General features: G+C 44.7%; 2 protein-coding genes and 1 pseudogene across 5 annotated transcripts; all 3 read left to right on the plus strand.

The window, feature by feature from the left end:
* The first annotated feature begins 15,280 nt into the window (after window positions 1-15,280).
* Window positions 15,281-30,762, plus strand: SEC11C (SEC11 homolog C, signal peptidase complex subunit). Of its 2 annotated transcripts, none has more exons than XM_084888292.1 (6): window positions 15,281-15,493; window positions 20,771-20,880; window positions 24,363-24,512; window positions 28,310-28,429; window positions 30,030-30,087; window positions 30,676-30,762. In XM_084888292.1, exons 1-6 carry the CDS (start codon window positions 15,290-15,292, stop codon window positions 30,727-30,729), a joined length of 696 nt encoding a protein of 231 aa, XP_084744418.1. In that variant the 5' UTR covers window positions 15,281-15,289; the 3' UTR covers window positions 30,730-30,762. The 2 variants fall into 2 exon arrangements, 1 of the variants encoding a protein (XP_084744418.1); XR_014795372.1 differs by having other exon boundaries at window positions 15,289-15,493; window positions 28,310-28,509.
* Window positions 30,763-41,258: 10,496 nt separating this feature from the next.
* LOC311624833 (small ribosomal subunit protein eS6-like) lies at window positions 41,259-42,064 on the plus strand (annotated as a pseudogene). The gene has a single exon. The product of its transcript is annotated as a small ribosomal subunit protein eS6-like (transcript).
* A 15,175-nt stretch (window positions 42,065-57,239) lies between these two features.
* Window positions 57,240-66,218, plus strand: GRP (gastrin releasing peptide). 2 transcript variants are annotated; one of them, XM_084888293.1, is made up of 3 exons: window positions 57,240-57,543; window positions 62,524-62,773; window positions 66,024-66,218. In XM_084888293.1, exons 1-2 carry the CDS (start codon window positions 57,405-57,407, stop codon window positions 62,736-62,738), a joined length of 354 nt encoding a protein of 117 aa, XP_084744419.1. In that variant the 5' UTR covers window positions 57,240-57,404; the 3' UTR covers window positions 62,739-62,773; window positions 66,024-66,218. The 2 variants fall into 2 exon arrangements, with proteins under 2 accessions (XP_084744419.1, XP_084744420.1); XM_084888294.1 differs by having other exon boundaries at window positions 62,524-62,754.
* Window positions 66,219-71,358: the final 5,140 nt, after the last annotated feature.

Raw genomic sequence — 71,358 nt, forward strand, 5'->3', positions numbered from 1 at the left:
ACCACGTGCCTCTGGTTGCCAACTGCTCAATGCACCCCAGAAGACTGGATCTGCCTCGGTTCCTTCTTCCCAAGGCTCTTGTAGGTCCTGCCTCACCTCAGACGTCTATGAAGAAGACCTGGCTCCCTGAAGGGTCTTTGGGGTTACATGGATGCTCTGGGCAGGAAGAAGTTTGAATCACTGTGTGTGTGTGGGGGGGGGGGGGGCAGGTCATGAATCTAACAGCCCTCGAACCCACTGCTGAACAGTAAGTCACAAAGCCTTGTGTTTGGGATCCTGACTTCTCTTAACATCGATCCCTCCTTTCACTCAGTCCCCTGCTCTCACTTTTCCTGATACTTAAGGCCGAATTGAACAGTGGGCCCCAGACCTCGGTGTGGTTTATTGGTGCGGTGCAGACTCTGAAGACTTTTGATCGTTCCTGAAACATTTATATTGATTTCTAGGTAACATGAGGTATAATGAGTACGACAGGCACTTCAGGTCCACCCTAGCCCTGTAAATCAGCACGAAACAATGGAGGCGATGAGTGTTGGGATCAATAACACACAGAGCTGACAAATAGGAGGGAACCGGTGTGAACACACACCGAATCCCTCTCATATTTCTCATGGTAGCATGTGGCCAGACGGCACGCTTCATTCTCTTTCACGGCACACGTCTCATAGAGGGCTTTTGCGTAAATTATGTTGCTCACAGGTGGTTATCCCATTCCTCATCAGAGCGCACTGGGGCTCAGGGCTCCCGGCTGGCTAGCTCCTGCCCACGTGGAGATTGGACCCGGCGCTTCTGATCTCTGTGAGGACTCTTCACCATATCGTGTGCTGCTTGGCTGACATCAGTGGGTTTTGTGTTTTAAAGCAGATCTTTTTCTCTAAACAGAAACGAAACCCAATAGATAGAACCATGAAAGGCCAAACTGGCCTCTTTGCAATCATGTAAGCCATGGGAGTCCTGAGATTCTTCAAGGAAATCTCTGACATCTTTTGGGTGCCAGGTACTGTGCCAATTCCCTCTTCACAGGGCCTGCAAGGTAAGCATATTCTCCTGCTTTTAGAGTTAAAAGCCGAGGATCTAAGAGGTTGAGAATCTTGTCTGGGTTACTCACCCGCTGTTAGGGGCTAAACCGTGTCCCCCAAATTTCATGAGGCCCTAAACCCGGGACTTCAGAATGTGACTGCATTTGGACATAAGAGATATCATTCATTAAGATGAAGTCATACTGAACTTGAGTGGTCCCCAAATCCAATAGGCTTGGTTTCCTTATAAAGGGGGACATTTGGACAGAGACACTCAGGGAGAACACCAGAAGGTGGAGCTCAGGGTGATGCAGCAGAAGCCACGGCAGAACACCCAAGATGGCCAGCAAATCACCAGGATTCAGGCGGGAGGCCCGGCTTCTCGGAACAGCCCTCCAAGGAGTAACTCTGCTAACACTTTGATCTGGGAATTCTAGCCTCCAGACCTTGAGACAATAAATGTCTGTTGGGTGAGCCTCCAGTTCGTGGCACCCAGGTAGGGTTGCCTTAGCAGAGCAGTACACCTCCCAGAGGTGGAGCCAGGCAGCAAACCCAGGCCCACTCCAATGTGCCTGCCTCCAACCCTGAGGACTAGGCAAGCCGTCAGCCTGCCAGGCAGGGAAGACAGTCCTAAACAACACATTAAAAAATGTGACTGAGTGTTTCAGAAGAGCCTCCGGGAATGGGGAGAGGAGTGCCGAGCTCATTGACCCCAAGGCTTTGTTTTCCGCACCTTCTGTTTTCCCGGCAGAGGAGGGAGGAGAGGCAAGGGAAAGATACAGAGTGGCTGCCAAGTTTGGGGGCGGATGCCAAGCAGTGCAGCCAGTGCCTGGGGAGCGTCTTCCACACGAGTGCTCTCCGGAGACACCCACAGGGGTTCTGGGCAAACAGGTAATTGCAAATATGGTTTTGTCCCTGCTTTTCACCAGCTGGACTCGGCTGTTTGCAAACGCTGGTCCCGATTAACCTCCGTGCTCCAATTCAGGAACACGCGTCTGCCAACGGCACCTCGGCAGGCTCACGGAGACAGACAGACCTGGGGCAGGCTTGCTTTATTTGCTAGATAAATAGCTGGCAGACTGTTTCAGCACAAAGGCCTCTAACCAGCAGGGCAAATAAAGTGATGGGAAATACATTCTTTCCCCCTGAAAATGAAGTTCCGCTGATCAGTGGCCCCCAGGAAGACCTGCTCATCACTTGCTGAGGAATGGGTGGATTTATTTTACTCGGTTTTTGTTTTGTTTTGTTTTTTTTAATTGAATTTCTTGGCATGACATTGGTTTGCAGTTAAACATCATCTGCATGCTACCTTGTGCTCCCATCACCTCAAGCAAAGTCTCTTTCTGCCCCCACTCACCACCCCTTGTCCACCTCTACCTAGCCCCCACTCTTTCCCCCCTCAGGATATCACCGCACTGTTGTCTGTATCTATGTGTTGTGAACATATTTTTTTTTTTAAAGCTAATCCCTTCTTTTTTCTGACAGCTATCAGTCTGTTCCATGTATCTATGTGTCTGTTTCTATTTTGTTCATCAGTTTATTTTGTTTATTAGATTCCACATAGAAGTGAGTTCATATGGTACTTGTCTTTCTCCAACTGGCTTATTTCACTTAGCATAATACTCTCCAGGTCCATCCATGCTGTCACAAAAAGTAAGATTTCCTTCCTTTATTATGGCTGTGTAGTATTATTTCATTGTGTAAATGTACCACAGCTTTTTGTAATCTATTCATCTACCAATGGGAACTTGGGCTGTTTCCAGATCTTGGCTATTGTAAATAACACTGCAATGAACATAGGAGTGCATATATTCTTTCAAATTAGTATTTGGGATTCTTAGGATATAGTTCCAGAAGTGGGGTCACTGGGTCAAAAGGCAGTTCTATTTTTAGTTTTATGAGGAAACTCCATACTGTTTTCCATAATGATTGTACTAGTCTGCATTCCCATCGGCAGTATACTACGGTTCCCTTTTCTCCATATCCTTGTCAGCACTTGTTATTTGTTGATTTATTGATGATAGACATTCTGACAGATATGAGGTTATATCTCATTGTGGTTTTAATTTGCATCTCTGCAATGATTAGTGACATTGAGCGTCTTTTTATATGCCTACTAGAGGCCCGGTGCATGAAATTCATGCACTCAGGGGGCAGGGGTCCCTCAGCCCAGGCTGTGCCCTCTTGTAGTCCAGGAGCCCTTGGGGGATGTTTGACTAATGGCTAAGCCAGTAGTTGGACATCCTTAGCTCTTGTCACAGCCTCTGCACTTGCCAGGCATGAGCCTAGCTTCTGGCTGAGTGGTGCTCTCCCTGTGGGAGCACACTGACCACCAGGGGACAGCTCCTGCATTGTGCGTCTGCCCCTGGTGGTCAGTGTGCATCATAGTGACCAGTTGTTCCACCGTTTGGTTGATTTGCATACTAGCCTTTTATTATATAAGATTGGCCATCTGTATGTGAGAATGGCTGGGTCTAGATCCTTAGTTCAAGTACAGGTAATCTTCCGTCATTCAGAGGAAGATGCTCCAAGGCCATCAGTAGATGCAGGGCAGGGTGTAGGGGGAGTTACTACGGTATGTTAGAATAGGAAAGGATTTTCTAGTGACTTCTACCCCATTCCTGGTCAATGGAAGGATACGCAATTTAAGATACATTAGAGAATCAATGTCATTTTGTATGATATGACAAGCCCACCAGTAAAAAGGCCTAACTTCATTGTCACTTTGGGGAACTCTCGAACAAACTTCCGAAAGGCCGTGTGACTTTGTTTCCTATTGGTTAGTGCCTAGAAACCTTACATCATAGAAAGTTAGATAGTAGTTTGTAGAAGCTAATTGCTGGTGAAATGCAAATGAGAAGACAGTTCCAAAAACTATGACTTTTTTCACCCTGTAGAACATTAAGCCCTTTTAAGAATAAAATTCAGAAATCATAATCAAACAACTTTTCAATCTATCTATCTATCTATCTATCTATCTATCTAATAGAATTTCTGGTATCTTCCCTTAAACTGCCTTTGTAATTCCACTGATTCTCTCATTAATGAGTTACATAGCACTCTGACATGTGCTCACTATGTATTTGAATGAGACTTTGTTTCTTAAAGATCTGGAAAAGTATACTTGGGATTAAAAACCATGACCAATATTCTTGCCTGTCCTCTGAGTTCAAGTTTTATTGTCATTTCTGATCTCTGAGGAATACCTTTACTTTCCTTACAGTTCAACTGTAGTTTAAATTAAAAAAAAAAAAAAAGTCCAGCCTGCTGTATTGAAAGATCTCTCTCTTTGAACATTTAGTTTGCCATATGAATTAGAATGGAAGTCCTTCCAACTGACTTGCTAAGTAGTTAGATGCTCATTATATTTTGCCTACCAGGGCCGTGCTGGGCAAGGAAAATGCCTCTGCTTTCCCATCATCTGCACCTCTACTTCACCCCAGGGCCTTGAGGGCGGGGAGGAAAAGTGAGGCAGAGAAAGGGGGGGGGGGGGGGGAGCGTGGTTCTGGGGAGGCAGGGGAATGAGTAGCACATACCCAGGACCTTAGGAGACTTCCTGAGCCTTCGCGGCTGGCACTCATCAATAAAGAGCTATCACAGTGGCAGATCCAGCCCAGTGTGGACAGGGAGAGGCTCGGAGGCCCCCCGCAGCTCCAGCTTTGTGGGCTCATTGTGTTTCCTGCCTACCATGGGGATTGAAGCAGCCATCTGCCAGGTGGCCTGTGACCCTCTCCTGGACTCCCTGAGGTCTTATTCCATTTTAACTAACACAAAACCCTGATGGGCTGGCACTTCTGGCAAAGACATATTTTGGCAAATGCAAAGTTGCTAATGAAGTGAGGTTATATTCGTGCAGCATCTGTTCTGCGAGCAGTATACCAGCTCAGTGGACGGGCACTCGAGCACGTTCTGCTCAGGCAGCAGCTAGGCGTTGCTTGTCCCTGGCTGCAGCCGCCTCTGTGGGGAGGAGGGCCAGGCAGGGAAGAGCAGAAGGTGTACAGCTCGTGAATTTCTTCTGTTTCTGAAGCCAGCATCCCCTGTCATCCCCACTGTTTCCATTCAAGCCTACCTATACACTGTAAGAGTGTTTTGAATCTATGAAGACTATTTTAGTATCCAGTGACAGAAGCCTAATTTTATCAGCTTAAACCAGAAGTGGACTATTATAAGACACCAGGGGTCTGATGGCCTTCAGGACAGAAATGGGGTCACGCCTGGAACCTCTGGAACATGGGACAGTGAGGTCAGGGCTCCTATCGTCCTCCTCTCTGTCTTAGTGTATCCTGACAGGCCCTCCTCTCCCTCTTTCTGCAAACACACTGTCCCTTCTCCTCTGGTACTGGAGGATGCATGACTGCAGCCAGCTGCAGGCACTGGACTGTCAAGGTCATGCGGATGGCACTGGGTTAGCCCAGCGTGTTGGGCATCTCTGCTGGGGTCTGTGACTGTGATCAGGATCCTGTTGGGACATCGGGGACTGCTCCTGACTCTCCCCTGGTGCTCTTACTGCCTCCAAACCCTGTCCTTCATGTCAGCTCCAAAGCTGAGAGCTTGCCTGTTTCATAGCTTTCTCCTCTACCATCAGAGCTCCAGACTCAGTCTATGCTTTCCTGTCCTGTCTCCCAGGACTGACCATAGGGTCTCAGGACCCACAGCTGCCCTGTCCCAGAGAGTAGACATGAATTCAGATTCTAAATCTTCCTGAAATTTAGGTGGCATGGCTGGCTCCTCATCTTTATAAATAACATTAATGATTTCTAAAATTATCCTAATTATTTATTTGTTTATTTGCTTATTGTCTCTCTTCCCATTAGAATAAAATGTCATGCAAACAAAAACTCTGTTTTGTACACTGTTGAATTCTCAGGTGCTAGAACAATGCAAGTAGTAAGAATTCAATGAATATATGCATTTTAATGACTTTAAGAACAGCAGAGCTTTGATTTTAATCTTAGATTCACATTTAGCAGGGTCAAGTAATTCAGCCCTAGAATGGTCTTATGTACGTTAATAGCTTTGTTCTGCCTTTCCATGTCTTACATTTAAATCTCTCCCGTTGTACTCCAAGATTCTGTCCTTGCCCCAGCATAGACACCTAAACATGAGGTACCCACTTTGGAGGACAAGGGCTCACTTCAGAGTGTGAGACTAAGGTGGTGAATTCTTGATCTCTAAGATCAAAGGTACCATTCAGATGTACAACCAAAAAGATATGAAAGGGCCCGGCTGGCGTGGCTCAGTTGGTCCCAGGCACCAAAAGGTTCGATTCTCCGTCAGAGCACATGCCAGGGTTGCGGGCTCAATTCCCAGTAGGGGGTTTGCAGGAGGCAGCCAATGGATGGTTCCCTCTAATCGATGTTTCTATTTCTCCCTCTCCCTCCTCTCTCACTAAAATTAATTAGAAATATTTAAAAATATTTCTCATGGGTGTTGTTGCACATTATTTTTTTTAAAAAGAGGTAAAGAGGGACACTATCTAGCATAAGCAATTTTTCTTTGAGTCCCCCTTCACAGCTAAGCCAGGATATGGAGAGGACAGTTAGAGGGACTCGAAAGAGATTATAAGGGCTCTCTTGCATCCCCCCTGTAGAGGGCTGCCTGGGAAGGCACATGGGCAATTTTCTTTAATTATTGTCAGGGTGTAGACAGAGCCACGCCTTGGGAACATGTTTCCCCAAGATGGGTGACATGTTGTCAGCTTGGCCTTCATATCAGCCCAGGTGTTGGCAGGGATGGGACTAGATATGTAAATCCAGGCATGCTAGGGCCTACTTAAGAATGCAAATAAGTTGGTGTTACTTCCTGGTATTGGGGGTATAAAATAAATGCACTGGGAGGAGCCATTGTCTTCATCTTCCTGCCTCTCCAGCAGACAGGATGGTGGCCCACCCAGCTCCCAGCTTAAAATCTATCTCTGTGTCTTCTCTCTTTATTTCTAATATTTCTCAATCCCTGGCTGCCTCCACTTAGAACTGGTTCATTCATCTCTCTTTTCGTTCAGGACACGGAAAAGGGAGATCCCCGCCATATCTGGCCCCTGCCAAATCAGGCCCCCATACCCCCCACCCTTCCAGCTGAGTCCTGAGGGCAAAGCAAGGTCTAAAGATGCACACTCTTTTTAAGAGTGACCATTCCAGAGCAGAAGTGCATCATCTGGACCTGAGTGCCTTGCCAGGGTCCCCTGAGTGGAGGGTTTTAAGGCCAAACAATACTGAGTGACAGGATCAAAACCCACCCAGGCATCAGATACACTCAGGAAGTTAGCCGAGAAAGGACCAGAAGAGAGAGGACTGGTAGGCCCCCAGAAGTCTGGGACTTCAGGTTAGACTACTAGCGATATGCAGTCTGGAGGCCGTGACAGGACTCAGGCACTATAGTGAGGACAGTGATGGAGCCAATGATGGAGTCATGGGAGAGGACACCTCTGAGGACCAGGTAAGAGTGCAGGAGCCTGAGTGTGTGATACAGATCAAGGGGAGAAGCAGATGCAAACGCGGCCTGTGAGAGTCAAGACAGGCCTCCCTGAACTCAGTGGCCATCTGGAGAGAGGAGGGAGGGGAAGGAGAGTTTTAAAATAATCTCAAGTTGACCCAGTTTTAAAACAAATTGACTATGTTCAGTTGCTGCAAACCAGGCAGAAAGAGGCTTTAATGTAACTTTTCTAAGTCATAGAAAAATACTTTACATGTTTGCCATGATTGTAAAATTTATACTTGTCCCAGAACATTCCAGGCCACAACTTCATTTTTTTTTTCTTTTCTTTAAAAAAAAATAAAAATATTTTATTGATTTTTCATAGAGAGGAAGAGAGAGGGATAGAGAGTTAGAAACAAAGATGAGAGAGAATCATCGATCAACTGCCTCTTGTACATCCCCTATTGGGGTTGTGCCTGCAACCAAGGTACATGCCCTTGACCAGAATTGAACCTGGGACCTTTCAGTCCACAGGTCGATGCTCTATCCACTGAGCCAAACCAGTTTCAGCACAACTTCATTTTTTACAAATGAGGAAACTGAGGCCCAAGGAAAAGATGGGTGGTTCAAGGTGACACAGCTCTATGCAGGCACAGCCAGGAGGACGGCCCAGATCTCCTGAGTCTGGTTCCAGGGAACCCAGCTCCACAGGGGGCTCCTTCCTGTCAGACTTTTTTTTTTTTTTTTTTTTAATATATTTTATTGATTTTTTACAGAGAGGAAGGGAGAGGAATAGATAGCTAGAAACGTCGATGAGAGAGAAACATCGACAAGCTGCCTCTTTCACACCCCCTACCGAGGATGTGCCTGCAGCCAATGTACATGCCCTTGACTGGAATCGAACCTGGGACCTTTCAGTCTGAAGACCAATGCTCTACCACTGAGCCAAACTGGCTTCGGCCTGTCAAACTCTTGAAGAAAGTATTGAGTCACACCATGTAGCAAATGTAAGAAAATGCTTCCCCAGCTTTTTTTTTTTTTTTTTTTTTTTAATTGAACATTCAGTTAAACGTAGAAGCCAAAGTTTAAAAGCTATTGACTGTCTCATGAGTCACATAGCATGGGACTTACATCAACATGAGCAGCTTTGATTAATCAATGTCATCCTTTCTTCTCCTCTTCCATCCCCTCCTCTTCCCTTCCCCTCTTCTTCCCTTCCCTTTTATTCCTCCCCCCCCCTCCACCTCCCTTCCTCCCCCTTCCTATTCTCCACACTTTTCTTAGCATAAAACCCCTTGTGGCTGCCTGTACTTGTAACAACTGCAAGGCGAAGGGAGGTAAGAGTCAGCTGAGGTAAAAGATGGTGGTAGTTGGAGAAATGGCTTATTTTGACAAGAGCACTCAGACAGCCGCCTGGGAGACAGATTCAGAAGAGAGAGGCAGCCCTAATTTCCACACTGGGTAAGAGTGCAATTCTTCTCACACATACTAGCATCTTTCCACAGATGCAAAACACAGCGATGGCAGAGAGTGACTCAGGAAGCTGGTGTTAGGCACCATTAGCCAGGTGTTATTGATTCAGATCTTAGACGACATGACTTATTTCTACCCAGCCAGCCAGATCTCCGTGTTCTTACCGGGACCAACCAAATCCCATGTCATCAATCCTGTTTGTGCTTCGTTTAAGAATGGGTCCTACCTCTCTCCATCAGGCACAAATGCACTAGGATCCCCGGGACTCTGCAGTGTCCATATTTGGGCTGTTGGCTTCCAACATCATCAGTCTGCAGGCAACAACTTGAACTTAGAAACTGGAAGTTGAAAGTCTCACCTGGACCTGTGTTTGCTCACACAGTCCAGGGGGTTTCAAAGGGCAGAAAAGAACCAAGGAGCGACTGTGGTGTAGCGAATGAGAGTGTGATATTGGGTTTTGCAAAGCTGGATGCAAGTCCTGGCTCTGTCAACTCTTCACTCTGTGACGTTGGCCAAGTTACTCATCATCTCTGAGACTTATTTTTTATTGTCTATAAAATACATATTTTGTAAGAATGAAATTGAAAAAAAAAAAGATAAAAGAACACTTAACCAATACAAAAATAAGCATGCAAAATGTTTGCCCTGGCCAGTGTGGAGGCTCAGTTGATTGAGCATCATCCTGTGCACCAAAAGGTCAATGGTTTGATCTTTTGCTGAACCGTTGACCTTTTGGTCAGGGCACATACCCAGGTTGCAGGCCCTCAGTTTTGACTGTTTGACTTGCTCTTGCAGAGGAAATCATTATAGTCAAGTCTTAAAGGACCTGTTGTTAAAACAACCACAAGAGTCTCCAGCCTCATCCTTGACAGGGGCTCAGTCTTTCTGTCTCTGTTCTCAGATCCTCATTTCTCCTTCCCAACTAGTGCTGTGACATCAAACCCAGAGTCTTAGCTCCCATTGGCCTGTTTCCTCCAAAGACCTAGAAATAGAAACAGGGTCTAATTAATATTGGCTCTATTGCCGACATGTGGGGAGATCCAGCTAGTACCAGAAATCAAGCAGTCCTAGGTCTTTATCATTGCACAGCTGTCTTTGATTTACTGTGTTTCTTAAACCAAAACACAGTATTGCTTATTTCCCTTTTTTTCATAGAGAAATGAGCATATTAATTTTCCATACAAAATCTCCTAAACACAGGTTGGCACCATGCATCCTCTCTTCATAATTCCCAGACACCCTCAAGGCCCTTGAGTGAGATAATCAGGAAGAGATCTTTAAGAAATCTCCCATAGGACAACTGACTCTGCTGGCCACGGCTTTTTTTCTTCACAAAATGAGCTCCTTTTCTGGTTGTTAAGGAACTAGTGTTCAACAGTGTGAGCTTGACTTTTGGTAAGTGGTTGTCCCCTGCTCTATTTACTAAGTTGCTCCACTGAGCACCAGGAATTCAGAGGTGCATAAGACGCAGATCTTAGATCCAGTTGAAGCTGTGAACATGAAGACATGATGACCATGCAGTGTGACAGGTGAACTGGGTCTGCTATGATGAAAAGGACGCACTCTGGGCTGAAACCAATTTAGCTCAGTTGATAGAGCATCGGTCTGCGGACTGAAAGGTCCCGGGTTTGATTCCGGACAAGGGCATTTACATTGGTTGCAGGCACATCCCCAGTGGGGAGTGTGCAAGAGGCAGCTGATCGATGTTTCTCTCTCATCAATGTTTCTAGCTCTCTATCCCTCTCCCTTCCTCTCTGTAAAAAAATCAATAAAATATATTTAAATTAAAAAAAGAGGTTGCACTCTGGTCTAGAATCTCCTTATCGCATCTGGGTAGCCTTTATGAGTAGGGTGAGGAATTGCTCAGAGGCAATACCAGCTAACATGTTTTTAAATATGTTTTCTTCCACTGATTTTTAGAAAGTGAAGAATAGAGAGGGAGAAGAGAAAGAGATTGGTTGCATCGCGCACAAACCCCTACAGGGGATGGAGCCTGCAACCTGGGCATGTGCCCTGACCAATGGTTGTTATAACAAACAGGTCCTTTAAGACTTGACTATAATGACTTCCTTTGCAAGAGCATGTCAAAATGTCAAAATTGGGGACCCTGTAGCATCAAGAACTGATCCACAAGGGATCTCCAAGATCACACCTGTCATGGCCAATCACGCGGAGGGAATGTGTGGATGCTCAGGGAGGACCCTGCCCTGGGGCCAGGGGCATGAGGTTGGAAGGATGGCTGGCTGCTGGCCACGGCTTTTTTTCTTCATAAAATGAGCTCCTTTTCTGGTTGTTAAGGGACTAGTGTTAAACAGTGTGAGCATGATTTTTGGTAAGTGGCTGTCCCCTGCTCTATTTTTGCTAGAGAATGTGAGAGCTGTTCAATAATGTTTCAACAGAGGCTTTATGTTCGTACAATCTTTCAGAGGAGATGCCAGCCATGGGCAGAATTTGACCCAGATGGATTCTGGATCCCTTTGAAGTGTTATATCTTATGCTTCTAAATAGAGAAATTGGCCAATAGCTGGGTGATTCAAGCTCTCAAATCACCCACTGAAACACAGATTATTTTGTTTGAAACCTGGGACAAATTCTCCATTTTACTTTGGGTAGACAAGATTTAAATATCTGACCATTATTTTAAATACAATTTTCCTTAAAGTCTAGTCCAACAATTTTTTTTGTGTGTGCCCCTTTAGCTAATTGTGTAACATTGAGAAGTCATTTCTCTGTCATTCCCCCCAGGGATGGGTTATTGCTTCTGGTTTGCTATCTTGGTAGGGAGGGGGCATTGTATGGCTTCTAGTTAGCTCTTCCTACCATCATGGTGCTCACTGATGGAAGAAAGAGAGAATGTGGGGATTCTGAGAGTGACAAGTATATCTATTCCAAGTAGTCACCCAAGACCTGAGGAAAGAACCACAGGTGGGTCCTTGCACCAACTGGCCCCTGAGGGTCAGGCATGAGCTAAGATTTCATCTACTGCCCCACCACTGGCCCCTACTTGGACGTGTGGGCCCAATCTAGCTGTGGTTGTCATAACAAACAGGCCAGATATTACCAATATTGTGTTGTTGTTATTTTAATTTAAAATAATCTTTTTGTGTTTTTTTTTTTTTAGAGCAGTTTTAGGTTCACAGGAAAATTGAATGGGAAGTGATTTTCTTTTTTTAAAAAATTTATTTATTGATTAAGGTGTTACATATGTGTTCTTATTTCCCCATTACACACACCCCTATTCCTCCACTCATGCCCTCACCCCCCAGTTGTCGTGCCCATTGGTTAGACTTATATGCATGCATACAAATCCTTTGGTTGATCTCTCCCCATTACCTCCATCCTCCCCTACTTGCCCTCTGAGATTTGATGGTCTGATTGATATTTCTCTGTCTCTGGATCTGTTTTTGTTCATCAGTTTATGTTGTTCATTGTATTCCATAAATGAGTGAGATCATGTGATATTTACATTTCTCTGAGTTTCTTCACTTAGCATAATGCTCTCGACTTCCATCCATGCTGTTGCAAATTGTAAGAACTCTCCTTTTTTACAACAGCATAGTATCCCATAGATACACCACTGTTTTTTAATCTACTCATCTGCTGGTGGGCACTTAGGCTGTTCCCATAGTTTTGCCTCTTCCAGAATGTCATGTATTTGAAATCATACAGTATGTAGCCATTAAAATTGGCTTCTTTCATGTAATTATATACTTTTAAGGTTCCTTCATATTTTTCATGTCTTGATGGCTCATTTCTTTTTAGCATTGAATAATATTCAATTGTCTAGTTGACAATGGCATATTCCATAATTTATTCATTTGCCTACTGAAGGACATCTTGTTGCTTCAAAGTTTTGACAGTTATGAAGATAACTGATATTAACATTATATGCAGGTTTGTGGACATAAGTTTTCAACCCCTTTGGGTAAATACCAAGGAGCATGACTGTGGGATTGTATGGCAAGAGTATGCTTAATTTTATAAGAAATTGCCAAACTGCCTTCCAAAATGGCTATCACCAACATAGTTTTTAGTTTATAGATGAGGAAAAGGTTTAATGGAAGTTAATGAACTCATCTCAGATTGGACAATACTCGGGGATTTCCACCCTATGTATTTCTGCATCACTCCTTACACAGTGCTCAGCCTAAGCAGGAGCGTGTAGGCAGCCCAAAGGATGTGGCCTGAGGACACTGGACTGGTAAAACCTAGGGCCCTGGGTTTTTGGTCACAGTGACATGAACTCTTATTTCTCCCACAAACCTGCTTCACCTATAACTTTCTATTTCTCAGCTGTGGAGGACTCTATCCTTGTAATTGTCAGGCTAAAATCCCCGGAGTCAGCCCGAACTTTCTTTCTATATCCATCTCTCAAAAATCCTGAAAATTCCATTTTCAAAATATATCCAGAATCTGAACACATCTAAACATCTTCATACCATCTATAATAATTCAAGCAATTATTTGATAAAAAGTTAATTTTATCACTGTTTTATTCTGATGGAGTGAAGAGAACTGAATCTTCCAATTAAAAAATATTTTTCTTGATTTCAGAGAGGAAGGGAGAGGGAGAGATATACAGAAACATCAATGGTGAGAGTGAATAATTGATTGGCTGTCTCCTGCACACCCCTGGCATGTGCTCCGACCAGGAATCAAACAGTGACCTCAACCACTTTGAAGCAACAAGATGTCTTTCAGTAGGCAAATGAATAAATTATGGCTGCCCCACTTTTGATTTTATACATGTGATGTTTGAAAGAATTTTACACAGATTAGCTTCTGGATCATACATTTAAAACCTTGTTTCTCCTTTATTATCCACATACCCTGTTTCCCTGAAAATAAGAGTGTCTTATATTAATTTTTTTCTCCCAAAGTTGCGCTAGGTCTTATTTTCAGGGGATGTCTTATCTTTCCATGCGCTGGGTCTTATTTTTGGAGGATGTCTTATTTTCGGGGAAACACGGTACTTCTAAGGCCAAGTGCTATAGGGTACCCTCATATCAGGAAATCACATCTCTATGCAACTTCCTGCTGGAATATCAAGTGAGTTGGCACAGTGGGCAGCAGGATTCTTAGAAGCCATTCCTACACAAGGGTGTCAGGAAATGATCATGAACCACATATGTATATCCAATAGACACAAACTAAATGTATCTCTAACTCAAAATGCTCTTTGTCCCTCCAACATGAGGGAAACTATAATGGAGGGGAAGTTGGAATACAAAGAAACAAGACTCAATCAATTCAAATATCTTGCTTTGAAAGTTGTACAAAATCATATGCCCACTTTTCTTCAAGTATTTGGAATGAGCCTTTGCAAGTGAAGTGTCTCAAAACTCATGTTTCATTAGCCTTTGCAAGTGAAGTGTCTCAAAACTCATGTTTCATTAGCTTCATGGTAAGTCAGCTTCTGGACTATTTTAAATTGCAACCTGCCTTCTTCCCCCAGAGCTTCTTATTCCTCCTACTTTCTTTTTCCTATATCCTGAAGCTACTGTATAATGTGTTTATGTCTTCCCCTGCTAGAATGTAAGCTTAATGAGGGCAAGGATCTTTGCTTGTTTTGTTCACTGATGCCTTTCAGGTGTCTAAAATAGGGTCATGTGTAAATAGGTGCTCCAAAAATATTTGTGCATACATGCATGCAATAAATAATGCATAAATGAATGAGAGATTGAACTAAACAGAATCTAGGGTCAGGTCTGTAGTAATCCAGGATTTACAAATTTGAAAATTTGAATTTTATTCCAGACTCTGCCACTTAACCTTGGGTTCTGTTTCCTCGTGTATTAAATTAATTGGTTATTTATTAATTCAATTAATATCCTTTGGGACACAGCTATGATTAAGAGGATACATCTTTGTATCCTCCTGCTCCCTTACATTCAAATCCTACCGCCCTTGCAGAGCATGAAACTCAAAGGCTTCAAAAGTCCCGCCTATCCCAAGCCCCGCCCACCCACCAGGCCCATCTTTAGGCTCCTCCCCGAGCCATCACAGCCCGCGGCGAGTGTAGAAGCCCCGCCTTCCCCGTGCAGTCATCCAATGGCCACGATACACGGCTAGGTTAATGGAGGGAGTTTTAGGTGTCCTCTTGGCGCCTGACCAGAGTCTTGGGGAATTCCGTTCCTCTTGAGAAGTCACTTCCCCGAGTTACCCCTACGAAATGCAGGCTCAGCCATTCCCCCAGGTTCCCTCAGAAGGGTGGGACAAGGCTCCTGAGCCTCGCCGCTGCCCTACCTACGAGCCCTGGGTCTTCACTGGATGAGGCTCTCGCCCCGCAGAATTCTGGGAGTGGTAGTTTTCTTCCCCCGGTTCCTTCCCGGTACACTGGAGGCCAAGACTCGCGGGACTACGATTCCCAGACTCCTGAGCGAATGCTGGTCACGTGGCCAGCAAGGACGCGGGCTGGTGGGCGGGGGCCCGGCGGGTGCTCCACAGCTGTCAGGGACTCCACGAGCCCGCGGGGCCCCCCTTGGCCCGGAGACCCCAACATGGTGCGCGCGGGCGTCGTGGGGACGCAGCTCCCCACGTCCGGCTTGGACATCTTCGGGGACTTGAGAAAGATGAACAAGCGCCAGGTAAGAGGCCCGCGTGGGGGGCGCGCCCTGGGAGTCAGGGCATCCTGGGCTTGGCTACAGCAAGGACAGCGCCGCAACTCCCGCGCCGGGTTCTCCTAGGCCCTGGGTTCAAATCCGCACCGACCCACCTGTGGGGACGTGTGTGTATGCTTTCTTGCACTTCAAGAGTCCAGTTAGGGGAGGGTGGTCAGGAAGGGTAAGAAAGTGTAAATCTAGTCCCATAGATGTCAGATGTGGCTGAGAAAGCCGGGAGGGTTGACTTTCGGTGAGTGACAGCCGTGTGCACGTATTTAAAGGGTCACCGGGTGGAAGCGGAACGCACTCTCTGGGGGTCTCCTGAGGCCTGACGCCCAGGGAATGCTGCCCGCCGATGGAAGGGGCAGAAAGGCAGGCGAAAGGAAATAACTTTGTGACCGTGAGAACTGTACAGTAGTGCCTCCCATGCTGGGAAGTGTTCTCCCAGCCATGCACCGGGACTGAATACAGCTCCTGTGCTCAGAGAGCGCCTTGGTGGTGCTCAATCATTGGGGACTGAATCGGTGTTCGGAAGGGATTCGAGAAGTCCCTAACTCCCTTCTAACTTGCAAAATTATACTTATAAATAAGGCTTAACTTATTTCTCAGATTCTCTGGTCTGGCTGCACCTCGAATATAGGAGGCAGTTAGCATGTGGTCTTTGGGCAGCTGGGGTTGATTTCTCACTCTTCGCTGCCCTCAGGGGAAAACTTCCTTCTTACTCTGTCCCTAGTTAGCCCTAGATCACTGTCTTTGGGTCTTTCTCTTCAATATAAACCAAGAGGAGTAGGGACTGGAAATGAGGCTCTTTCCTCCAGGAAAAATGAGATTGCTTAAACTTCTAGAGCTTAGGATCTGTAGGGCACAAATACCACGAATGGATATTAATACCATGATAGTTATTAATTAATTTTATTGATACTAATAATAAAGTGTGCTAAGAAAAATGGAACCTTCCTACTGGGAAGTTGCGATTATCTTTGAAAATGGTGCCAATTCTCATGATTTTGATGGCATCCTGTTTCATTCGTCCTATTATATCGAGGAGTGAGGTGGTGCCCATGGCAGGGCACAACTTATCCTTTGGGCATGTGGTTTAGTTCCCTCCCCACCACACCTGACCCCCAAGTGCAATTTCAGACTGATGCAGTGATGTGGGAGAGTTTGGTGACTTGAACCTCATGAACTGTGTTTAAGAGTGTGGTTGTTTCTAGGTATGCATAGCTGATAAGCTCCTGGGAGTGTCTGTGATTAAGATGAGTTGTGGCAGTGAAGATCTCGAACTTGAGAAACCAACAGCTATTGTCCTGAGCATTGATACTGCCCTCAAGATTTATTTAAAAATCTAGACTTAATTGGCTAGGTTTCTAAAATGTCTTTAAAATGGTATGATTTCAGATGATGATCATGCCAGACTATCAGAGAAGGCCTTGAATGTATCAACCCCTAAGCTGTTCTGAAGGATCAGTATATTCCCAAGCTCAGTGATAAGAACTATTGGTATCTGTTGCATTGCTTATGTTTGCTAATCTTTTAATTAATATTAAGAAGCTCAAATCTGCTGTCTCTTGGTATTATTTTTTAAAGCTTTGTCCTTTTACTTCTTTCTTTTTCCCTCCAAAATAGTAAGCTGTGAAACCTTGTCAGGCATGCATGCTCCACCAGTCCTGGAAGAGGGACCTCCTTTCTCTGCTGCCCCTGCTCATGCTTAATTAAGGCAAGAGCCACATGCAAAAAAAAAGGACTCTTTGTTTCTGCAGTGAGGAAGAGAGGAAGAAATACAGCTACTGGCATTTCTGCTGCTCTGTCAGCCAAAATTTCTAGTTTCAACTGTTTGTTGAGAACCCTCAGACATTGGCTGTTTTATCATTGGTTGACAAAGACCGAGTGTGGACTTGCTTCTAAACTCGGCTGGGCTATTAGGTGCCAAGCATACAAAGTTAGTAGGCAGAGATGAACAACAAGGTTACCTTGTTGTTCAAGTCAGTTTGTCATTGCTCAATCAAAATTATGTTTTTGGATTTCAATCCTGGACTCAGGTTAGTAGGTTCCTTCAAGACAGGGTGTTGCAAGTGGGATCTGTGCTTTTGCAATTAGCTTGATTCAGTTTTTATGTAATTGCCCCTTTCTTTAGCAAATCGATATCCTGCTCAAAGGAAGTTTTTTGAATAATTGATTTCACTTCCCCTTGATGAATATTTCAAGCATAGGAAATCATACTGGAAAGTGTATTCTTAGTACCCAGCCCTTGTTAGGTAAATCACAAGGTTTTGTAGTGTGCTCTCTTCAAGGTGAAGCCTGGTGGTTTGAAAACCTCTCTGAAAATGACAATCTCTGTTTAAAACCCTGACTTGGGGCTTTCCTAATCAGATCTGTAATTCATAACGAAACGAAGTTTGTTTATCAAGTCCTTCCATTCAGACAGAGCACGTGGAGAAGTTTTTGGTGAACTGTAGTGAGGAGCTTCTGCTTTAGACGGATGTGAGGAGACCAGTAGCACTTTGGAAGAAGCACTTTGCCCAATACCTCACCAGTATTGGCTTACCACTCCAGGTTCCTTTTCTGCTCTCCTGGGAATTTAAGGATCGTTTCATAATTTGATGTTGACACAATAGCCAAAGAGTTTTTTTTTTTGTTTTTTTTTAAGGTGTGTAACTTTAATTTTGAGTTACATTTATTTTCCTGTTTTTATTTATTACATCAAAATATATTCAGTTATTTTAATTCACTTTTTATGTCCCCACTTTCAGTCATATGCTTCCTAAATACCTTGAATTACATAAGTTCACAAAGGTGTAATATTAGTAAGAGACAGGTTTGAGCTCTGTATCACATCATGTTTTCATGTTTGTCACACTCTTTAAAATGATTATTTTAATAGCAGTTAACATCCTGTCAATTGCACTTTCTTTAAGCCCCCGCACCCTATTTTGGAATTAATCCATGCCCATCCTAGGAATTTTAAAGCATAGAGAATAGTTGAAATGAGAAAATGGAATCCTTTATCATTCCAACTGTGCTACAGTAACCTCTGTTAGTATCTTGGGGGGATCTCCCTGTGTGCATTTTCTAAACTGAGTTATAGTTTGTGGTGATCTTACTACAGCCTACATTTTTCACTTAACATATCTTTTTAAAAATATACTTTTTTATTTATTTCATAGAGGAAGGGAGAGGGAGAGATAGAAATATCAATGATGAGAATCATTGATCAGTTGCCTCCTGCATGCCCCGGACTGGGGATCCAACCTTCAACATGGGCATGTGTCCTGACCAGGAATCAAACTGTGACCTCCTGGTTCGTGGGTTGACGCTCAATTACTGAGCCATACCAACTGGGCCACTTAATATATATTAAATATTTTCATGTCACTGAATTTTTTTGCATTGTCTTATATTTTTTTTTCTATTTTTTTGCATTGTTTTAAATAGTGTAGTAACTTGCCATTATTTATGCAATCATTTCTCTATTATTGCTCATTTATTTCCTTTTCCCTGTTGTTAGAAATAAGACTACCCTTATCTGCCTTTATCTTAGACTGAATTCTGAGAAGTAGAACTACTGGGCCAAGGGTAATAACCTCTTGATACTAAATTGCTTTCTGGATGGTTATGTCATCTTGCATCCCAAATGCACCTTTGCCAAGAACTGATTATTCGTATTAAATTTGCTAGGCAAAAAAAGGGGGGGCTGGGAGGGTGAAGGCAGGATTTGGTTTAAGCATTTTAAATGTTTATTTATTACTTGCACTTCTTCTCTGGACAATTAATAGTTTTAAGCTTTTACTTCTTTTTTTGTTCTAAGACAGGAAAGGAAACAAGATCAGTTAAAAAGTTGAAACTAGAAAACAGATGAAAGAGTGCTGACAGCTAGAAAAAGGCAAAATCCTAAGCCAGCAATGGGGGAAACTGAGAAAAAACTTCACTGTTTGTGCTGCAGAATCCTCACACTCACGAATTGGCAGTTCCCGTGTCTCTGGAAGTGGGGGTGAAGGGGAAGTGGGGGTGAAAGAGCTGAGAACCAGATCCCCAGCTGTCCCCCCAGAGCCCGCAGAGGGTTTCCTCTCCCTGGTAGGGTCTGGAAGTTTATTCTTGGGAGGGTCCTGGAGTATGGCTTCCAGGCCTGGGGGAGGAGGTGCTTACTGGGCTTGGAGGGACCCCATGCTGGTGATGGAGACAGAGAAGGGTGGAGGTCCGAGAGGAACAGAGCCATGTTGATGAGCACATAGGCCAGCAGGCAGGCACATGCGGTCAGATAGAGTGTTAGAGACATGAGATCAAGCAGGTACAGTCCCAGATGTGTGGCTGAGAGTGGATGGCTCAGGTAGCGGAAGAAGGTTGTTGGAGACGAGGAGGAACTGAGACACTGGAGTGTTGGGTGGGCCAGCCGCAGGGCTCCGCAGATCACCCCAGGCAGCCACAGGGATTGTGAAGGAGACTGAGGCAGGTACCCCAGTAAGGAGCCATCCAGAGGACAGTGGGGCAAGTGCTTACATTTCCAATAGACCAGGGCTTACATTTCCAATAGACTAGGCACAGTGGCTTTTGTCCCCATAGCCTCTTGGAGGATGGTGGGCATCTGGACCAACAGTGCAGCCACAGCTACTCAGGGATATGTGCTGTGGGCAGGTGCTGCATTTCCCCTCAGTCCCCCAGGGGTTGGTGAGTGGCAGGCATTGGCCAGCCAGGAGGAGCCTTGTGCCTCAGCATGCGAGGGACAGGGAGGGATGAAGTCAAGCCTTGTGGGTCTTAACTCAGTGGTCTCAGGTGGGGCAGTCAGCACAGAATGATGTTAACTCGTGTGAAAACCTGAGCATCCAGCTGTTTAAACTTTTTGTTGACTTTTAACATGTCTTTCAGATAACAAAGAGAGTCGTTGCTAAGTACCGTAGGCTTCGGGGCCTCTTCAGCCAGGGGACTGAGGAGTGGCTCTGGGTGATCTGCGCAGCGGGTGCCAGGGGCTCAGGTCAGGCCTGTGTGCTTGCACTGCAGCGAGGCCCTCCCAGCAGTTTGAGTGGCGGGGTCCTCACAGGTGGAAGGCGCCGGGAAACCCCAGAGAAATGCAGTCTTAGTGAGGCTTTAACAAAGCAGGTCCCATGGAACGCTCTGGCTTCCCTCTCCCTTTTCTCTCGTTGAAGTAGAGACGTATATGGGAGGCTCATTCCATGGACGGATGTGGGATTTTACAGAAACACACATGCAGCTCAGGGTTAGCACGTTCCGCCTTTGGTTTTAACGCTGGGTCGGCCTTTCTTGTTCCAGTTGTATTACCAGGTCTTGAACTTCGCCATGATCGTATCTTCTGCACTCATGATCTGGAAGGGTTTGATCGTCCTCACTGGCAGCGAGAGCCCCATCGTGGTGGTGCTGAGGTAGGTCCCACGAGCTGTACATGCTGCCTGGGCCCAGAGGCAGGGTCATCTTTCGGGCAAGCCTGCATGACAGCCCAGAGTCAGTACTGTAATTGGACAGAGTCTTCTTTATTGATACCTGTTTGAGAATATTTTATTTTTTCTGGCTTTTGTTGGAAATCTTGTTTTTTTTCCAACAGACATGTTAGTGTTTTTACATGGTGATGCTGATGCTCCTGGGCAGAACATTCACGTTTGTATTTTAATGTTTTAATCCACTAAAAGGACCGTGTAACAAATGGTATTAATGCATTATTTATGTACAAATTGATTTTTAAGTAGGTGATTTAAAACTGTTACTTGATTGTAGCAAACAGGCATCCCAGTGCCTAGCAGAGTATTGAGTATTTTTTTTTGTTTTGTTTTGTTTTTGTTAATCCTCACCTGAGGATATTTTTCCATTGCTCTTTTAGAGAGAGTGGAAGAGAGAGGGAAAGACAGAGAGAAATACACTGATTGGTTGCCTTCTCTGCACGTGCCCCGACTAGGGCCTGGACTGGGGAGGAATCTGCAACCGAGGTATGTGCCCTTTACCAGAATTGAACTAGGGACCCTTTGGTCCCAGGCTGAGTCTCTATCCTCTGAGCCAGACTGGCTAGGGCTTGAGTATGTTTTTAAGCTTCCCTGCAGTATTGGGTAGGTGGCTACTCTCTTCTCAGACTATCACTCTTATACAGCACAGCCTATTTATTTTAGAAGAGTTGATACTTTAATGTTATGTAGCCACAAAGTCATCCAAAGGGAAAAACTTAGCAATCAGTTTGAAATTGAAAAGCCATGTCTGGGAGCCCTTAGCTGCTTCAAGATGCTCTTTGTACATGTGTCTTAGATCCTGAAGTCTTACTTACATGGGCGGGAATGGAGGCCCTTAGGAGGGAATGGGGCCCAAGCTCATTGATTTCAGACCCCCCAGGCTTGCATCAGTCATGACAGCTTCTCTTTAGGTATCATATGTTAGACTTCCTGGGAAGATTTCATTGGAAGGATGGATTTAATGGCTTTTGAAAAAAAGAAGAAATTAAAAACCTCGAAAATATTTTATTTTTTAATTTCTTTTTTTTTTTAAATTTATTGGGGGTGACATTGGTTAATAAATTTATATAAGTCTCAGGGGTATAATTCTATATGACATCATTGTGTGTTCAACACCCCACATCAAGTCTCCTTCCATCACCATTTATTCTCCCTTTACCCTTCGAAGCCAGACTCTTTACTCTCTCTTACCCCTCCCCACCCCTCTTCCCTCCGGTAATCACCATACTGTTATGTCTATGAGTTGTTTTTTTGTTTTGTTTGTTTAATCCTTTCACCTTTTTCATCCAGCCCCCAGCCCTCTCCCCACTCACTGCTAACAGTATGTTCTCTGTATCTATGAGTCTGTTTCTGTTTTGCTTATTAGTTTTTGTTCATTAGATTTCCCATATAAGTGAAATCATATGGTACTTGTCTTTCTCTGACTAAAAACCTCAAATTCTGATAGGCCCTCTCATGGAACAGATAGGGAACTTGAGGCTCAGCGACACCAGGGCACTGCATCTCATAGTCACTTTGGCAGAGCCACGACTAGAACTGAAATGTTCTGCTTCTTCTTAAATCACACACACACACACACACACACACACACACTTGTATTCAGAAATTGTGAAATTGCAGTGTGTAGAGACTTTTTAATAAATCATTCTTTACAGTTCTAAAGCAATTTGGTTTGTCACCATAAACTATTGACATCATGAGAGGTGTGTGACCTTGGGGAACACTGACCTCGGGGGAATGCCTGACCCCCCGAGGAAAGCAAGTGTAAGTTGATGTTAGTAAGACATTTCAAAGAACTGGTTTCCCCATGGGACACGACAGTAGCTCTGGATGCCAGACTCCAGTGCACTCACCTGCCTCTGAGACTCATCCATGAGCTGTCTTTCTAGCTGCAATTCCTAGTTGTTACTAGAGATCAAAGTGGCTTTCTAAAAACATCTTCCCATTGTGTGTCTTCAGCAGTTTTGCTGAAAGAGGAGAGATGAAGCAGTCGATGAAGAAATTATCTTAAGCATTTTAGTCATTATTCATTCAAAGGAGACAAAGCCTTGAACCAATTATGTTTTATTTTCTTCTTTTTTTAGATATATATTTTCTATTGAGTTTTTACAGAGAGGAAGAGAGAGGGATAGAAAGCTAGAAACATCGTTGAGAAAGAAACTTGGATCAGCTACTGGGGATGTGCCCACAACCTAGGTACATGCCCTTGACCGGAATCGAACCTGGGACCTTTCAGTCCGCAGGCTGATGCTCTATCCACTGAGCCAAAATCAGTTTCGGCTATGTTTTATTTTCAGAAGAAGACAAAATAAACTTCCAAGTTGGTAGATTAAAAAACAACACCACCACCACAAATTTGTTTTAACTCATTTCTAACCCTTTTTACCTTTTTTTGTCAGATCTCCTATTGTTGAGTGCTAGATCTATTACCAAACTGAGTATCACTGGTTTCATTTAAAAATAAACACATCAGCAGGGGCTTAGTGCCAGGCCAGTCTCCACTGCGCTTCTCCTTGCTGTGTTCTGTGGGTGCTGGCAAGTTGAAGGTGTGCTGGGCTGGGAGGGATGGGAGCCAACTTCTCAAGCTGCTTCCATTGTGACTCCACGTTTTCCTTTAAAGCTCCTTATTTCTTCACTAATGTGGTTCATTTTCCTTCCAGCCCTCAGTTAGCATTGCTTGTAGGACACCTGTCTAGCCATATGCCTAAGTCTTATTTATTCTCTCATGCATTAAACAAAGCATGAGCATATGTAAAATTAATTATATTTTGATAATTTCAATTTCCACTAGATGACAATTGACTTGAATCCAGTGGAGATTTTTGGCATGGGTTTAAACTGGTACCATGTGGGATTATTTATTGACCTTCACATCAAAATCATTGGTTAGAATTGGGCTTTCTCTAGAATATGGTCAAAAGGATGGCATTGCAGGAGCCAAAAGCCTCGGGTTTGAATTTTGTTCCCACCCTCAATTTGGCTGGCGGATAGCTCATCCTCCTAAGTGCATTCATTTAATTGTTTCTCTTTCCTTGAACAAGTACGTCGTGTCCTTGGTGCTGGGGATACACCATGAAATGGAAGAACTGTTCTCGAGTGTTAACCAGCTAACAGTCTGCAATTCTGAATGAAAATAGTAATGTGTTTATAGATGTGGATTTTTTTTAAGGCTAAATATTGGCCCTTCTCAGACTTAAGTCTAAGAAGAAATCATCTCCTTTTCACTTAATGTTATCACCTTGCACAGTCAGAAGGAAATACTACAGCTTGTTTCATAGCTCATAGGCCTACTGGACTATGGATGAAAGTTGAAACTCGAACTCATGTGTTTATTATTATATTTATTGTGAATTGAAATGTTCCCCTGTGACCCCAGGGTGATTTGGATGTGCTTTTGTGTTTCTTTCTAGTGGCAGCATGGAGCCAGCCTTTCACAGGGGTGACCTTCTGTTCCTGACAAACTTCCGGGAAGACCCTATTAGAGCTGGTGAAATCGTGGTTTTTAAGGTCGAAGGACGAGACATTCCAATAGTTCACAGAGTAATCAAAGTTCATGAAAAGTAAAGAGGCTTTTCTTAAAACTTTTTGGTGTTTTCTAAAAATTTGGTAGACTATGTTAATGGTTGATTAAAAAGTGCAAAAGCACTGAATTGTGTTCCTAGTTCTGCCATTTACTAGTTGGGTGACTTTGGTCCTGCTACATAATTCAGTCTGTAAGATAGGAATAATATACTTGACCCACAGTAACTCACAGGGTGCTTAAGAGAACTATGGAACTGACATTCATTAAAGACCTTGAACGGAGGAGAATCCAAGATGGCTGCTCGGGTAGGCAACTAGCCGCAGCCACACACAACAATTTTAATAAAATACAACTAAAATATAAAATGGACATTACCCAGAACTACAGGAAAGTCGACTGACTGGAAATCCTACAACAAGAAGCAAGGAGAAAACCAGAAGGAAGCGCGGAGGAGCTGTAAAAGCCTAAGGTACGGAGACACGCGGCGCGCGAGGAGAGGACGGAGCCGGAGAGGAGGGAGGCCGAGTGCCTGGCTGGCGTTCCCTAGCGGAAAGGAGATAAAACTCCGACTGTGCTGGGCCCCTGACTGCTCTGAACCCCAGTTCTGGGCCAGACCCCGGGGACTCAGGCTCAGCCATAGGGAGCTGGGCTGTAAGTCGGAACCCCCGGGGTAGCGGAGAAAGGTCCCGGAGGCGCGCACACTGCCCCCAGAGAAGGGACGGTCGGCTGTGCCGCGGGATTGCCCTGACGGGAAGGAGACTGGGGCTCCAGACTGCTGTGAACGCCACCTCCAACTCCACTTCCAACTGAACTGAACCCCAATACCGGGCTCATTGGGGGAGAGCATAGACTGTTTGGAAGCAGGCGAAAATCGAGGGCACCTTTCTCTCAGAGGCGCCGGCAGCGAGCACTGAAGGACCCGCATAGGGCGGGGCTGACGGAAGCCAAAGCTGCAGGCTCCACCCTGAAACCCCGTCCCATCTGTAACTGCGAAATGCGACAACAAAATAGATCACAAACGAAAGAAATGGAGGACAAAAAGCGTCTGGATATAGAGTTCAAATCTACGCTTATAAGGTTTTTCAAGAATTTCCTAGAAAAGATGGATAAGGCCTATGAGGATATGAAAAGAGATCAACTAGAATTAATAAGGAGTCAACAAGAAATGATAAGGGATCAACAAGAAATAAAGAATACATTGTCTGAAATAAAAAATATTCTACAGAGTCCTAAAAACAGAAGGGAAGATCGCAAGAATCAAGTCAAAGATTTGGAACATAAAGAGCCAGAAGACACTCCTCCACAGAAGCTAGAAGGCAAGAGAATCCAGAAAATTGAAGATAATGTAAGAAACCTCTGGGACAACTTCAAGCGAACCAACATCAGAATTATGGGGGTTCCAGAAGATGAGAGAGAGCAAGATATCGAAAACATACTGAAAGAAATAGTGACAGAAAACTTCCCCCACCTGGTGAAAGAATTTGACTTACAAGTCCAGGAAGCGCACAGAACTCCAAACAAAAGGAATCCAAAGAGGACCACACCGAGACACATCATTATTAAAATTCCAAGAGCAAAAGATAAAGAGAGAATATTAAAAGAAGCAAGAGCAAAGAAGGTAGTAACTTATAAAGGAGCACCTATACGATTGTCAGCTGACTTCTCAACAGAAACCATGCAGGCCAGAAGGGAATGGCAAGAAATATTCAAGGTGATGAATAGCAAGAACCTACAGCCAAAAATAAGCTACCCAGCAAAGCTATCACTCAGAATCGAAGGCCAGATAAAGAGCTTCACTAATAAAAAAAAGCTAAAGGAGTTCATCACCACCAAACCAGAATTATATGAATTGCTGAAGGGGGTTCTTTCAGAAGAGAAAGTAAACAAAGATAAAAATTATGAACAACAAATACGTAATTATCAACAAGTGAATCTAAAAACCAAGGAAATTAAAAAAATCTGATGAACAATATTAACTGTTGAATATAATAGAATCAGAGGTATGGAAGGGGAGTGAACTGACGATTCTTGGGGAAAAGGGGAGAGGGGGGCGTGGGAAGAGACTGAACATATAAACTGTGCACCTATGGATGAGGACAATGGGGAGAGGGGAAAGGGCAGAGGGTGGGGTGGGAACCTGGTGGAGGAGAGCAATGGGGGGGGGAGGGAAGGAACATTTGTAATAATATGAAAAATAAAAACTTATTTAAAAAAAAAAATCAATAAAATATATTAAAAGAAAAAAAAAAAAAAAAGAAAAAAAAGACCTTGAACGTAGTGAGATGGAATATATGGCGACATAGTATTAATTATTTGAAGGATTCCCAAAGAAAATCAAATTCCATTATAATTATTTTTATATAAGAATTCATTTCTGAAATACAGAAAGCTGCCTGTTTTCCATTTTATGTCACTTTGAACTAAGTGACATTCTCAACAGTAATATTATCCTAGGATGAATAACAATTTTCCCCCTCAACTCATCCCATGATTCTATTCTTGCATATCCTGCATTAATTCTACCCCCATTCCTCAAAATGGCCTTTCCTTTCCTTTAAATGCCAGTAATTACTTATTAAGACACCTTGAGAACCAAAAATAATGACTTCTAGCTCAAATACATTAAGTTTCCATGAGGTACTACAGTCACATGATTTGTGAAAATGTTGCATTTTATATGCTTCTTTATTCACTTACTCTATATAGGCTTAGTGTGACATTTTTACCTGCATGAGTTATGGAATTAAATTTAGGTTTGTATATTTGTGTTTTGATGGCACATTACTCATCCAAGGTGTATGTGTGTGCACCATAGCTATTTGTACATTTCTGGTATTTAGAGTCCCATTCCATTCACTGCTTCCAGGTTCCCCAAACAGGTTGATACTTAAAAATATTCACTTCATTTTACTCTAAACATTAGAATGACCCTGTTCCAAGTCTGTGTTAATATACAAATGTTACTTGATATCTACTTGTTAACTTACTGTTGAGGAAATACCCTTAGTCATAACGTGACAGTATTCTCATCAGATTTAAAATAAGATGAGAAACTGTTCCAAGTGGAGGAAATAACGGTGACTTGTGGTAATTTGAGTGACTTGTGAGAGACCACCCTGATTTTTATCCTTTTGATTTCCTTTATGACCATGGCTGCAAATCAGCTTGCTCCTTTTGGTGTGGTTTCAAGTCTTTGTGGGCTTTTAAGCTTTTATTAAATTATAATAGTGCATTTTTTTCACTTGCCCACTGAAAGAAGACTCTTTATAGCTCTACAATGCTGTAATATTGTGTTTCAATTGTCAAGGCAATGTGAGCAGCAGTTTAGATGTTTAAAATGAATCCCATGTGTCTCTTTAATGCTGGTTTTGTGCCATTTGTGATTCCTGTTTCTTTGCAAACTGGATTTTACACCACTCTGCTCAGTGGTGAAGGAACGAACGCATTAATACATTCTGCAGCTGGCAAGGAAAAGGAAGTAAAGGTAAAGGGACTCTTGCATTTGTGCTCAGATCTGTACTTAGATCAGGTTCATGTCTAGAGGGAAGAATATAATCCATGTGAAAGCATATCACTGCCTTACTGGTGCTCTTGTATTTTGCAGTTGTCAGGGTAACTTGAGTGTTTTAGAATTAAGTCTATAAAATTGTCATTAGATTTGTGCTTTCGTTGAATGGTTATCTGTAAGCAATCATCTTAGACCAAGAAAGATCAGGTTATCTTGGACTGCTTTCTAAATGCTTATCTCTGGCTGTAAAGTGTTGGATAAACTAATTTTTGCTAATGCTGCTGTGCTGGAAATAATTTTTGAAAGGACATTGTTTTGCTTTCCAGAGATAATGGAGACATCAAATTTCTGACTAAAGGAGATAATAATGAAGTTGATGACAGAGGCTTATACAAAGAAGGCCAGAACTGGCTGGAAAAGAAGGATGTGGTGGGAAGAGCCAGAGGGTGAGGATTACCTTTTAAGTTGTATAGAAGATTCGGAAACCAGAGGAGCTAACTGTCTTGAGATAATAGGATCATTCATTGTAAGTAGTACATGTGAGGAGAGCTGTCAGAGTTCTGGTTTGTATTGTGATAACGAAGTAAAACTCAGGACTGACCCAGGACTTAACATCAAAGCTGAGTGCAAGTGTGTTATCTATGTCATGGGTTTGATTCTGTTTTGAAATAATTCCTCACCTAGAGAGTAGTTATTCGTTGGTCTTAAATAACAGTGACAAGAGATTCGCTCAGAGATAACCACTGTTTAACACTTGGTGAATATTCTAGAGACTTCATGTCCCTGTGCAGATGTGTATGCATATGTAATATATAATTTTACATAGAAGAGTTTAATTTATTTTTAACCCAACAGGAAGTTGGAACTAGCTTTCAGTGTCAAATCTACATCTTTTTAAATGGCTACAGAATCACCACTTATTTAACTTATCCTCTGTTGGTGGATATTCAGGTGATTTTCTGTTTTCACTATTAAAAACAGTTATGTGATAAATCTTTTAATAGTCATCTTGGAATAATTGTTTCAGCAGTGAGTTCTGCTTCTCATTGGCCGTAGACAATGTATCCTCTTATTAGGGGGAAAAAAGAGGGGGGGGTCAACCTCCTGTCTTTTGGTGACGCTTTTATGTTAACCCTTGTTAGAAATGCCTTTTTAAAATCCTGCCTAAATCCCACCAGCTGGGTGAGGCTGGAGAACACTGGTTCCCATTTTCTAAGATTCAGCTTTATTCATCAAATTGTAGTGTAAAGCCTCTTTCTGCCCCCTTTCTCTCTCTGCTCACCTTTCAACCATTTTTACTCTGTTGCATCTCCACATGAATGTCTGCAGGAGATGAGAGAGACTTCCAGTTGGTCAGTCCTGTACTTTTAGAAACTCTGGTATAGGTTTTGTATAAGTAGGAGCTCCAAGCCACCGATTGAAAGGGACTGGAGGGGACTAAGGGTGGATTGCCTTGTTCCCATTAATGGCATTAATTTTGTCAGCGTGATCATTGGCCAGCCTGTGCTCCCAGCCTTCTCTCTCCAGGATCATAGATCATAGTGATGAGAGCCATAGAAGTTTGTGTTCACTGCCCAGTACACTTGTTTGTTCCATCTGAAAAGCACTGTGGAATGAAAACGATGACGATTCTGGATGTAGAATTACCCGTGTACTTTAAACGATTTCTCTAACAGCAGTTCTTAGTGGGATCTGAATCTCACTGTGGCACTAAAAGATGAAAATGAGGCCAATGAAAGTTGCCCATTCCATTTGTACAAGTGGCTCGGCTATTTATTTTAATTATGTTGTGGTGAATGCTGCCAGTGGAGACGAGTAGCATCTCCAGCCAAAATCCAGAGCCTGGTTAAAAATTGTCCTGGCTGTCCGCTCTGGTGCTTTTTACTGAGAAAGCCTTTGAGACAGGAGAGACCATTGCTCTGGCAGCCCCAATCATGCCATTCCCAAGTAGGACTCGTGTCCTAAAGCTGCTTTATGATGTTTTCAAAGGTTACTTTCATATTACGAACAATTTTGATATCTCTGATCTTTTATCTCACAATTTAGGTTCTTACCATATGTTGGTATGGTCACCATAATAATGAATGACTATCCAAAATTCAAGGTAGGACTTTATATGTATGTCTGTATTTTTTTTCAATGGATTTTTTTTACATGTGCAGCTATAAAGATTCAGTTTGTTTAAAATGTTTTGCTAGTTACGTTTTCTACAGAGTATTTGTTGTTAACTGCAAAGGAACATAATCATTTCAATTATAGACTTAAAATAGCTACTTTTATTTCTTATGTTCATAATGTGTTCTAATATGGCACCTATATGTTTGTTGCTTTTTATTATGGAAATGCTTAAAGAAACAAAGAAGTGCAATAAACTCAGTAATGCTAATTTCCCAGCATCAGTGAAAATGGTATCTATATTTTTTTTAAAAACACTTGAAGAACAATAGGAAACCTACGTGGGATGAGCAGTGCATTAGCCGTGTGTTCTGGGGTTTGGGCCTTAGTCCTTGAATAGATTTTTGGGTTTTTAACCACAATGTGGAATTGACAGCTAATGGGGAGAACAAAAGGGGAGAGGTCACCTTTTGATTCCGTCCTGGGTCCGATATTGAACAGACTTTATCTAAACACATTTGCAATCCAAATATATCTGTAGTCCTCGCAGTAATTTTCCATTCTCTTTTCTTTACAGTATGCTCTTTTGGCTGTAATGGGCGCATATGTGTTACTAAAACGTGAATCCTAAAGTGAGAAGCAGTTCCTGGGTTGAAGATTGAAATGAATTCTATTGAAAAAGAGAAAAACTAATATATTTGAAATGTTCCACTTTCTGTATACAAGGGAAATAATGCAGAGACGTTTGCGTCTTGTCCAAATAAATGATTCATCAGTGAAGATTGTTTTCTTCTGTGGGCTCTGATTTGAATCTGCTCCGTGTACCTGCCCCTTGTGGCAGTTGTTCTGATCTGAGGGTGGGGGCTGCGCCGCTCCAGGAATCAGGTGGCCACTTCTAGGCCTGAGAGGGGCAGGACATGGCCTACGTAACATCGTTGTCACGTCCGAGTTTCAAAAATGAAAGTCTTTGCATTTCAGGGGGAAATGAGCAGGCCCTTGAAAACAGATGGCTCCATTTTTATTAAAATGGAATCTGATCATTCAGAAAGCCTGTAACTGTTGTTAGAAAGAAAGGTATAATCTGCTTTGTTTTGTGATCTGATGTGTCTTGAGGTGGTTGGATCACTTATTTGAAAGTGTTTAATAAACACAGTGCACACTCCTTTGACAAATTGCAAAAAGCACAGAAGTGTAAAAGGGCCTGTCCCGTTCCTCACATTCTCAGGTGTCTCCACATTTAATTTATTGCATCGTATATAGTCCTTCATTAAATAGTTATCAGGCATTTCTATCCCAGATACCGTCCTCAGTGATGGGGATTCAAAGCCCCAGGCTGGATGGAGTTTGCAGACAAGTGGGAGGAAAAGAAATTGACACTCGATTTCAGGGGTGACACTTGCGATGAGGAAAGATAAAGTGGGGTAAGCAGATAGAGGGTGAAAGACCACACTGCTTTTCATAGGAGGTCAGGGAAGTCCTCTGAGAGAGGGGCATTGAGCAGAGTTAAGAGAAATGAGAGGGAAGGAGGCATGTAAATGTGGGGGGAGAGGGTTGCAGCAAATGTGAGGCCCCACAAGGGCATGTTCTCCAGCTTCGGTGAGCACAGAGCCTGCCTGCTGTTGGCTGCAGGTCTGACTCAGGAGGTGGATGAGACCTGAGGTTCTGCACTCCCCGCACATGCCCAGGGGATGCCTGTGCTACTGGTGCCTGGACCACTGTGCATAGCAAAGTGTCAGAGGAACACAAAGGAGGCCAGCGATGGTTTCAAACACGCTCACAGGTTGTACGAAAATGGTCTCTTCACCGCACAGTGTGATGGTGACATGCTTTCCGACAGAACTTACAAATCTGCCTTGATCTTTGAGGTCTGTCCAGTCCTGATCTGAGAGCTTAGAATCCCCCAAACTTACTACCCACCTACAGGCCTGGAGCAAGTTACTTAACTGCCCTCAGCCTTCTGTGGAGGATAGAAGGACACGTCCCTCCCTGGTTGTCCTAAGTAGTAAGTAGATCATCCGTTGAACGCTCTGAGCATGAGCTCCATGAACATCACCCACTGTTGGGTGTTTTGGTTTTCCCAGTAGACATGCACCCCTTGAGCACCCGGGCCGTGACTTCTGAGGGAACCCCTGATTTGGTTAAGGGCCAGCAGGAGTGATCTGTGGGGGGCGGCTTGCCAGGCCATCCTTTTTCTCTACTCAAATAGGCTATTGCAACCATACTGCCCTCATCCTGTTGAGATCAGCAAAGTGAAAGAAAAAAAAAAATAAGCTACTTTCTAAAAACATTATCCTCTTGTGCCCTTTAATAAACTCTTAAAACAACAACAACAACAAAAAAAAAACCAAACACAAGTTTTCCTTCCCTTAACTTAAAATGGAATATAAACATATTGGGTCACAACTTTATCCTGTCTTCTTCCTGGGTTCTACAGTTGGTTAAGATAACCTACCAAGAAGCTTTTACGGTGGAGAAACTTTCTGGTAATTCTTTGAACATGCCTATCATTCTGAAACAATCTTTACAAAGATACCTAAGAGCCCTGACGTGTTTCACTCAGCTGGCGCCATTCAATTGTGGCTGCTTATTTCTCTTGATTTTTGTCTTCCACTGGGAAGTTTTGAATTTTAATGAATTCTAGCTTATCAATTATTTCTTTCATGAATTACGCCTTTGGTGTTTATCTGAAAAGATATCGCTGTTTCCAAGGTCATCTAGATTTTTCTCCTGTGGTATTTTCTAGGACTTTTATAGCTTTGTATTTTACATTTAGGTCTGTCTGTCATCCATTTTGAGTTCATTTTTATAAAGGGTAAAAGGCCTATATCTAGATTTATGTTTTTGCATGTGGCTGTTCAGTTGTCTTAATACCATTTGTTTTGAAAAGGCTGCTTTTGTTCCATTATGTTTGCCTTTGCTCCCTTTTCAAAGATGAGTTGACTGTATTTATGGGGGACTATTTCTCCGCTTCCTCTTCTGTTCTATTGATCCATTTGTTTGTCCTTTCACCAATACCACAGGCCTTGATTACTGTAGCTTTATAGCAAGTCTTGAAAGCAGGAGTGTCAGCCCTCAACTTCGTTCTCCTTCAATACTATCTTGGTTTTTCTAAGTCTTTTTTTCTCTCCATATAAAAGTTAGAATCATTTTGTCAATATCCACACTGCGGGATTTTTACTAGATATTCATATTTGGGAAAAACATACAATCTTTCATGGCCACATTCCTTTGTAAGTTGTATTCCTCGAGCCCACCTAGGAGGAAGAATTCTCACCTTCTTTAAAATCTCAAGGTGATTTGTGCATTGGCATAGAAACATCTGAGCCACCTCCACCCCCTCTCCACCCCCCGAGGTTCACTGGGAGCTGCTTCTGTTATTTTTCTGTTCTGCGCTGACATGCTTGATATCCTCCACGGCATCCGGTTTGTCTGTTGTGCTTGGGTATACAGTCCCCCGCCGTCCTGGCTGTCAATTTCAAGAGCTCTTGATTAGATCAGTGGATTTAAAGGCAGAGAGATTGACTTTGACTTCTCACTAAGGGAAAATCGGATCCTAACAGAATCAGGCTGTCATTTAGAGCCCCTGCCAGGGAGCGCAGAGAACAGTCAGTAGGATCTTGCCAGTGGATTCAAGACCCAAAGGGGCCTGCTGATTCTCAAGTTTAACAAATTTTCCTTGTGATGGGACAGTTTGATCTCTGCAAGCGTGACGCTTTGGCCCGAGGTCCTGCTTCATGCATGGCCACAGGCCACATGCCTCGCCAACTCAACATGGGGCCCAAGGTGGAAAACAGCATTGCAAGATCCTTTTCACCTTGCTGGACTTGGACTTTTTTATGCTTCTGTCTTTTAATGGCGAAGTGAATCCACCGCGGTGAAACATTTTAAGACAGAGCCAAGAGCCCCATAAAAGAGCTTCCTTACATGTACAGGGAAAGTTCCAGTGTTTAAAGCTTGCTTGTTAGGTGCCCTCCTGCCACGGGGAGCAAGGGGGCTGCCGAGTTCGAAGTCATCATGAGACACTTTGGCTGTTGAAAAACTGCGTGGAATAAGGTGGCTTTCCTGGAGAATGTTCTCCTCTGGGGCCTGGAAACTGCGCCGTCAATAAGCCGGCAGCTGCTCCCTTCTCTCCCGACCACAGGCTCGCACTGCCCACCGGCTGGCGTGTGACATCCTCATTCCCTCTATTTTGTCTAGTTTTCTAGTTGCTTCAAGCAGGAAGATAAATTTTGTCCCATTTGGACTAGAAGTAGATATTATTTTTTCAATCCTACTTTTATTGCCACAATATTTTTTAACTTGTCAGGTGTTATTCCACATATCTGTCCAGTCTACGTTGCACATAACAGAACCTGATTCTCCTTCCGCCAGAAAAGCAGTTCTCTGGAAAATTGCTTGGTAGCTCATGAAATTCCTATGAGAGCTGGACAGCCAGGCTCAGAAAGTGGAGGAACAAAGGGAGGTTAAATTTCCAGAACCTAAAAAAAAAAAAAGAAAAGTCTTCCAGAGAACAGACCTACGTTTACGGGGTCCACCATCAAGGCTCAGGGACCCTGTGCTCTTGCCTGTAACTGAGACCCTGGATGGTGGGCACAGTGAGGATGTCTCTGGGCACTGGTATGGCTGTCTCTGCTTCTCCAGAGGCAAACTATGCAGATGGGTTTCACGTACTTGACTGAGCCTAGGCCACAGCGTGTGCCCTACTGAAAGGGAGGCCAGGGAAGAAATGTCTCCCATTTTCAGCTTCTGTGGTTGGGAGGAGGGCTCTACTCCTCTAACACTCACAGGGTAGAGTCATAGGAAACACAGACACGTAGGTCCTGACACACACACACACACACACACACACTCACATTCACACACATTCGCCCACACACATGCACGTAAGTGGTTTTGGATAGATTGCCTAGTTTAAAATTTCAGTCCAAAAAAAATTCAAAGTAATGAATTTGTATCATTCAGGCAACTGACAGGAACTTCCAAGTGAGACTCCCAGTGGGGACTCTGGCAGGTAAGAGGGAAATAGTGATTGAAGAGGAAATTTGAAAAACAAATTGCCAAAGATAAAAAGAAGTCACAAACTGTGTGGCGGTGGATCAAGACAGTCCCTGAGGACTGAGATGGATTTGCCGGCCGAAACGCCTGCTGCAAGCCCGGAACCTACACTCTTCAAGCCCACATTTCTCCCTCCCGCCAGCCTTTGCCAAGGGGAAGTTAGTGAGGGAAAGAGCCAGCCGTGGGAAGGGAACAGGTGGAGCAGGCCCTGCCTGTGTTTTCGAACGTAATTTTCTATAATTAATATCTCAGTTCCCCATCATCAGCGGTTTTCGGCCCTGGCCATCCGTTAGTGTCACTTGGGCCCTGTGAGCATCAGGGTTCCTGGGCTCCATCCCCACCATCGGAAAGAGTCTGTAGGTGGGACTGGACGTGGGAATTTATAAAGCTCCTAGCGATGCTAATGGGCAGCTAGGTCTGCGTGTCCTGACATGGGAGCGTCCTTCTCATCCCTGCATAGAAGAGTGTCCATCTGCCTTCTCCTCCTCTCTCCCAGGGGGCACTTCCAGGGCAAGAGGTCACTGCGCCCCAGACCTCTCAGCTGACCTGTGCACCCGGCCTTCATCCTAGGGCCATGCCCTTCCCTGAAAGCCCCCTTTTCCACCCACCTCCTTGGGTGGTCTCACCAAACCCCTCTCTCCCAGCAGCAAGTCACTATCTGAGAAGGTACTTGGGGGGAGGGTATGAAGAAGTTGGGGCGGGGAGGGATGCTGGCACTTTGCTCCCCACTCTTAAAAGTGCCCTTAAGTCAGCGCTTCTCAAAATTTGACCGTGCATAGGACTCACCTGGGGGCCCTGTGAAGGGCAGCTTCTGATGCCCGAGGCTTGGGTGGGGCCTGAGAGTTTGGACATCTAGTGACTTCCCAGGCCGGGCTGATGCTGCTGGTCCCACCTGGAATAGCAAAGCCCAAGGATGCTGCTTCTCTCTGCCCTGACCACGGAAGTTTTGGGGGTTTCAATTCGGACCAGTTGGGCTAGGTGGCTTCATAAGTGAGGGTACCAGGAATGGGGGATCTGGAGACTTGGTTGGGGTAGGATGTGACCAGAATGCTGCTTTGGCTCAGAGAAGGCTGTGGACTTGATGCTACACTAAGACTAGAGCCCAGTGGGAAGGTGTGTCCTCACCTGGGTGATGGCTTATCCACAGAACATTGTTACGGGCGACCCGAGAATGATGACCACCAGTCAGCCAAATTGGAATTTAGGAAGCCTTTATTACGAACTCGAGTCCAGGCTCCCGTCTCAACTGACACAGCAGCGAGCAACGAGAGCCCCGACCCACTCTAAGCATGATACTTTTATCCCCGTCTTAGAGATGCTTAACATATTATGATTGGCTAGAAGTTTTAACAAAAAAACATCAGTTATAAGTTATAGAAAAATTCCACTAGTACAGTAACATTTGAAATTTATACAACACCTGGAGTGGGAGTTTATTTTCAGCTTAAGCAGTCTCTGACCTGATTTGGTCTGTTTGTCTTGCCTTGCGGCTACTGGAAAGAAGACGTGCCTGCCTGGGGGTTGAGCCTTGCAACAGAACTATTTTACAACTAAGTTATGCTACATTCTTTGTTGTGGGTCTGGTTGCTCGTTCCTTCCCTGGCCTGGAGTCCTGCCTCAACAGGGTCTTGCCGGCCACAACAACATCAACCTGGACCTCAAGGCAACACAGAAGGATGGTTCCTCAGCTGCCCACGCCCGGGGAAGACTGCCATCTGTCCGCACGCTGACCTGATTGTACTGGAATCCCCTGCTGCCACCTGTCCTTTCCCACACGTGCCAGTTCCGCCTCTGCCTGCTTCCTTAGAGCTCCAGGAGAGATGGCAGGAAGCAAGGTACGTGAAAGCCTCGAGCTGAGAGTGTGCGCTCCAAATGCATTTGGTGGATGAATGTGAACAAAGTAATTCGCTCGAATATTCCACTCACCATTTCCAAAGCACCAGCACCAGGACCCAGCGGTATCATTGAACAGGAAATATTAAGCAGGGCCCCCTGTTGCAAACATCGCTGTGATAGCCACCACTAGGAGGGTTCCTTTGATCTCATTTCTTCCCCAAACACTAGCTGCTGAGTTTTCAATCTGCTCATCTTCCCAGCCTGTTCCCCGGCAGAGGAATTAGGAAGACCCTCTGAGGAAGGCGGAGGCTATTTGCATCTCTCACCACTAGGAAATGACTACTGACAGCCCAAGTACAGCAGAGATATTAAGAATGACAGAGTGGAGCTCCTGGACCAGGGGAAAACTGGAACATTAATAAAAAAGTATTATAGCCCAGAGCATAGCGGTAAATGATAGATTGCAAAGCCATATTTAGAGCCTGCACGAAAGTCATTGCCTTTGTCCCTTGGACTTTGAAAACGTGTGCTTGATTTCAATTGGCTATATTAGAATCTTTTGAATACGATAAATCAACATATTACACTTCTAATTTCCTTGTTTTATTGTCCTTCAGAAACACTGGCTCTATCTCCATTTTTTAATTCTGCAAAAAAGACAAATAAGTAGCACATTTAGTCTGTAAATGGCTCACACATTTGAATTCCCCTGCTGCCTGCTTCTGGCTGATGTACGTAAAAGAGGAAAAATGGCCCTGGCTGGTGTGGATCAGTTGGCTGAGTGTCATTCCTTGCACCAAATGGTGGCTGGTCCAATTCCCAATCAGGGCGCATACACAGGTTGTGAGCTCCATCCCCAGTAGGAGTGTATGTTTCTCTCTCACATCGATGTTTCTCTCTCTCTCTCTCTCTCTCTCTCTCTCTCTCTCTCTCTCTCTCCCCTTTTCATTTCATCTCTCTCAAATCTATAAAAATATATTTTAAAAATAAAAAAAAGAAGAAAAATGAAGGGAGATGAAACTCAAATCAATGTAGTTAGTGTTTGCTTATTAAAAGTCCTGCTGGAAAAAAAATGTAGGAGGCAAAGAATACTAGAGAATATTAGAATTACTGTTTAATGCTTGCCAACCAGAGGCTTCTGGGCAATCTATGGTGGATGCAGACCTCCTGTGCCCTCCTTGGTTGCTGCCATCTGTGACATGCATACTTGATGCTACTCCATTATAGCTAAAGATTGAGAATAAGTGTAACAATTATAAGTACCATTTTTAAAAATTAAAAAACAAATCCACCCATGTCCTATTTTTATTAAGTACAAAGGACCTTTAGATGGCATGACCTTGTGAATTAAGTAAAGGTCAATACTCAATGGAATCTGATACTGGTCCTTATAATATGTACAAACAAAACCTCTACGTGGAAATCTAAATATATCTTCACTTGCTGAGGAGTAGCAATGACTTTAATGAACGCCAGACCTCTTGCTTGAGACATATGAATATCCTTTGTCAAACTGTCTGAATAAGACATTAATGAATGAATGGAGTCCTTTAATTTTCCAGTCATAGAAAAAGGCTAATGTTGTTAACCATGACATATTTAAGTATCTGAAAAAAACAAAACAGGTAAATGAAATAAATGAATGAAATAAAATAAAATGGCAACTCAGATATTTGTGGAGTATTATTAGAATGACTAGAGGAGGCCTAGTACACAAAATTTGTGCAAGGGGTGGGGGTGTCCTTCAGCCCAGCCTGCATTCTCTCCAATCTGGGACCCCATGAGGGATGTCTGACTGCCTGATTAGGCCCAATCCTGGTGGGACATCCCACTCACAATCCAGGACTGCTGGCTCCCAACTGCTAGCCTACCTGCCTGCCTGATTACTCCTAACTGCCCTCCCCTGCCGGTCTGGTTGCCCCCAACTACCTTCCCCTGCAGGCCTGGTCACCCCTAACTTCCCTCACTTTCCAACCTGGTCACGCTTAACTGCCCTCCCCTGCTGGCCCAATTGCCCCTATCTTCCCTCCCCTGATGATCTGGTCACCCCTAACTGCCCTCCCCTGCTTGCCTGGTCGCCTCTAACTGTCCTCCCTTGCAGGCCTGGTCCCCTCCAACTGCCCTCCCCTGCAGGCCTAGTCCTCCCCCCCCCTCCCAACTGCTCTCACTGCAGATTTTGTCCCTCCAAACTTCCCTCCCCTACAGGCCTGGTTGCCCCCAACTGCTCTCTCCTGCTCACCTGTTCATCCCCAACTGTCCTCTCCTGGTCACCCTTAACTGCTCTCCCCTATAGACCTGTCCTCCCTTGCAGGTCTGGTTGCCTCCAACTCCCTCCTTTGCTGGCCTGGTCACCACTAACTGCCCTCCCCTGCTGGCCATCTTGTAGCGGCCATCTTGTGTCCACATGGGGGCATCCATCTTTGATCTCATGGGGGTGGCCATCTTGTGTGTTGGAATGGTGGTCAATTTGCATATTAGCTCATTATTATATAGGATGACATCAGAGCTTTGTCTAATTGATATTGGAGTTGATCTTAAGAATAGTTTCCTTCAGCCTGGCTGGTGTGGCTCAGTTATTTGAGGACTGTCCCATTTGAACCAGTGTTGCTGGTTTGATTCCTGACCAGGGCACATGTTGGGGTTGCAGGCTCAATCTCCTATAGAGGGGGTGTAGGAGGTAGCTGATTGCTGTTTCCTTCTCATCAATGTTTCTATCTCTTTCTCCTTCTCTTTCCCCCTGAATAGTTTCCTCCATCATGGAATCCAGAGCCACATACAAACCTAAAGTCTCCCTTGTGATTACTCCTTCCCTAAATGTACTTTTCACAGCTGCGGTGAGGGTAGAATTAGGGAAGTTCAGTTAGCTTTCGCACAGAAGAGATGAGAGCTCCAAGAGAACGATACCTAAGAATGGTATGTTTTGAAGGCAGGGAGGGAAGTCCTGATGTGATGTGCTATTTGGAGCTGTTGTGACACCATCTGAGTGTCAGGGCAGAGTTTTCCCAAACGGAGAGATGACTGGACATTGGTGGCACTGTGTCACGCTCTGAAGACTTAGCCTCTCATTAGCACCACCTCTGCACTAAACATTAGCAGGCACTGGCTAGGCCTTCGGCCAGTGCTGGGCCGGGGTGGCGTTCCTGGAGGACCACAGGGGATTAAACGTGCTATGTGGCAGGGAACTGGAACTCGGGGCTCTGCCTAAGAGCAAAGCTGGGGGGTGGGGGTGGGGGCTTTCCCTTGGAAAAAATAAATGGCAGCAACAGTTGTCTGGGTTTCTGGCTTTTTGTAGAAGCAAGCCTCGGAAGGAAGGGAGGAGGATTTAGACACATCCTTTCAAGTGGACTTGAGCTAAACTGCCGTCTGATTCTGTGACAGGCTATCTATTACCCCTAATATGAGTAAAAAGCTAATAACGAGAAACCAGATGGTTGAAATAAGTTCAAATGTAATCACAATAAATATAATTGAATCAATCTATCTATTAAAGGACAGAAACCATCAAATTGGATGAAAACAAATGAACAACAACAAACCAAAAAGTTCTAGAACAGTGAAAGGTTAAAAAGGAAAGTTTGGGAAATTATATTGAAGGCATGTATTAATCCACTGAAGCATTTACAGTATTGACAAGTAAAATAGAATTTAATTAATAAAAAAAGAATTATTAAGACTAAAGAAATATACTACAAAACAATCCACAAGATACAGTAAGCATAATCATGTATGCACACAACATAAAACCTTATAATATATACCATGGAAAAACTAAAACAATTAGAAATTACCTAAACCATAACCAGAGTGGAAATTTTTAACACAGTTTTATTAGAAACTGCTAGATGTAGTAAACAATGGTTGAACAATCTATGAAATATTGGTTCAACATGATAAAAAAAAATTTGGCATAAGTGATATAGATATAGAGGTCTGGATCCAGTTAAAATGGACAATATATACTCCTTTAAAGAACATACAAAACATTAAGAAAATGATCATATATTAGGACATAATCTTAAAACAAGTTTTTATTGTTAAAAGCAATGAAGTGAAAAATTAAACGAAACATTTAAAACTTGAAAACTAAAGCCTGTACTACTAAAGGACTCATGGGCTAAAGGTAGTTTCATGGTGAAAGTGACCAGGATCTTAGAACTGGATGTAAATAGTGGAACCACACTCTGTGATGCTTGCGGGTGAGTTTATAGCCTTACGTTCACATTAAGAAAATAAAGACCTGGGGCTTTGGAGGCCGCCAGCTGCTTCAGAATGAAGCTGAACATCTCTTTCCCAGCCACGGGCTGCGAGAAACTCACTGAAGTGGATGAGAACACAAACTTCGTACTTTTTTATGGGAAGCATAAGGCCACAGAAGCTGCTGCTGACGCTCTGAGAGAAGAATGGGAGGGTTATGGGGTTCGAATCAGTAGTAGGTACGACAGACACGATTTCCCCACGAAGAGGGTGTCCTGACCCATGGCTATGTCTGCCTGCTGCTGAGTAAGGGGCACTCCTGTTATAGACCAAGGAGAACTGGAGAGAGAAAACACAAATCTCTTTGGGGTTGCATTGTGGATTCCAATCTCAGTGTTTTCAACTTGGGCACTGTAAAAAAACAGGGAGAAAGATATTCCTGGTTTCACTGATACCACTGTGCCTCAGCGCCTGGGGCCCAAAAGAGCTGGCAGAATCTGCAAACTTCAATCTTTATAAGAAGATGATGTCCGCCAATATGTTATGAGAAAGCCCCTAAGCGAAGAAGGTAAGAAAGTAGGACTAAGGCACCCTAGATTCAGCGTCTGGTTGCTCCACACATCCTGCAACACAAACATCCGAGTATTGGCCTGAAGAAACAACGTACTAAGAAAAATAAGGAAGAGGCCGCAGAATATGCTAAACTTTTGGCTAAGAGAATGAAGGAGGCCAAAGAAAAATGCCAGGAACACACTGCCAAGAGACTTAGGCTGTCCCCTCTGAGAGCTTCTACCTCTAAGTCTGAGTTCAGTCAAAACTGTGATTTTGTAAGAGTAATAAATAAAATTAAAAAAGAGAGAGAGAGAAAACTAATGAAATAGGAAACAAAGAAATAGTAGAGATGAACAAAATCGAAGATAATTCTTTGGGGACAATAATTCTCTGTCAAGACAGAAAAAAAAGAATAAATTTTAAAATTGAAGTAACAGTAAACAATGTAGGGAATTAAAATAGGAGCAGAAGTGATTCTAAAAATTACTAGTGAATACTGTGAATAATTTTATGCCAAACATGTTATTATAGTAGTCCCCACTTACCTGCAGTTTTGCTTGTACAGGTTCAGTTACCAATGGTCAACCACAGTTTAAAGAGGTTACATTTCCCCCATCACCGACATCATCTGCTCCTGATACTCAACCATTGACATCATGATGGTTCCATAATCCAGGATCACCAGAAGCAGATGATCCTCCTTCAGACGAGTTGTCAGAAGGTCAATAGTAGCCTAATACTACGTCACATTCCCCTCACTTATTCTCATCACGTAGGCATTTTATCATCTCACATCATCACAGTAAGAAGGGTGAGTACAGTATGATTCAAGAGAGAGAGAGAGAGAGAGAGAGAGAGAGAGAGAGAGAGAGAGGGAAACTACATTCATGGAACTTGAACAAATAAGTAAGAGCCTCTTCTGCCCTTTGGTTAGCATTTACAAGGGACATGGAACTACCTTGCCAATGGAATTAATGTTATATGACTGAGGCTAAGTCATACAAAGAATATAATTAAAATTTGTTCATTTATCCTGGTATATACATGCAGTAGGTATTATAATATTCAGTTCTTTTCTATATGTTTAAAAAGTAAATTGAAATACTGGGGGTAATAATACTAAAAAATACTTTTGCATAGCTCACAATTTTGCCAAGGTTAAGTTTATTCCAATTCTCATGACAGTCTGATTTTGGCCACTGGCACTTTATTTAACCTGTCCAGATCCTCCACATTCTCCTGACATAAAATAATTCTCTTAATTGAATACAGGCAGTACTCAAGGTCACATTGGAGGTTATTCAATGCCATTGCTTTCCCCCACCATGGCTTCAATGGTAGAATCCAAGGTGCTTGGGAAAATCCAACCCTGTCTGTCTCCCACTGGAGCTTGTTCCTAAGCAAAGTGTGCCCCCTTTCACACACACACACACACACACACACACACACACACACTCATGGCTTGCCTTCACTAGTTGCTTAGAACACTTTCCTTTTCCTATTACTGTTTTTCCCAAAACAAATGTTGTTTATAGACAGGAAAGAATTGGAAGCTTTTCAGCTGCCAGGCTGCTAATCAATACCTAGAAACTGACCCTCTGGAGATGCCAGTCAGAGGAAGGGTGTTCATGGTGCGGCCTCTAAAATACCCAACAGCAGGAACCCATGATTCCGGCCTGGGCTGTGTCTGGGGGCAGAATGACGACTCATTGTGCTTGTAGCTAGTTGAGATAAATATATGTGTTTCCTGCTGGCATTTTTCTGCTTCTCTGAGGACTTCAGGGCTGTCTGTGTGCAAGTTTCCTGCTTATGCAACAGGAGCAAACAGAGACCTGCTTTTCCCTGGCCTGGTGCTCATTCTTGCTGCTAGGCAGTGTTTATTGACTCCTGCTCGATTCCTGGGCTCTGATCTCCTTGCACCGCTGTGGAGACCCAGCAAGCTGCTGAGGTTTTCAGCTGATGAGCCCATTGTGCTGCGGGGGCAGCCTGCCCTCTGAGAAATATCTGGGCAAAGGTAGAAATAAGATAGGAGGGAGAGAGGGAATGAGGCGGGCAGCGTGTTTGTATATGAGGAACTACAGGAGTAATCTTTAAATATGAATCACACACATACACACACACACACACACACACACACACACACACACACACACACCTGTCCACACGCATTTGATACCCAGGAGTTTTGGGTGCAGATGAAAGGAAGGTTTGGGTTTGCAATGAGAGAGAGAGACATGATTTCTGAACCAGCCTCCAGAAGACTTTGAATGTGGGTAGGGAGTGGGTAGGGAGTGTGGGTTGGTGTTGGAGGGGATGTCCCAGGTGCTGAGAAGAGACTATGAAAAAGGATGCAGTTTCCCTCATAACCCTAGGACAAGGGGTTATTAACCTCACAGAGGCTTCTTAGTGGGGTAGGGCCTGCCTGCAAAGAGGTTTTGGCAGCCCATGGAATTTGGAGGCAGCTCTGAAAATTTAGCCAATAACAACATCGGGGACCTCTGTGTCCCCGCTTCTTCCCCATAAAAAAAGAACATGATTTCTGGTTTGGTCAATGACTAAAATGTCTGTAGCAAAGAGAAATACTTGTATCCCACAGTTTGAGGTAAGGCCCAAAACTCAGCAGGTCCCTCGGAGAGAGACAACCCCACAAGGAGGGTGGGAGCCCAGGCTCTGGATTTCGGTGAGGCCTGGGACCCATCCCACTCTGCCATTTGCTCCTGGGCAATTTCTGTCACTCTCTGAGCCTCATCGTCTTAATCTGTAGATTGGGGACTTCAGTTTACACTTCCCTTACAGGATCCAATGGATTTTTTGTATAATCATGTGGGTAAACCATCAACAAAGAGCAGTTATTATGAGTCCATCCATGAAAATGAGTGTAGACATTTCAATACAAGTGACAGGCTTTCTATTTAAGAGAAGAAGCAAAGAGAACTCAGGGTACACTGAGGGCCTTAGAGGGGGAGAAGAAGCAAGAGGGAGAAAGGAAGGGAGAGCAGCACAGACAACCAAGGGCAGTCACCAAGGACAAAGAGACACACAGGTTCCCAACCCTCCCAGAAGCATTTCTGTTTTCATGTGCGGGTTCAAGGCATGGGCCACACTCAGTCACTGAAGCAGGAGGCTCAATCCTATATAATAAAGAGGTAATATGCAAATTAACCCTCAAGACCTCACAAGATGGCTGCCTACGACCAGGTCGTCAGGGGGAGTTGGTGAGGGACGACCAAATGACTGAACAGCAGGCTGCATGGGGGCAACCAGGCTGGTGGGGAGGTGGGGGGGGGTTAGTGAGGGATGACTAAACATCTAAAAAGCAGGCTGCATGGAGCAACCAGGTTGGCAGGGGGGTTAGTGATGGACAACCAAATGACTGATCAGCAGGCTGTGGGGGGTGATGAAGCCAGTGGGGGGGCAACTGGGGGTGACCAGGCCAGCAGGGGTCGGGGGGCAGTAACAGGCAGCCAGGCAAATGGGGGGGCGGGCAGTTAGGAGTGATCAGGCTGGCAGGGACGGGGGTGGGGGGTTGGGGATAACCTGGCTGGCAGGGAGGGGGCAGTTAGGGGCAATCAGGCTAGCATGCAGAGGCAGTGAGGGGTGATCAGGCTGGCAGGCAGGTGAATGATTAGGAGCCAGTGGTCCAGGATTGTGAGAAGGATGTCTGATTGCCAGTTTAGGCCTGATCCCAGGCCTAAACCGGCAGTCAGACATCTCCCAAAGGGTCCTGGGTTGGAGAGGGTGCAAGCTGGGCTGGGGGACCCCCCCTTCCCACCAATGCACAAATTTCATGCACCAGACCTCTAGTTTCTAATAATTTCCTTGGATATTTGACTTGGGTAAAGGGACCTCATAATATATTCCAGGTTGAGACTTAGTCTCTTGCCTCAAGCCATGGACAGTCTGGGTGGAGTGATTAAGAACCAGAAAAACAATGAGAAGATAGTGACAGGTGTACTGGGAAGGTGCTTTGGAAGCAGGCGCTGGGGGCAGGCCAGCCAGAGCCCAGCTGCAGGTGCGGCCCTTTGAGCTGAGCCTTGAAGAGCAGGGTCTGTACAATCAGAACCAATGTGAAGGGCATTCCTGCTGGCCGAGCAGCAAGAATAAAGTGGGCACCTGCATAACACAGTGGGGAGACCTTTTCCCTGGAACGATGTGCAGGTCCAGGGGCACTGGGGGCACAGTCCCTGCTGAGGCCATTCCTAGAGAAGGTTCTGACAATGTGCTGCTCAGAGTCAGGGGTGGTGAGTGACACGGTGATTTCCTGAGGGACAGGGAAGGCAGCATGGAAGGGCAGGCAGATGGAAGCAGAGCATCCAGGCCGAGGGAACTGCCTCCGGAAATGACAGGACAAGTAGGACCCGGGTGAGTGGGGTCAGAATGTGGCAAGTCCTGCCATGTGCAAGTTGGCACTTAAGTTGGGGAAGACAAAGTAGGGGAAATGGCAGGTGAAATGGGAGGTTTCTTGCTTGCTCCTTCTTTGTTTAAAGGGGTAACACATTCTACTGCTAATAAAGAAGTAACTTCATCTAACTCTCCATAAAGATCACAGACTTTTGGGAAATCAGACAATAAGTCCACGCATGTTAAAAAAAGGCGACTGAGCTGGTATGTTTCTTTGTTCTTTTCTGGCTATTTCCCTCCATTGCATCAAACCATGTCCTTTAGTGTCTGATTCTAGTACATTTGGATCTTATCAGCCCTGTCCTTCAGAAGTCATGGTGGCTACCATTTTGTAAGCAGAATGATAACAAACATGGCAGTTTTAGCCCTCTGTTCTTGTCATTTCCATACATACCAAGCAACGAGATTATTGGCATTAAAGCCACTTATGTCTTCCTGCCCCCAAGCTCGTTCCTGGATCATTTTTGCCAGAGGTTAAAAAGAGAGAGAGAGAAAGAGAGAGAGAGAGAGAGAGAGAGAGAGAGAGAGAGAGAGAGAGAGAGAGAGAGAGAGAACCAAACAGTAAAGCAACTTCCTTCAAACTAGGAGAGCATTCCTTGGTATTCATATTTTTAAAGCCAATTAAAATTGGTTTATCTAGTTTCTTTAGAGGTCATGGTTATTTGGCCTGAAGTAAACAATTTCCTCATGAACAACTCTGCTGTTAATTCACCCTGTTTTGTTAGGGCATGTAAGTCTTGGATAAAGAATAAACCTTAATGCCAAGGGACAGTTAGAGTTTAAATTGTGATTACATTTATGCTTGTATTGAGGAATTGTGGAAGGTGATCTGGGTTCCCTCCCGCCAAGCTGAAACCAGGTTTATAGCCCCTACTTCATTAATAAGGATGGACAGTTAACACATTTTACTGCTAATAAAGATGTAACTTCAAAGTCAGTATAAACAGGCGCTCAGACCCAACACGAATGCCCTGACAGCCACCAGCTGCTTTACTTAGAAGTCCGTGTGTGAAGGGTGAACTTTTCAGGCAAAAGTGAAGCACGTGAGGCATCGCCCGGTCCCAGTAGCACAGTATGTGGAAAACGGCATGCACCCTGCAGACAGACTGCCTGTGTTCAAATCCCAGCTCTACTACTTACCAGCTGGGCACCCTGGACACAAGAGGAGGCTTTGTTTTACTTATTTGTAAAATGGAATAATAGAGCAACTACCTCAAGGGCACATGCTAGACTTTCAGACAAAATTTTAAACAAATTATTAATAATGATCAACTCAGGGGAGCTGGACTTGGAAGAAAGGGGAACTTTAATTTTTGCTATATTTACTTCCAGACTATTTTCTATTTTGTGCAAGCATGTTTAAACAGATCTTAACAGTGTTCTCTCTCAATTAGAAGCCCTTTATTAGCAGATGACAACACGTGACAAGTCCCTGGTTGATAGGGACCAATGAAGAGTGACGTATTTATCAGTTCAATTAGGCCCTCAAGATACTCCAGGCTCTCCTCCCAGGCTGGGGGCTTTGGTCCACAGGAAAGCCATGCCCATTCTCAGGGCGACTCCGTCCAGCCCTGGGCACTAAGAGGCTGACCAACTCTAGGACGTTTCTTACCCGCCCAAGGCCATGTCCCTCTGACCTCAGCCCCGTAAAAATGCCTAAATAAGAAGGCTTGACACTGTCAAAGGAATTTACTGTTTGTTTCAGCTAAAATGGGACTATAGGTCCCTGACATCCCCTTCCTTAGAGAGAAAACTGGCAATAGTAAGTACTGTCTCTGCCACTTTGGGATGTAAATCTTCTCTCACTCAGAAATGTCTCCACAAGGATCTGGGAGTCTCCCCAATGAAATTCAAACACCGAAGGATCTCCCAGCCTTGTGGGAGGATAGGAGCCTAACTTGGTGGCTGCCTTGCTCCGATTTGCAAAACTACCTCCTGCCATAAAAATAGAAGTTTGTTACCCCTTCTTAAGTGCTAATTAGCAAACACAGATGGCCTAATCACAGTGACCCCACCCTCTTATGTCCTTTAGTACAACCCAGTGTTTTAAAAGTCTCCTGCCTTGCCGAAACTGGTTTGGCTCAGTGGATAAAGCGTCAGCCTGCCGACTGAAAGGTCCCAGGTTCTATTCTGGTCAAGGGCACGTACCTTGGTTGCAGGCACATCCCCAGTAGAGGGTGTGCAGGAGGCAGATGATTGATGTTTCTCTCTCATCTTTTTCTCTCATTGATGTTTCTAACTCTCTATCCCTCTCTCTTCCTCTCTATAAAAAAATCAATAAAATATATTTTAAAAAATAAAGTAAAAGTCTCCTGTCTTTTATTTTTAAAATTTTTTTTAAATATTTTTATTGATTTTTTACAGAGAGGAAGGGAGAGAGATAGAGAGCTAGAAACGTTGATGGGAAAGAAACACTGACCAGCTGCCTCCTGCACACCCCCTACCAGGGATGTGCCCGCAACCAACATACGTGCCCCTGACCGGAATCGAACCTGAGACCTTTCAGTCCGCAGACAGACGCTCTACCACTGAGCCAAACCAGTTTCGGCTCCTGCCTTTTATTTTAGTAGAATTGAGCTCTGTTCTATATTAAAATCCCTCTCCCTTATTGCAGTAGTCTGGATAAGATCTGTCTTGTCTTTAACAGCTGTCCGCCTCTGTTTCTCTTTGGCACTGCTGGTGAGGGGAAACTTGGTCCAGGGGCTAGCCATGATCATGGGGTAGAGAGGCCTTGCATTTACCCTAATGGTAGCTGTTAAGTCTCTGCCTCCAAGTAAACACCAGAGAAAGAGGAGGGTAGTGGCGGCTCATAATGCAAAAGAACCGAAATATGCAAGAGGTCCCCTGCCCCCACATGAACATTATAAGTCCTTTGTTGAGAGCTATGCAAAGTACTAGAAAATATGCTAAACTCTCAATACACAGCATCTCATTAAATCCTTACTGCAGCTTACTGAGTAGGTGTCATTATTTTCTTGGAATCTAAACCTCAGAGAGCTGAAGAAATTTGCCCAAGGTCACACAGCTCATAAAGTAGCAAGCCCAGATGTCAAATTCCCCTGTCTCTCTCTCTCCATAAGCTTTTGCATGTTCTTGATGGTCACTGTGCAAAAAAAGCACAGCTTAAATTTGCTGTTTATGCTAGAAAGTTTTCTTCTCCATGGAAAGCAGCTAGGTCTTAATATATGTAATAAAAAATAGTCTTACTAAAATAACAACAAGAACACTCTGGGGGGAAGCATTCAGCCTCATTCCTTCAAAACTGGGTTTTTGCCCCTGAAATGGGTAGTCATAGTTAAATCACAGAACACTGCCTTTCCTCAATCTTTTCTTGAGCATCGTCTCACTCCCCGGCTAGAACATTGGGTAGAGATTTCATCATCTTGTTAATGTCTGTATTTAGTGTCTATAAAAGTGCTTTGCTGGTTAGCACCCAGTATTTATTTGCTGAAAGAAGAAAGAAGGCAGGGAGGAAGGGAGAGAAGCAGGGAAGAAGAAAGGAAGGAAGGAAGGGAGGAAGGAAGGAAAGAAGGAAGGGAGGGAGGAAAGAAGGGAGGAAGGAAGGAAGGAAGAGAGGGAGGGAGGAAGGGAGGGAAGGAAACTGAAATATACAGTCTCTAATTCAGTCCCCAACTCCCACCCAAACTTGATGGTGAAAGGACTGCAGTCCAGAGAGGCAAGTGACCAGCCAACAGGGAGCAGGTCTCTTCACTCCCTCCTTCTTGGTGATGCTGATTGGGGAGGAGGCGGTAGCTTTGAGAGTAGCTTAGATTTGACAAGATTCCTCCACCTCGGCACTATTGATATTTGGGTCCAGAAACTCCTTTGTTGGATAGTTCTGTGCATTGTAAGATGATTAGCCAGATTCTGGCCTATACCCATTTTTTATCTGTAGCATTGACACCCCCTACCACCACCACCCATCTCTCTATTCCCTGCCTTTATGTTGGCAACCAAAAAGTGTTTCTAGGCATTGCCAAATGTCCTGGGACTGGGGCTGGGGGTGAGGAGATGAGAGATGGGGAAAAAAATTGGCCAACGTTTAGAAATACTGGGTTAAAAGATAATCTAATGACTGGCTGCTAACCAGATTAGGAGTAATTCCAGTGTTTACATAGGAATGAAGGATATTTCAGGCTTTTGGGGTACTCAAAGCCACTGTATACATCATGGAGAGACCCACAATCTTGGTATCTGGGATGGTTCCAAATTCTGGAAGCAACAGAACATTCGTCAACTTGATGACTCAGGAAATGAGTGTTCTCATGGTCTGCCTGTCCTCCCAGGTAAGAATTTAAGAAATTTAATAAGAAAATTGATCTGTCCGCATATGGTGAAAGAGAATCTAATGAGCAACAAGCTAGGCAGATTCAAAGACCTCAATTATTCTCCCTAATACCGGCACAGCCATTTTTGAACACAATTACAGACTTGAAACCCCACAGGGGAATTCATTTAAACATTTATTTGATGTGAAACCTCTGACCCAAGCAATTCATAGAGCAATTAAAGACGTAGGGTCTGGAAGACTTGACGGTAATGTAGTTTTGGGTTTTTGTTGCCAAATGGTCAGTACAAGTAATAATTAGTGGCATCTTAAATTAGATCGGAATGGGAATAAGAATCAAGAAGGATCCCATAGGACTTGGTACAGGAAACCATATTATCTAATATATGGTGCTCATTAACAACCCGAAGGAGAAAGTAAATTCGATTTAGATTAAATTTGCAGAAAATGTAAAATGAGTGAGAAATGGCAAATACAGAAGATAAAGTTGAAATTTCCAAAGGACCTGGACATTTTAGAACCTTAGTTAGAACTAAATAAGATGAAATTTAATGAGAAAGAGGAAACTATTACGTGGTTTGGTTTGATTACGCTTGATGTCTCAGTAATCCGATAGCTCTGGGAGGGGTCGGGGTGGTGATAGATGAGCTGTACCCTACCACTTCCTGCTACAAAACTCTCCTTAAAACACAAGATGCTACGTCATCAGGCTAACCTTCCAAGGAGAAGTGGGTATTGGGGTAGGTGCCTAAATGTATCTACAACAGCCTTCTTCTCTCTTCCCTGAAACCAATCACCTGGGTTCCTGCAGGGCCATGACCTGAGCAGCTGATGTGCTCTGGCTAAAGTGTAAACCACATGTGTCAAACACAAGGCCCGCAGGCCAAATCCAGCCCGCCAGGCCTTGCAATGTGGCCCGCACCGCGCTGTCATCATTGCACTCCGCTGTCAGTTTATGACATTGTCAGTTTATGACTGTTCAGTAAACCATTCGGCCCGCGATTTAGGCTGGATTTTAGATTTTGGCCCCTTCTCTGATTGAGTTCGACACCCCTAGTGTAAACCTCCTCCTGTTCCCTTTCAGTTGAGTGTACCAAGGGAAGGTAAATCACAAATCTGTAGGAACTGTTTCTGGAAAGCTCTCTCTCTGCAGGACTCGGCACCCATGGAGGAGTCCAACATTCCCAAGAGGCTGTGCTGGGAGGCTCAGCGGAGTACTTGACCCCCCAGCTACCCTCCTTTCTGCTGTAATGCAATCTACCCGTCTAAATACCTGGGTGCCACGGTGCTAGGCGCCATCGTGAAGGACCATGAGAGAGATGGATAGATGTATTTTAATTCGATAAGGCAAATCAGATTAAACTAATGGTATTTCAGAGATTTTTTTGAATACATTTTTCTCCTACGAACTCACTACTGAAGTCGGTTGCAGCTTGGTCTGGCTAGAGTTGAGAGTCCATTGCCAGGAGACGTCAGCTGGTGGGGGCGGGGGCAGGGGTGATGATTCGGAGATAACCATGGTTACATTTGTGCAGTCAGCTCTTCACGTAGAATCCATACAGTGGTGCCACAGTCATGATCGTCTTCATTTTTGTCCTTATACTAGTAAATATCTCAGGAAGGAGGCAAGATAAGGAGGACAGCCTCTGTGGACAGGTCCTTAGAAGAAAGAACCAGAGTTGCTCAGGCCCCGAACCCAGAAGCCCCATCACCTGCCCTGCCCCGGCCCTCCTGCTGCCACGGTGCTCACCTGGATGCTACCAGAGGGGTGGGGATAACATCCGAAGCCTCCCAGCCTTCCACTCAGGTTTGACCCAGTGTAGGCAGCTACCGGTATAGTGACTTTTATTTGCCCAGGAGGGCAAGAAACATAGGCATATAACTGTGGAAAGTTCTAGAAAATAGTAGACCTTGCTCACCAGGTCCCTTGACTGAAGTTCAGCTCCCTCTGGGGGTGATCCAAGGAAATGATTCCTTTGTGGTCAGACTCAGCACCTGTCTCTCACTTTCTCCACTTGGAAGGGGACACAGTCGCAGTGGAGGACATTCAGAACAGTCAGCGTGGGGAGGAAAGGAGCAATCATTGCATCTGAGGAACTGCTGATGAGGCAGTAAATGGCTGGTATAGAGAAGATTCGGGGTGGCATGATGGTCTGTAAACACTTGAGGGAGAATCAGAAGGACCAGGCAGGGCAGAATAGGAAACTACAGAGATATGTTTAGGCTCAAAGTAAGGAAGAGATTTAGGACAGGAGTGTTCTCTAAAGAGGAGAAGGAGTGAGTTCCCCAGCAATGGAGATATTCAAGGTGGACATAAGGAAAAGTGGGCAAGGAAGTAGCTAAGGAGGATGAGCAGTTTGATTAGACCAGTGGTTCCTACATGGGGTGATTCCCCCACACTAAGAGAATATTAGCAATGTCTGCAGACATCTGAGTGGTCACAATGAACGGGATGGCTATTAGCATCTATTGGGGAAAGGCCAGGGATACTGCCAAACATCTTGCAACGCCCAGGACAGACCCCACACCAAAGAATTATCCAGCCTCCAGCTATAAACAGCGAGGAGGTTGAAACACCCTGGAAAAGGTAAGCTGTGAGTCTGGAGCTGGATAATCACCCTTCAATCTGTCCAGTAATTCAGAAGACCACGGAAGGTAATGGATGGAACTCCAGGAATATCCAGATTTCAAGGAGGATTATGCAGTAGGCTATCCAAGTGCACACATCTCAGAAATATTTTTCAGTTACAGACATTGTGAGCTATATTTTGGGACTCTGGGTATCCCTACTATAGCCTAAACTATGAGGCTGTTATTCTCCAAAGAGCAAATATATGGGTTCCAACCACTTCCACCTACTTCCACATGGAAGTTTGGCAACGAGTGCACAAATCTAGAGGCAGGGTTGGGTGGGGAGTGGGAGGAGAATAGTTGAAAACATGCAGAGGAATCCACAATGCGATCTTACCCAAAGGCCTCTAAAAATTCTCCCTGGCTCTTTTAAATGTACTTTTCATGCCTTCTGCGTGATGAAATGCACCAACCCCTAGAAAATTCCTAGAATTACAAAGAACTTCATTTTCTCCAGATGTACCACACCCAGAACCCAAGAACCAGATGGGTCTGAGGGCATCTCTGGGCTCTGCCTATTCCTATCTGGGCATCGTACGTTTTCCAACTTTTCAGAGCCCCAGTTTTTTCTTTATAAAATGGGACAAATTCCATGTTCATAGGGCAGCTGTGAGGATTACACAAGCAAATGTGGGCACAATCATGTGCCATGCCTGGCGCATAATAGATGCTCATTAACATCTAGTTGTGGCAGCTAGTATTTGTATGATTGTCCTCAAAATAACACGTGGCATTGGGTTAGGCACTGATCAATAAAATTATGCCATCTCCAAACTCACTATCTAAGACAAAAATTAGCTTTCCTTCATTACAGCTCTCTATTCTTATCCATTAAAATAAAAAGTAGTCATAGATGCTGAGTGACTGCCCTGAGGTCACAGAGTAGCTCTTCGTGGCAGAAGCAGAATTAGAACCACGCATGTACAGGGCACCACTGCCTCCCTGTTGTCTCCTCCCACCCCAATTGCCCTTCTCAGCCTGCTTCTTTGCCCTGGCCTGGTCCTGGGGCCTCTCACGGCAGCAAGACCTGCCCTCAAGGCTCCCTAGGCGCCAGCATATAAATGACCGGTTACAGCAATAATGACTCCCCTTCGGGCATTGATAGAGATGTGCTAGTATTTCCTATATTTTAAAAAGCTACCCTGAAAACATACCTGTACTCTTGATGAAGCTTGAAAAGAAGAACTAAAATGCAATGTTTCATGGATCTTAGCTGCAATTATGTAAATCACCTCTCTGTGGTAATATTGGTTGTTTCAACCTAAGTAGAAACTGAAGGATGGTTCCTTATGTCTTTGATGAACAAAAATGTGAAATCTAAACAGTATAGTCTATTTCACAGTAAAATGTCCAACCTCTAATCAATGTCACCTCAATCCTATGTAATAAAGAGGTAATATGCAAATTGACCATCACAGCCTCACAAGATGGCTGCCTATGACCAAGCTGGCAGGGGGCAGTGGTTAATGAGGGTCTACAAAACAACTGAATGGTCATTGTGCAGGCTGTGTTGGGCAATCAGGATGGTTGGGGGGTTAGTTAGGGACATCCAAATGACTGAACAAGCAGGCTGAGTGGGTCGACCAGGCCAGCAGGGGGGTTAGTGAGAGATGACCAAATAACTGAACAGCAGGCTGCCTGGGGCTACTAGGTTGGCAGGGGGGTGGGGGAGGGCAGAAGAGGGCAGTTGGGGGGCAAGCAGGCCAGCAGAGGGTCAGTGAGAGGTGACCAGGCAGGCAAGGTGGGTTGTAGTTGGGGGTGACCAGGCCAACAGGGAGGGGGCAGTTAGAGGTGATCAGGCTGGTAGATGGTGAGCGGTTAGGAGCTAGCAGTCCAGGATTGTGAGAGAGTTGTCCAACTGCCTCTTTAGGCCCGATCCACAGGATTGGGCCTAAACCAGCAGTTGGACATCCCCCAAGGGGTCCCGGATTGGAGAGGGTGCAGTCTGGGCTGAGGGGACCCCCCTCCCATGCATGAATTTCATTCACCGGGCCTCTAGTCTACACATATAAAACCCTAATATGCAAATAGACTAAATGGTGAACAACCAAACAACCAAACAACTGAACAACAGGTTGCTATGATGTGCAATGACCACCAGGAGCCACGGCGAGAGGGGCTGGGCAGGGGCATGGAGGATGGGCCATGACCCACCCCTGTGCCCACCCCAGTCTTGCGGTCCACAGTTCATTTGAAGGTGCTCGAATTTGTGCACAGGGCCCCTAGTCTATATAATAACAGCCCAGTGACCCTTACAGAGGAATGACCAGAATGACTGGTTGCTATGATGTGCACTGACCACCAGAGGGCAGATGCTCATCGCAGGAGCTGCCTCTGGTGGTTATTGTGCTCCCACAGCTGCAGCGCCTCTCTGCCAGAAGCCAGGCTCACAGCTGGCAAATGCAGCACAGGTGGCAGGAGTTTCTCCCACCTCTGTGGCAGCACTAAAGAGCAGTGAGCCAAGTGGTAAGGAGCGAGCAGGCAGGCAGTTATGAACAAGAGGTCCTGGATTGAGAGAGGGCACAGGCTGGGCTGAGGATCTCCCCTCCCCAACACCCACACAAAGTTCATGCATCAGGTCTCTAGTAAACTCAATAATATATATTCAAAAGTCCAACCTGAACTCCATGGGAGAAATAAAAAATGTCCTTCATGCTAAAATGTCTGGGAATCACTGAGCAAAAAGGACACAGCACAAATATAGAATATCAAGCACAAAACAATGTGTGACTGCGGATCTGGTAGAAGGGCCATTGTGCATGAATGAGACATTCAGGTGCCCACCCTGCCCACTTCTTTTAAGGAAACACTGCCCTGCCCAGTGTCCTGTGAAATGGAACAGTCTGGACTTACTATAAGCTGTTGAGAAATCTCTAACCTGTGTGGCTGGATTAAATTAAGGAGGCCAAGGACCCAGCCAATGTGGCTCAGTGGTTGAGGTTCAATTCCTGGTCAGGGTACCTGCCAGAGGTTTTGGGCTCAATTCCCAGTAGGGGGGTGTGCAGGAGGCAGCCAAACAATGGCTCTCACTCATCACTGATGTTTCTCTCCCTTCCTCTCTCTTCTCTCTCTGAAATCAACAAAAGCATATTTAAAAAAAAAACGAGGCCAAGAATATTCAGTCATGTAAGGTGCACATGTAATCATCTAAGAATGGCGCAAATGCATTGAATCACCAGGTATTCTGAGAAAAATGGCACGATTTCAGTTTAATTGGCTTCATCACCAGTACTGACATGCGATACCAGAGACCTACCAGCAAGACAATGCACCAGAAGTGGTGAGGAAGAGGCCTGCAGGAACACAAATACACCCCCAGCTCTGGCAGCCGGAAGGGAAGGCGGCCACAGCGACCTGCCAGTTTCCGTTAACTGTGGCATGGCTATGGCTCCCATTCCCTTCGTGTCCATGCCATTGAGAACCCAGGGAGTGGGCCTATGGCCATTCTCCACATCTGGGAAGGGAAGGGACAGAGGAAAGCTGGGCAGCTCTGGAGAGGTGTGTGAATAGCACTTTAAGGACAGCTTGAGCTTTCTGGGAGACACAGCCTGGGAAATTAACCTGAAAGCTTCATCCATTATATGGAAGCTGTAGTACAACTACTGTTAGCTCTCTTCACAGATCAGATTCTTCCTGCCCCATCCTCCAGCTCAGGGGCGCCCTAAACACCCAGCTGGGGTGAGGGTATGCTGGTGGTGGTGGTGGTGAGAAGGGGTGGAGGAAGGAGAGAGAAGGGTCTGGAGGTCGGTGGGCTGGGACTGCAAGGAGGGAGATGGTTCACAGACTGGGAAAGGTCGGAGAATCTGAAGTCTTTGCAATCCCGGTTCCAATCCCCTTCCAGCAAAGTTGAACCTAAAGCAATATTTCCTGTTTGCCCGTGCACCACCAGCTCCCTCTTGCAGGGTCGGAAGGCAGCTGAGGCGGGAGGTATCGAGGTAAGGCTGGGGAGGGAGTTCTCCGAATTGTGTTGGAGCGAAGGCGTCGGGGATGAGGAGAATGAATCCCCTGTGGGGAAGGCGGCCGGGAACGAGAGGGAGAGGGAGAGGGACGGTGTACACTCATGCTGTTCATTATCCCGCGGGAAGATGGATGGTTTTCACGGACGGTTGTCTAGGCGCCCGGGCTCGCTATAGGGAGACGTCAGAGCGCTCGGGTCCGCGGTGGAGGAGCCCCCGACCCCCCCGACCGGGCTCCCATATAAAGTCGGGGCTCGGCGAAGGCTGCAGCAGCGGCGCGGAGGACGTCGACAGCGGAGCTCCCCGAGGTCCAGGTCCTGCGCTCGCTGCTCTGCTAGGAAGGCGCACCCTCCGCCCAGCCCTCTGCGCGCCCCGGAGCTGTCCGTCGGGACCATGCACGCCCGCGAGCTGCCGCTCGTCCTGCTGGCACTGGTCCTCTGCCAGGCGCCCCGGGCCCCCGCCGCCCCGGTGCCGGCGGCCGGGGAGACCGTGCTGGCCAAGATGTACCCGCGAGGCAACCACTGGGCGGTGGGTGAGTGTCCGGCGCGCGCTAGCCCTGGGCAGGACCAGTCTCCCCTCTCCCAGCGTTTCCGGGTCCCGGCTTTGGGGGCTGGGTTTGCTCCGATCTTTCTACCCAAATACCAGCCCTTTCCCCCCAAACTCCCCATCCTTCCCCGTCCTGGCAAGCCGTCAGTCCCACAGCAGCCAAGGGCTGGTCCCTGGGTCTCCCCTCTTCCCCGGGGCACCCGAGCCAGCGCGCAGCTCTCCAAAGCACCCAACGCCGCACGAAGATCACCTTCCCTCCACACCTACCCAACACCTCCTTTCTCCAGCACCCTCTCTCCCTGAACAACTTTAGGAAGCCGGGTCCCAAGAGCGTCTCGGACCCCTGGTCCAGCCGGGCGTGAACCTGGGCTGCGCCTTTGCGCCCGGCAAAGCCCCAGGTAGGGACTTTAAACCTGTTCAGCGAGCAGCGCTTGAATCTCCCCTTTGCGGTTCTTCTGAATTTTCTCGGTCCTCCTCCTGCCTTCTACAGCGATTGTTTTTTCTCTGCCCATCGGCCCAGCCCTCCCGCTTGCCATCCAGAAGTCTGCGCTCTGGTAATCGCGCCTGCCCTCCACACGGATCCTGTGCTCTCTGCCCCCTGAACCCTGCTTTCCTCCACCTCTCAGGTCCTAGACGACCTTCCCCCCTCCCCCCCCCCCCCAGCTCCTTTTCCTTTTCTTCTGCCTCTCTCGGCATGATGGGCTGGGAGGTTCGCTCATCGTGGCCCCAGGGCTCCCAGCGACAAGTAATGGGAGGCAAGTAGCGGTTCTGAAACCTCGCGCGCACCCAATGCCACCCTGGGGAATCTCTCGGCCACGTCAAACAGCCTCTGGCAAATACAAAGCGCCCAACTGCCTCAGACACCTCCCCATAAAGCCAACCACAGCAACCCAACATTTCCTGGGGGGGGGGGGGCTGGTCATCATTAATGAGATTTAAGGGTGGTGGTGGGGTGGTGATGGTTGTGATAGTGATGCTAGTGATAGTGGTGATGGTGGTGATTGTGATGGTGGTGGTGATGGTGGTGGTGGTGATGGTGGTGTTTTTATATGTTTGTTTTTATTTCCTTAGTTATCTGTGTAGAGAAGGGGGGTGTTGGAAAGATACTTGCTAATTCATATACATCAGACAACTCTCAGGTTCTCTGTGAGAAGACAGGATGAATTCATGGAAAGTGGTGAGGCTGGACCTGTCACTTCCCCAGCATTTCCCTGTTGCGGCAGCTTCTGTCAGAGAACTGGAAAGCCCTGATTGTAGCAGAGTAGTTCGCGTTGCTGCTGAGTCATTGGTAAAGGCCGGCAGCCTCGATGAAAACATTTGTGATCTCTGAGGGGCATGGGAGCCCAGAAGTCTGGAATGGAGAGGAAAGGCTGGGATTAACGAAGATGAAAAGCAAAAATAAAAACAACCAAGAAAGGACAATTGTGTATTAAGAAAGCCAAACTTAGGATTGATGCTTAAAAGGGCTCCTGGGACCGTAGAGCTAGTGGCCAATGTCCAGCCCAGCCACCATCTAGTGGCCTGGGAAGGTGAAATGAAACTTCCAGATTTCCAACCTTTTTGCTCATCCATATTTTTTTGTCCTAAAAAGGCTTTATTATTAGGTAACCCTTGCAGGCCCAAAGGAGGACAAGAGTTAGCTGAGCAGCTAGAACCATGTTATTTCTGGTGCAAGCCAACCTGATTGCTGTAGTTCCAGAGCATATTTGTCTCCAGGGAGTTAGGGTTCCTGGCATTTATCACCCTTTGTGGTGGTGCTTGGGCATTCCTCACCCAAAAGCATACAGACCAGTGGCAACCTTAAATTTTCTTATTGTCTCAGACACACATTTTTTCCTTTTCCCCCTTGGCTGGCTGTGCAGAGTTGGGGGTGGGGTGGGGGTGGGGGGGGAGAAAGAGAAAGGAGAAGGAGAAACTCACATTTGGGTCTAAAATGACATTGTGGTTGAGCAAAAGTTGCCTTTGGGTAGACATGCGCTCGGAGGGAGTGTGAGCTTTGGCTAGCAGGAATGATGTTTGGTTTTACATGTAGCTTGCCAGTCTCCTAAGGAAATGCCTGTGGTCTCTGTCAGGGAGGAGGGATTCTGAACACCTGTGCGCACCTCCAGACTGTCCTGACAGTGTCACACTGTTCCAGAAACTGAAATAAAGTTTAAGTATCTGTCCAGAGATGCCAGCTCCTAGAAGTACTTAGCACTTTGTCTTAATGGGTCGTTTCCTGAGTTTGTATAATCTTCAAGTTTTGAGTTTAAGAAAGTTAATTTATGTTTCAAACCTACTATTTTAGTGGTCTTTTTACGTGATTGAAAAGGACAAAAGCTCACCCCCGGCCACGGTTTTATTTTATTTTTTTCAAGTGCCTGTTTTTTAGCCATGCTGCGATCTCCACTATTATGATAGGAATAAATAACAAAAGATGATGGGAGAAGAGGTGGAAGTGGGCGTAGCATCCATGTTGCCATAGAGATGATTACCCAGGGAATGTGTGTTTCCCTGTGATGTTATAGATGGTACCTTCTTCTTAATGACCAGTCTGTGGATCTGGGGGGTGGGAGTCAGAATACTACCCACCCTCCAAATATGCAAATATTAAAAACTCAAGGAAAGGTCCCAAGGGTCTACAGGATGTCTCCCAAAAAGGTACACATACGTTACCAGCTGAGAGCTCCATTTTGAAAAGAAAATGTATTTTAATAAGCACTGCCTTTAAAATTATTTAAAGTGTGTGTATACATTTTTTTGAGGGACATCTTATGTGTGAAATCCATTACAGATGGTTTTTAGAAAAGTCCACAAAATTATTCAGGCCTGACAAAAATGAAGTTCTTACTTGTGAAAACATCTCCAGTCCCCCTCTGTTTCATTGGCAATAATGCCTTTCTCCTTTCCAGCATGCAAACAGGATGATAGGACATGATGGAAGGCAAGACGGACCGAGGTCATTACTGGGAGCATCAGATTCCAATCCTGCTTTTCTATCATCATGATTCAATTTTCTCCATGTAAATAAAGCCGAATGGCTTGCGATTTCCTGGGAAGTCGTGCAACATAATCGCTGTTATGGCTAAATGCAAGGCTATTGAGTGGCTACCCGGGCACCAGGTTGGCCAAGCAGACAAGTGAGGAGCCGATCACTCAGGATTCCTTCAGTGGGGACAGGGTCCTTAAGAGGGAGTCCTGACATTGTGTGACGCGTCTCAAGGGACTTGACAAGTGCTCACACTGCTGTGCAGTGAAACCTCCGTTCAAGGCTCCCCAATAATCACAGAATTAATTTTCTGAGTCACATAACCAATCGTGATATATGGCTATATGATTCCTATTTCAAAGATAATACTAGAAAGCCTTTTGCAGACCTCATCCTTATCACAGACCCCAGAGTGATTTCTCACTGCCTTATATTCTTAGGAAGTTTAAAGACTTCGAAGCAGTACAGTATAGTAGAGTCTGGACTGTGAGCTGATTTTAAAAATATATATATTTTATTGATTTTTTACAAAGAGGAAGAGAGAGGGATAGAGAGTCAGAAACATCAATAAGAGAGAATCATCGATCAGCTGCCTCCTACACACCCCCTACATGCCCTTGACTAGAATCAAACCTGGGACCCTTCAGTCTGCAGGCTGAAACTCTATCCACTGAGCCAAACTGGTTTCGGCTATGAGCTGATTTTAATCCTAGAGTCTTTGCTTACCTGTGTGACCACCAGCAAGTCTCTTTTATCACAATTACTACAGGGTGGCTCAAATAAAATGACCTGCGCTAAGACATCCTGTAAACAGCACGCTGCAGCACGCAATGACTTCACAGTGAGGGCTCCTCTGGTGGAGAGAGGTGTTGGGAAATGGTCCTTTCTATTTTGTATGACTGAGATCTATCCAACGTTATTCCCATGATGTTTGCTTTAAACACTTCTAATGTCAGTCAGCACTGGAGCCACAGAGAGCGCTTGCCTTGTGACCTTTACATCAAAAGCACCATAGTTTTATTCGGAAATACTGTATAAGCTGATCATAGAGAGATGGGAAACATCGAATGAAGAAATTAAATAAAATAATGTGAGAATATTTAAGCTAGTGGGGTGATGTGTTCAGAATGCAGACCTTGAATTCCCTGTCTCCTTTGACCCCGTGGCTGTCATGAATTGCATTCATGAATTTCCACGGTTTTAGTGATTTGGCCTTCTGCACCGCAACTTTTGTTAATTTACATGGCACATGTATATGCCGGGAACCTTTGATAGATGTTCGCTGACCACATTTGACACCCAAGAGAAAATCTTGCATTTATGTGGCTGGGAAGTATTGGTCAGAGCTTGTTTTCAACCAGTTTTTCATTACATGCTTTACAAACTGTAATCTCTAGGTGACGCTTCCTAGATTCAATCTCAGCTAAGTTCTGAGAAAGTTTAAATGAAAAATTCCTTTGGTACATTTGTATTACAGATAAGCGATAAACAACGCCCCCGCCCCGTTTAAAAAAATCATACAAAGAAAAGCATCGAGACTTTTCTCGCAGTAGCAATTTCAGATCAGATCGTCTGGGGAGGATGTTTCACTTCCACCATTCAGTTGGGAATGGAACTTGGCGGACACAGAATTGGCGATAGAATTTTAGATATGGAAGGTTCCCTATATTTCATTAAGTCCATCTTGTTCATTTTATACTTGAGAAATTGAAGACAGGGGAGGCTAGATGACTTGGCAGAGGTCACCTAGCTCGTTAGCAGAGGGGCTGGGACCATACTCTGGGTTCCAGAGTTGCAGGTCTGAATTTTGTCCAGTTCACTTCTCATTTTGAACAAAAAGCAAAACCAGTCATCAACTAACTCTTAATAATAAAATGCTGTTTGTTCTGCATTTAAGAGCAAGAAACACAAACATAATAAGGGTCCTCTTCAATTTCTACTCATCCATTGTTCCAGGTTAAATTTGTGGCATTCTGTGTTTGTTTTTGTCTTTTACAGGGCACCTAATGGGGAAAAAGAGCACAGGAGAGTCCCCATATGTTTACGAGGGAGGGAGCCCGAAGTACCAGCTGCGGCAGCACATCCTGTGGGAAGAAGCTGTGAGGACTCTGCTAAGCCTCATGGAAGGAAAGGAGACAGGAAGCCACCAGTCACCTCCGCGGGGCATCCCTGGGTATTCTCCAGTCTACTCCGGATTCCGATTCCAAGGATAGCAGCAACTTTTCAGATGTAGGTTCCAGACTCAAAGGTATAAGGAACCTACTGGGGAAGTGGGGGTGAGGGTGGGGGTGGGGTGAGGGTGGGAGGTGTTTGGGGAGAGTTGGGAGGAAAGGTCCAGCGGGGAAGAATAGAATTGTTCACAGTGCAAGCCTTCACAGCCACTGCATTTGGCCAATACCCAATACACGTTAAGGAAATTAATAGATAACTGCCATGCCACCTTTTCTTTTCGACATAATAGACTAGTGGCCCGGTGCATGAAATTCATGCACATTAAAAGGGGATTAATTAGAGGAAATATTTTAATATTGCTATTTGCCCTTTCTCTATAATAGAAGTGTCAGAGATGAAAGAAAATTAGTAAAATGTATATGAAAATCTTCCTCCTGTCAGAGTCTGGGGTGCTCTGCGGAACCCAGAGTCAAGTACCTGCCCACCTGTGGCACCTCAAAATCATGTGAGACCCAGACCCAGCTGGCCCCATCCCCATTGGGCAAGAATCAAACCCAGCTGGCCCCACCCTTGTCAAGTCCCTCGGGCTGGGGGCGGGGGAGGGTGCAGCCTCAGGTCCCCCATCAAGCCCCAAAGGGTGCAGCCTCAGGTCCCCCAATGCACCCTCAGGTTCCCTGGCCCCCCGCACCAGGGCAGAGGCGTGAAGTCCCCCATCAAGCTCTGCGAAGCAGGGAGCATGACCTGAGGTTTCCCAGCCTGGTGTCAGGATGGGGGGCACAGCCTGAGGTCCCCTGTTAAGCCCCACCAGGAGGGGGCTGCAGCTTCAGGTCTCCTGCCCCAGCTCAGTGCCACTAAGCCTCAGGAGACGTCTCTGCTGATTGCTCATTAAGGCTTGATGTGGGAACTCAGCCTCCTCTGTGGGCACTGCCATCCTTGTGATGGCATGATGGTCATTTTGCAAATTACCTCTTTATTAGATAGGATTATTTTTCCTCTTAGCACATCAAAATGTAAAAACTCCAGTTTAGGGGTTTTACTAGGAATTGTGTGTATTAGCAACTGTGAATGGATGGAATATTTAGAACTTACAGCTCCCTTGGCTTTGGAAATTTCACCTCAATAAAAGTATGCTGTCATAAAAATTGAGAACATATTATAATTGTCTTGTTTACAAAAAGGACATGCCAAGAGAATTGTTTCTATTAGAAAACCATATATTTCTCCATGTTAGAAGGAATTTTAGTAATTTAGCGAGGCATTACCAGAATCAGCAATAGGAGTTCTCAGAGGCTGAAGGACTTGTCTTAAATAACTATCCACTTTAGTAAAAAGACATCAAGTCCTATTGCCAACTCTCCCAGAGCTGTAGTTAGAATTGCGAGCATTTCCTAGGTTTTGATGACAAGGATATTGACTTAATGCAGAAAAGATCTGTGCAAATGTGCACTGAATCTACTAGATAGATATGATATCATGGCAAGCAAGCTCCTGAACTTTATCAGAAATTATGGCAAATCATTTTCAAGGTTAAGCTAATTTTATTTTAACTATATCCTTCTTACAAAAATGAATGGAACTTTGATGCTATGGTTTGTGTAACGTAAAACGGTGTTTAGATTGGCCAACTCCAGGGCCTAATCCTAATCCTGCAGGTGGTTGTGGATTGTCCTGAGTTTCAGTAAAGATTGAAGTTGGCCTTTGGGTTGCTCTTGTGATTTAGACCCAGTTTATTGTTCTTTGTAGCCTTAGGGTTTTTCTCTCTCTTATTTGGTGGATAGGAAAGGGACTTGAGGAATTTGCCACAGCTGTTACGGAAAGGAAGGAAAGGTTGCAAGTTTGCCCTCACTTTTATTTTTTCTTTTAATTTCTTTATTGATTAAGGTATCACATATTTCCCCCCCCCATTCCCATCCTAAACTCCTTCCCACATATGCACCCACCCCCCTGTTGTCAGAGACTGCTCCCATTGTCCCATCAAATCAGTATAGAGAATAGAAAAGTTTTACCTATTAACATGTGAACTGCTCCAAAGGAAGCTCCAAAAATAGGGAAAGCAACATGCAACCAAAAAGAACGGAAAACCCTCTGACCACCCTGATAGTTTCCATGAAGGAACAGAGGAATGTTGGCCTCCTCACTCCCCTCCTGCCTTTAGGTCCTCGATCTTCCTGGGGTACACACTTCTTTTCCTGTAGCTTTACTTCCTGCCCCTGAGCCAAACCATTCAAATTCAATATTTTCCGCCAATGGGAGGACTTCTATGGATTCTTTCTCACACCCTCAGCTGGCCCCTTTTATGACCTGTGGCTCATAATGCCAGGCAGGAATAACAGCATCTTCAGGCAGGTTGGTCATCCTTAATAGTGCATCCTGGGCCCATGGAGGAGAGCAAAGCTAATTGGCTCGGGTGGGAGTTGAACCCCAGGCCCTGGCCTCATTCACACCTGGCCAAGCATTGAGCTGTAGAGCAGGTAATTTCTGGTCTGATAAAATAAGTTTCGTTATTAGGAACAAATTGCTGGTCTGGGTGTCAGAGAACCTGAATTTCCAGAATTATGCTCTTGAAAAGCAAAATAAACTCCAGTCTGCATGAAAAGTGTTTTCTCATCTCAGTGTGTAAAGGCTGCTATAGGGAAACAAAGGAAGGTTTTTTAAATGATAGCTTTTCATTCTTCTTCAGTCTTAATTAATTTGAACAGAAGCCACAACAAGCAAACCACAATAAGTGGAGAATTGGCAGAAACCCATAGAGGCTTGTCTTCCCAAGTTGCTCACCCTGCTACCACATATATTCATGGGTTTATGATACATAATTGTGCAATTCACAAATTGATTCATGTAATGAGCTATTTCCAAAAGAAGCCACGTGAGAATTAAGATTCCACATTCCCTAATAGTCCCCCTACCCAGCTGCTATTTAGTCACAATTTCTGGGGATAATACATTTAATTGTTAACATTAGTCAAAATATATCAGAGTGCAAGTTAAGCTGGTATAACAAAAAGACCCCCAAAAATATAGTGCCTTCCAAAAGAGAGTTTCTCTCTCGGGACAGCTATGGTTTTGGAGCATTAGCATGCTCACTCAGAACCCCTGAGACTCGTGAAAGCACAGATGGCTGGGCCTCACCCCCAGCAGGTTCCAATTCAGTTGGTCAAGGTGACCTAGGAGTTTGCCTTGCTAACTAGTTTCATGTGATGCTGATAGTTTGTTGGGAATGGAGTTACGTCAAGTATAACTAAATACATTTGCCTAACTCTTTTTAAAATTTTGTATTTTTTTTATTTTTTTATTTTATTTTTATGGTGCTGTTCTCTCTGCTCCAGGTTCTCAGAGTGAAGGAAGGAACACCCCAGCTGAACCGACAATGACGGCCTCTTTCAAAGAAGCAAAACAGAACCCTTGAGAATGCATTCCACAGGCATCAATTCTACTGGCTCACCCACCAGATTTTCTTTGTGCAAAATACTTAACTATTCTTGTATGTTTCAACCTTGACTAAATTCGTGGTTTTCAAGCAGAATCTTCTGGTTTGAATTTATTTGCTGTGAAATTATTGTCCTTAGAGAGTCTTCCAAGTAATGCTCTTTGAATTTAGCTTCTGTGTCAATTACATTCCAGTCTCCGACCTGTTACCATTCACAATAAAAGCTTAAACACACAGTCCAAAGGGCAGATAGTTCTATTATTTCAATTCCTAATGAGAGGACAGTGTGGCAGAGATTAATAATAATAAAAAAAAAACTTGATAATGAACTTGTGTGCTCATTGATGAAGGCTGAATTTTGAGTTCTCCCTTCTGAAGGCCACTTACTGAATCCTTGCAGTGACTCACAGACTTTCTAGAGGCTGCTGTTAGAAGCTCATCCTCTGTTATTACCATCAGATAGACTAAGTTGAAGGTAGAGGCTGGCCCAATTCACCAATTAATAGTTACCATTTCTTTAGCCGTAACTATGACTGATACTTTGCCGAGGTTATTGATATTCTCCTTAGAGCAGTTTGATAAGCCAAGAACAAACATTATCGTCCAATAGGTAAGGAAACAGGGTTAGAGAGATCAAGTGACTTGTTCAAGGTCACATCATAGATGGAACTGGGATTCAAACATCCAAAGTCACCAGATATTTTTTCACTATTTAATAGTTTCTACATTACTTCATTTTAAACTCCCCTTTCAATATATTTAAGTAGCACCATTTATTCAAAATTTCATTTCTGGTCTTGGAGAAGTAGTTCCCACAGCCAGATTTAGGAGAAAATGAATTAAGGAGATTCCCTTCCATTTTCAGAGAACGTGGACTGGCAGCTCACCAGTCCCACTTTTATCATGACATTCACATGCTGTTAACATATTTTCAAGCTTCTTGCCATATGCTCAGATTTCCTTCATTTAGGAAGATCGCATTGGAAACAGTGAAGATATTTATCTTGCTCTGTTTTGATTGTCAAAGAACCACATACGATGTAATCTGCTCTTTTTAATTTCTTTTAAAACCATGCTGATTCACAACAGAGCCAGACCTGGGGAAATATGTGAAATGTGCTTCAACATATTTTTTTAAATATATTTTATTGATTTTTTACAGAGAGGAAGGGAGAGAGATAGTTAGAAACATCGATGGGAGAGAGTCATCCATCAACTGCTTCTTGCACGCCCCCTACTGGGGATATGCCCGCAACCAAGGTGCATGCTCCTGACTTGAATCTAACCAGGACCTTCAGTCTGCAAGCCGACGCTCTGTCCACTGAGACAAACCAGTTATGGCTGCTTCAACATCTTACCACCTTTCACTTCTCGGGCTCACCTGGGTCTCTTTCCCAAGAACTCAGTCCTGAGCGGTGTCAACTGATTTCTGCCATGTGGGTAACGATGGAGAGGTAAGCCCTGTCAGAAGGATTCTCCCTTCAAAGGACATGCATGGTTGGTTGGCACTTCCAGCAGAGAGAGGAAGGCAAAGCCCTAGAACAGCCCCATCTAGACTGCCACTTGTTTGGCTGTCTCGTGAGAGTAGATGTGATCCTATGGTTTAGCTGAAATCACTTTTTCTCTATGAGTTCTGACCGAGAGACCGGAATAGCTCCCACTTTTTCTCTATGAGTTCTGACCGAGAGACCGGAAGAGCTCCTCTGCACCAAGTCCAGGTCACGATTAGAATTTCTTAGTTGAAGATCTTTCTGGAACCCTTGTTTGCAAGTAAAGTCTTGTCACATATCTGCGTGTGCCTGCCGGGTCAGGCCATTTTTAGCTGCAGATAACAGAATTGACCACCTTGGCTTAAGTAGGAAAAGGACAACTTTATGAGAGGATAGTAGTCAGGGGAGATCAGGGAAATGTCCTCAAGGCTCAACTTGCAGGTTCAGTGCTCAAAGCCAGACCTCTGATTGGGTTAATGAGATGGCAATTGCTTCACCTAGTGCATTCCACATAACTGCCTGAATTGGCACTGTGTTTCAAGGCCTCTGTCATAATCTCTGCCCACAGCATTATATCCCCAAAGCCTTGGCTTACTTCCAAATCAGCCTTTAATGTCTATATCTGATTGGCGGAACCTGGATCACATGCCTGTGTCTAGCTGTGAGGAAAGCTGGGATATGTAGTTTTTAATATTCTGCTTTGGTAGGATGGAACTAAAATTATGGGATCCTTGCAAAAAGAAGAGAGTGTTCAAAAGACTGGTCAGCCACGCACACAAAAAAAGGCGTCTTCTTTCCCTTTTACCCCACAAAAGAATTTCCTCCTTGGTTTCTGCCCATTGTTATTCTAGAGAACAGTTAATACACAGCTGGGGATTCCGGGAAAGCAGGGCCAGGTGTATGCACACAGTAAGAGCAGAAAATTGCTTTTAAGTGGTAATAATATTTAGAAATCCTTGCAGCAAAGCAGGATGGTAAGGGGGGGGGGGGAGGGGTGGGAGAATCCAAAAGGGAAGGAAGCAATATCACCTTCAAATATGTTCTTTTAAAAGCGCAGTCTTTTTGTTGTTGTTGTTGTTGTTGTTATTAAGTGCTACAGGGTAATCTGGCAGTCTCTGCTTACCATCAGAGGCTCAGTGACACGCCACACAGGCATTTCAAGCAGTGCGGTACAATTGCCAGCCCCACAATGCCCGCAGGTCCTACTGGGGGTATTTGATCATTCCAGAGCATTTTTTAGCAGCTCTAATGTACAGGGAGTCATGGAAGTAAAACATGAGGTTTACATTACTCATCTTCTCAGCCACCGGCTGCTTTGTACACAATGAAATAGCGCTTCTGGGGCAACCCACAATGATGGACGATTGCCATTCCCTGAGCAGGATGGAGGCCATCGAGTACACTGGCAATACTCCTGGTGTCCCCTCTTGGGGCTCCATATTTTCATGTGCTTAGCTTATTGGACATTTGTATATCTTTTAGGGGAAAAAATTTTTAAGTCATTTTCCCACTTTTGAAGTGGGTTGTTTTCCTTTGTTGAATTTTAGTTTTCTCTGTACCTTTAACTGTTAGTAAAATCGGTGTAGAAGATTTAAAATACCTACTCTCTCATATATAAGAAATCCTGAGGGAGCTGGAATTCAGGGTTGTTTAGTTAAACTTAATTCAGTGACTCCGATATTTCTTCAAACACGATGGTTTTCCATCTTGCCACTGTGCCACCATGGTTCAGGTATGTCCTTAGGCTGATTTCTCTCACGGCCACAAGAGGGCTGCCAGCATTCCAGGTGTCACATCCAGATGAGACAACATGCAATGAAGCAAGGAGGTCATCACTTTGGGCCTTATTAATAGCTCTGAGTCCTTTCCCAGAAATCTCTAAATCCCTCACACCCCAATGAGCAGCTGAATCACAGGTTTGCCCTAAATCTATGACTAACGAAAGGGAACTAGACCGCTGACCTCACCAATTAGGATTTGCCAATGAGTCCTGTGGGAGGAAAGACAGAAACTTACACTAAATCAAGGCTCTCCGAGGAAGGCAGGAGTGTGAAATTGATTTGGAATGGACATCCAACCTCAACTGCAACCAACAGGAAAGTCATTTCTTATGACCTCACCCAGTATAGCAATTTCAAAAATTAGTCACTGCTATTAAGTGTGAACATGCGGGATCTTATCCATTCTCAGATGCTCGTAGTAAAGTCCTTTTGATAGATTTAAGACCACGCGTCCTTAAGAACAAGCAGTTATCTGTTTCTCTTGCTCGAAGCACCGATGCTGTGATTTCGGTTGGCAGGCTGCTCTGCTCTCTGGTCTGGGCCTCTTTCATTCGTTACTCCTTTCTTAGTCTTGCAAGACAAGTGGCTGTTACTGTAACAACATAATTGTTCCTCTGGCTCTACTGCGGAAATAAACAGAAATAAAAAGGAAACAGAGAGCTTCAAATTGTGCTCTCCTCTGCTCAACAACTTTCCAAGATGCCTCAGCAATAGACAGCCACATGGACAACCGGCATGAACTTGAATTTAAAATAAAGCCTGAGTGTAGTCCTTTCTTCCCACTTAACTTCCGAGGATGTGGGAAACAAGAAGAATGAGTAACGTGAAAAACCATTTACTTCATCGTCAGGAATTGTCAGCCTGCTGGTCTGATGCTACCTGTAGAGGTGCTGCTTGCCTGGAAAGTTTTAAAAATTAGAACTAGCCAGTCACAGACATTTAAAAAAACAAGGGATTTCACATACAAATCCAGGTTGCAAGTTTTTGCAAAGTTAGAAGACCTGCTCTTGGATCTACTTTCCCTGGAGACAAACCAGCGCCCGACAGTGTTCCTGTAGACTCGGCCCACATTCTCCATTTTGCCACAGTCCCCACCACACCCTAGTTATGCCCTTGCCTGCTTTATTTGTTTACATGACCTGCCTGCCCACTCTAGGCATTGAGTTGGTGATCCTCGTTTAGCTGTTACATATGTCAGAGGTAAGGGAATTACTCCATGATTTGTCTGATAATATATTGAAACTCCTGCTCACATTTGTGATTCTCTGGGTGTGCGTGCAGTGTTTTAGAAGGGTGTTTGCCACATGATATTTGCTTCCCTGGCTGACTTTGAAGATTCACCCCTTCCCTGCTGGTCACTGGATTAAGGAAGGAAGACTGCTAAAAAAAGAGGCGAAATTGCTAGGCAATGCCATTCACTCTGACATGCTGCTGGTGAGCAGTTCTTACTAAGTGAACAGAGCTGGAATAGAATCTAGTGCAGAGTGTGGGATCAGACCATCTGTCCCCAAGATACTTGTTTGCTGAAGTGCCCACTGTCTCCTGAAACAAGTCAAGCAGCAGGCCCTAGGTAGAATTTTGACGAGCTCCTGAGCCTGTGTGGTCAAGTCCCAGTTTGACCTCTCTTTGCTCTGCTCCACCTGATTATGTGTTTCTGAGATGACCGAGGGCACAGTTCTCATAGAACCAGCCAATCATTGCCTGGAGTCTTTAACATCACAAATAGAAATGTTCACTGTTCTCTGGATAATGACATTGAGAGAGAGAATTTGCATGAAGACTTCAAGAGATCCTATATGATTCTGATAGGTGAAATGTTAGAGACAGAGAGATGATAGAGATAGAGATAGATAGATAGATAGGTAGGTAGATAGATAGATAGATAGATAGATAGATAGATAGATAGATAGATATAGATAGACGATAGATATTTCTTTGTCGTATTTGAAGACACCACTAAATG

The sequence above is a fragment of the Pipistrellus hanaki genome, assembly GCF_964339955.1.
Source record: "Pipistrellus hanaki genome assembly, chromosome: 6".
Classification (NCBI taxonomy): domain Eukaryota; kingdom Metazoa; phylum Chordata; class Mammalia; order Chiroptera; family Vespertilionidae; genus Pipistrellus; species Pipistrellus hanaki.

Coding starts and splice junctions, on each gene's coding strand:
- SEC11C (XM_084888292.1), top strand. CDS start 15,290: ATGCTGGTCACGTGGCCAGCAAGGACGCGGGCTGGTGGGCGGGGGCCC. Junction 15,494..20,770: donor GAAAGATGAACAAGCGCCAG/GTAAGAGGCCCG, acceptor TTCTTGTTCCAG/TTGTATTACCAGGTCTTGAA. Junction 28,430..30,029: donor GTGGTGGGAAGAGCCAGAGG/GTGAGGATTACC, acceptor CTCACAATTTAG/GTTCTTACCATATGTTGGTA.
- GRP (XM_084888293.1), top strand. CDS start 57,405: ATGCACGCCCGCGAGCTGCCGCTCGTCCTGCTGGCACTGGTCCTCTGC. Junction 57,544..62,523: donor AGGCAACCACTGGGCGGTGG/GTGAGTGTCCGG, acceptor TGTCTTTTACAG/GGCACCTAATGGGGAAAAAG.